This window comes from Uloborus diversus, chromosome 5 (assembly GCF_026930045.1).
Source record: "Uloborus diversus isolate 005 chromosome 5, Udiv.v.3.1, whole genome shotgun sequence".
Lineage (NCBI taxonomy): Eukaryota > Metazoa > Arthropoda > Arachnida > Araneae > Uloboridae > Uloborus > Uloborus diversus.
This window is the reverse complement of record NC_072735.1, coordinates 129,295,211-129,367,299: the sequence shown is the minus strand read 5'-3', so window position 1 is coordinate 129,367,299 and position 72,089 is coordinate 129,295,211. Positions and strand designations below refer to the sequence as shown.

The window sequence follows — 72,089 nt, the reverse complement described above, 5'->3', positions numbered from 1 at the left end:
TAAAAAATGCATTAAATCAGGACTGTCCATCCCATAAGAACAGTAACTCACCTCCCAAAACGAAATTATATACTAAAATATTATCCTTCCCATCCGCCCTCTAATGCTGCACATTTGATTAAATGGCCAGAAAAATTACGCTGAACTGTTTTATTGCGTTCAAATGATTTCTCCTAATTTTCTAACAAAAAGGTTTCGTTATCAAGATGTTTTTTGGAATCTAGATCCTCAGCAAACTCGTTATTGTTGCAGCTATGTCTAACACAGTTTGTGCATATAATTGAGCACTTCAGTCCACTTTCAGACTTCTCAAACATTCACTATATCCAATGAACTCCTCAGAGCAAGCACAAGATTTGAGACGCAGAAAGTCTTCTAGAGCAAAAGGCTTGACAGTTGTAATAGGACGCAGATTATATTTCTGTGGTGCTTTCTTTGCACCCATCAAAAATGACACTAGCTTTCCCATACTTACAAATTACCTATACACTGCATTGCTGCCATATTTCCTTGAAGTTTACAGATTATTACCAAAAATATGATTAAGCAGGTATCTTCCATCTATTACATATGAGGCAGTGAGAAGCAAAGGGATGCAAGTGGAAAAATTAAAAATTTGGAGATAACAGTACAAATGGTTGGTGAACCTCTCCTCTATCTTGAGGCAAGAGATGGTACTAGTAGACCTGGTAGTTGCTTCTATACAGAATAATTTAGAAAAGAAAATCAATGAAAGCCTACCTAGGATCTTTATCTTTAAACGCGTTTTATTCAAAACTTGAAAGTGTCCACTTACATCCCTTTGCTTCTCACTGCCTCATATATGACACCAGCTGTTCGTTCTCTGATGGTGGATGAACCTTTTGCTTCAGATAATAGCACTTTAATTTTACAAGATTTATTTCCTTCTGAAACCAGATTCATCGAATACTGATGGAGGATCAGCGCATAACTCGTACCAGAAGTTTTTAACAATTTGTTATTCCATCTTTACTGTTCATACCATTTGGTGTAAAAGATGGTTTGGGCTTACACATCTTTACCAATAGTAACTACTCTCCTAACAGAAGCTAAGACATAACTGTTTACCTCCTTTACAAAGAAATGCCACAAAATTGTTTGCCTTTCAACAGGGGCGGCATTTCAGCATTTCGTTTGGGGGGTCGAGTTTCTTGAACATATTTAAACTTCATGAAGAGATTACTTCTTTAGTAGATGCAAACGATTATTCTCCATCAGTTTGTTCTGTTATGAAAATGCAGGCAAATGATTTCTAAGTTATCTAAATTGAATTTACCCATTTTTTTATTATTCTTAATAAAAAATTTGGGGGTGCAACCGCCCCCTCTCGCCCTCCCTATTTGCCGCCCCTGCCTTTCAATATTCTTTGATGTTACTACCTGAACGTTAAAGGTCTCATCGCAACTCACCTTATCATCAGCGAGCAATACCACTACCAACTTAAGAGGGAAGAAACTTCTGGGGGCTTTAGAAACGGATTGTGATTTCCAAACTGGGAGACAAAAAGGTGTAAATATTTAGCATTCTATTGTTGTATTGCTCATTGCTCTCATCAAGACTTATTCTATCGTTGAATCACTACAGGTTCTAGACCACCTGAATTTGTCACTGAGTTAGATCGTTGTATAGCTGATGTTTGATGTGATCAATTTTTTTTTTATCGCATAATGTACTCAAAAGCTTGAGTACATTATGCGATAACCAAGATACTTGAGATAGTGTTGAAAGTATATGTCTGCATATTTAGCATAATTCACATAACCAGCTGCGTAAAAGAGAGGTAGCTCGGCGTCTGCAAATGAGAACCCCCACCGACTTAGAGGGTGCAGAATTGCAGCATTGCCCATCTCAGTATTGGCAATTTCGGTTTGTCCCCCCTTACGGTGATGGCAAAAGATTGTAGAATAGTTGAAGTTTGTTAATCAAGAAGAAGTAGGGAAACTTTGGTTAATTTGGACTTTTTTATGCAGCACAGGAATTTTGTTTTCCAGTGCTCTAAACAGTTTAATAACTCCAGTCACAAATAATTTGGTTACTGAGCTCGCTTAGATCTTTTAGAATTATCATTCTGACATTACTATATCATTGTGTGGCATTTTGTACTTCGGAAAAGTTTATATCAGGGAAATTTTTTCATGAACTTCACTGCAATAGTTTATTTTAGAATGTAAATTCAGGGTCCCCCCCCCCCCAAAAAAAAAGCGATGGTGCACCCCTTAAGGGTGACGGAGTATCCATGCAGAATAAAAGCCCTCAAAAAAGAAAGAAATACCCCTTGAAAAAACTGCCTTAAAAATTCCAATGACGCAAAGCTGCTCCATGAAAACCCCCCATTCCCCCTGTTAATTAGAATTTTTTTCTGTGAGAGTTTATTATTTTACTATTATAGAGTGGTTTCTGCGAGGTTTGAGAATTTTTTTTAAGTAATAGAAATTATTTTTATTTAAATAGAGGATTATTTTGTCCCCCCCCCTTCCCCCCAAAACCCGACGCGCAAAGTGCTGGGACTTTTTACCCCTTCTTGCTGGAAGGGTAAAAAGTAATTTGCAACAGGTTTCACTTTTTTTTTTTTTGGATGTTTGGGTTTGGCCATTTTTTGGTCTAATTTTACTGTACTATGTTCAATTTTGCCGTTCTTAAAGTATATCACAAAGGGATGTATGGTGACCTGCTGACTAGTCCAGTGGTAGCTCAGGGCTTCATCCTGTAAAACTATGCTGTAATTTTCAGAGAAATCACATGTAATTACAAATTCTGACTCTCTGATGTTTTCTTTAATATTGTTGAGGAATGATGCTTGTTGCTTTGCAATAAAATCATGTCGGACTAAAGAAGGCATGTTGCTGCAAAATAAATCTATAAATTCGTCTGAGGTTTTCTCAAACATCTCTAGGTTGCAGCGATCGACTGACACCCATTGGCGAAACTGAACTTTTTCAATTAAGTTTTTTTCAAAAGAAGTTTCTAAAATTTTCCGTAAAGCAGTTTCTCCAGGGCAATACTCACAGTTCCCCATGTTGCAAGCTATTGTTGATGGGTTACAAAGCATCTTTGCAATACAATCCTTGTAGGTTTTCAAGTTACCATCTGTAAGTGAATTTAGCTTAGCATTTTCCATCATCAACTTTATATTTTGATGAGTTGTGCACACACATACAGAGTGTGTGCCGCTCTGCCCAGCTAATATACAGTGTTTTGGTTTTAATTCCGCGAATTTAGAAAAACCAATTTTTATATTTGGGTGCTTATCTTTGAAATGATTATAAGCTTCTTTTAGATTACACAAAATAAGTCTTTTTGACATTTTTTTCTTGCCTCCATCTGGCAGAGTAACTGTTACACAATCTTTCATTCCTGGCATCGCCCGGCTAATTTCATCGTTTTCGTAAAAATAATGCATAGTTTCGACTGTTTCTGTTGATAAACACTTCCCTGGCTTTGGATTAGGACCTTCCATAAACCCTTTTTCTTTCAAAATTTGTTTTGACTGTCGAACTAAGTAGTTTGGAGCATTAAACTCACGCATTATCTTCCTAACACTCCATTTCTCGAGTAAACATGTGAGAATCATAATTTTTTTTGATCTATTTGTACAATTCAAAAAGTTGGTTTTCAGATTTTGAAGAACCGATTGGTCAATTTCAGTATCATTATCTGATGAAGAATTTTCAGCAGCAACAAAGAGTTTACGTTTCATAGATGAGGAGATTTTTTTTTACTTTAGTCGAAGCATACTGCTTGGAAGTTATTTTCTTCTTATCAATCGGGGACACACTTAATTCTTGAAGTGAAGTATTTGGTGTCTAAACAATCACTGAACTTGTTGCAAAGTCTGCATCTTCGTCTGCAACATTCACCTCCAACTCAGGGGAATCTTCATTTTCAGAATTTTTTTCACTAATGGGCACTGTATTTTTTAACTTAGTTAGGTCTTTTCTACACTGATCACAAATCATGGAGCCATCAAGTATTTGTGGAAATGAACCTGTCATCCAAGATGTGACATTTCTCAGTTTTTTTCTATCTCGAACACGATGATTTGTTTTCTTCAATGGATTACAACACTGAACTCTTACCACAGTACTGCATTTTTCACTAGTTTCCATATTTTCTAAAAAATTCTTAAAACTTGCCTTTTAACTACAAGTTTTAATCATAGATTAAATTCGCTAACACATGAGAAATACTGAAGTTCAAAGTAATAATTCTTTTATGTGAGGTATCACAACTATTTTTCATTATGGAATGGATAACTTAAGACCAGTGGTTGGAAAAACTACTTTCTTTTTGTAGCGAACTACAACTACAACTACTTTATTACAAATGTAGTTAACTACAACTACTTTTTTCAAAATGTAGCAACTGCAAACTACTTTTGAAAAGTAGTCGCTACTTCGCTACTTTAAAAAAAATAAATTTAAAAAAGCATACACATACACACCGTTAGAAGATTGAACGAAAAAATTAGAAAACTGGTTTAGATTAATAAATTTGCTCACTTGAACATGGACTAAGAATTATCTATTGTTTCATTCCTTTACTGAGCCATTCCAAACATTTTTTACGATTTTTACGAATATCCGCTGCAAGAAAGGATTTAAAAAGTTGAAGGAATTCAACCTTCAAGTTTTTAATCTTTTCCTGACAGTGAATATTTCATTCAAGAAGTGCAACTTGGCTACTTGAAAATGTAAATAGATGCAGTCATAATCTAGCCAAGAAATATTAAAATTCGGCACATTTGATCGCTGATAACTTTTTACATTTTAAAGATATCATGGTAGGATTTTTTTATGAGTTGTAGAATGTGCCTGGGCTTCCGATTATGAAAGTTATAAATTGCTATCTTTCGTGCATGCGAAGTAAAAAATTAATTGGTTTAACCTTTCATATTTCAGAAAATTTTCAATATTTAACTTCAAATTGTATTATTATTTTTCTCTAATATGCTGTCAAATATTCTGAAAGTTAAGTAGCGTTTAACAGAAAACTCTGCCTGATATGAGCCGAAAACTTCAAAAAAAAATTTGCATTTTTGAAAGAAATGCTTATATCTCTGTGGGTATAAGAGATAAATTCACGAAAATATAAAAATAAATTTTAGATGGATTTTTAATTTATTTCTGAAATTTACAGCTTATTACCAGCTATTTACAATGAAAAATGATCAAAAACTTTTTTTGTTTCCTCAATTTGTTGCTCGTCTCCTAAATGAATAGTAGACTTAATTTTTGTTGGAAAATAGCAGCTGGAGTACACCTTTAATGTCAAAAAATTACAGAGCAATTGTTCTTTTATTTCTCGAGAAATCCGTAAAAATGTAAATTTTTGAAAATGTCCCATTCTTTTGGTCATATAGTGTATATGTACTTAAGATTTAGATGGTGAGAAACACCTTTTAAATAAAAGAGAAAAACTTAATTTTCATTATTGGAGTTAATTTTATAGGGACTTATATTTTGTAGAAACTAGTAAATTGATTTTGAGTTTCAAGCTAGAGGGCCGGACCTGGACACAATCTTCTTTCTTATACGCAACTGATGAAAAGAACTAAGAGCATTTTTCAATTTTAGCGAATGACCTCGAAAACTAAAAATATTTAACAACTGACTTTTGTTTTGTTGATATATGAACCCTCAATCAGTAAAAAAGAAAAAATAAAGAAACTTTTTAAATATACCAAGCGGTACGAGTATTTGTAGTAGAATATTAATAAATATCCGAAATATGAAAAATAACTAAGAATGCTCACTTTACTTCAATGTGCAAGTGTCGACACGCGCAATGACTAAATAGTGAGCTTTTCTCGAGTAACGAATTTTGGAGTTAACGCGAATTCCTCACCCCGTAACGCGAAAATTTTGGGAAAGGAATCGCAAGGCTTAAGTATCACGCGCTTTATTGGATACTAAATATTAGTTTCGTGAATGAACTTTCCTTTCAGCATCACTGAAAGAAAAAGTACCCCACACTGTACTAGTCGAAACATTGCTTTGTTAATTTACAAATCGCCACTCCGCATATTTTTCATTTTAAATATGAAGTTGATGAAACATTATTTCACATAAGCCGGCATTAATCTAAAGTTTTAAAAGGAATAATAAAAAGTTCCAGACAACTAAAAAAATTATAAGATTTTCGATATTCTTGAACAAGTAAAAAGTGCGTCGAATATAATTACTGTATCTACTGTACAGTACTACTGTAGTGCTGCATTATATTATTACTACATACTATACGTACCGTACTGTTTCATTTTATGCCATTCTCTCCCATTGATTTTGTGCACCCTAACCGTATTTTTATCCAATAATAGTTTCTTTTTAAATACAGTAAAATGTCAGTTCTCTACGTTTAAACTCTTAAAAATGAACTTAAGCAAAGGGCAAAAATAGTTTAGGGGTGTTTACAAATGTCTAAAATAATTGGTACGCTCATAAAAATAAATCGTATACATACTCTTTTCCTCAACGCAAAATGTCAACTTACGTCTTGGAACTCATCACTCACGTAAGTAGAGATTCGATAGTAAATGCGGATGACATTCATACCTTTTTGCTTAACGGGCAAATTTTGCATGAAACGGAAACATTTCCGTTATCATACATTCCTATAACACTGTAATATTTGTTGTTAGCCGGCCAAAAAGGCAGTTCAATGTCATCTCCTCTTCTGTAACATTTACAGTAGCTTCCATATTAAGCGGATATTGACACAACAATCTCATTGACATCTAAAATGATGTTCATCCACGGGACTTTCTCTGCTGACCGAAAACACAAACCTGATACTATTTGGCAGTTATTATTCTTTTCCTTCTAAACCATGCTCTACTCAAGGCAAATATTAGGGAAATGTAAACATATCGATGCCAAACAAACTAATGGCGTCTAACAGATAGAACGTATGGCGTCAAAATATGTCTGATGACAGCTCGTATTTTTCAGAGTCTTACGAATCCAACTGATGCAAGTTTTACTCGCGTAAGACTTGAAGCTGTCAGATTGTTTGAAACATCGTTTTTTTTTTTTTTTTTTTTTTTTTTGAAACTTTATTCAAAAGTAGTTTTCAGAAATCGCTACAAACTACTTTTTTTTTTTTTTTTGTAGCGAACTACTCGCTAATCTACTTTTTTTCAAAAGTAGTGCGCTACACTACAAACTACTAAAAAATGTAGCTACTACAGTAGCGTCGCTACTTGTAGCGCGCTACTTCCAACCGCTGCTTAAGACAGTAATAAAATTTAAAACACTACTTGTTAGCAAGGTCTCTAGTCACTGAATGAATGCTTGTGGAGAGTCTGGCTTGAGCAAGTTAGAAGAAATATCAGACTGCCACATGGGGGGCCATGTGGCAGACTGGTGTTTGTTTTAACTTGCACAGAAAGGTACCAACTTGCTAGATCTGCAGATACTGGATCAAGTGAATGGAAGGGAAAAGTATTTTTTAAATAATACTTGCTTATCAAACTATTTAGCCACAACAATACTTATTGTAAATTTATCAACTTTTCATACAGCATAAATTGATATAATTTTATTTAAATTTTGGTGTTTTATTTGCCTTAATTTTTACAAATATTTTTATAAGAAGAATTTAAAGTACAATGCATTCATATTTGTCATGAAAGCATTTACTACAAAATATTTTGTTACAATAAAATAATTATTATGTCAAAATCTGATATTTATGAAAAATAGGAGTCAGTAGTAATTTTTTTTGACATAGTTCCCATTACCATCCCATCATAAAACTTTGCATGGCAGTTTATGAAAGTACTGTCTGTTTATAGAATTTTTTTGAAAATTTTAAAAGTGGTACTTTTTGAAAAAAATCAAAATCAAAAATTTGATTTGCACCAAAAAAAACTTTTTTTACTACTTCATAGGACATGTTGCATATCTCTTAAAAGAGCATTAAAAAAGCTACAAAATAACATTGGTCCCACCTCTCTAACTCAATTTTGACAGCTTTTAGAGCAATTTGAAAATTGCTTGTTTGTAGTTTTTTTCACGATTTTTTGAAAACTTTACAAGGCCGTACACAAAAAACTATTCAAGATAAAAATTTGAAATTTTGTATTTTTGTTATTCCTAGTGCCCACTATATGTGTGCCAAATTTTATCAAAATCTGAGGGGGTGAGGTAAAATTTTAATTAAAAGTGTGTTGATTTGACACGGAATGACCCCACGCTCTTTCACAAATACCTTGATAGGTAGCAAAAAATTGCATTTTAAGTCTTTTATTTGGAAAAAATGTCAACGGAAACTAGTTTATCTAACCCTTATCACTTAACTTGCTTAAAAGCAACTTAAATTAAATTTTTTGGAACTTCAATTACAAACTATTTTCGATAGGACCCCCTCCCTCCTTAGTTTGTATCGGATGAGAGCTTTAAAAGGAAATTTTTGGAGGAGCTCACGAATCTTCCATCCTTTTCTAAAATATGCTTAAATCTAGTTAAAAATCGAATTTTTGGAGCCTCAAGGGAAAATATTTCCAGTAAGGAAGGATTCTAAGCACCTTCACATCACACGTCCTTTAATGTAAGCAAACAGTACTTAATGGTGCATTTTTAGGCTGGACAGCTGAAGAGCTAGAAGAGCACCCTTCTTCTTCTAACTTCTCAATGTATAATGACAGAATAATTTGGTTTTTAAGCTTTATTTTCAAAACGTATTTTAGGGCCAGCTCCCAAAACATGACCTTCCTCCGTACATCATCAAAAATAGGCAAAATGCGTTTTTAGTTTCCTAATTTTCAAAAATTACTTGTAAATTTAAATTTTGAAACATTTTCGAGGGAGATTCCTAAATCCACCCCTCACCTAATGTCTCGATACCCCGAAAATTGAGTTTTTAATACTTCATTTTAATAAAATTTCTGAGGAGTTATAAGGGCCCAATTTCCCAAAAGGAAGAGTAGGCAGCTGCCTAGGGTGGCAAACTTTTCAGAGGCGGCAAATTTGCTATTATAAAACACATTTTTTTGAATTGACTTATTACTTTCTTCTATATCTAATATATAGAAGAAAGTATTGGATTCGTGCAAATTTTCGAATTTCGAATTTTGACGTCTAGTTGTGCACCTCCCCTTTTGCTTGAATTCGAAGTCCCAAAAGAGGTCTTTTACACCTTTTTGGGGAAAATCAGCGTAAATTTCAATGAAAACTCAAGTGTTGTTATAATTTGGCGATATATCGCCTAGGCTTTAGGTTGCCAAGTTTTGTTGCCATCTTGGAGCCAACTTGCAGATAAATTTGGCGTTACTGACGATATTTAGTGAATTATCCATTGTTGAAATTGTCGATATAGGGAAAATAAATCTCTTTAAAACACTTTTTTACTTTCTTCTATATCTAATATATAGAAGAAAGTATTGGATTCGTGCAAATTTTCGAATTTCGAAGGATTCGAACGTTTTGAGGTGTGCTGAGTCCATTTCGACTATTTTTGGAAAATGTCTGTCTGTCTGTGTGTGTGTGTGTGTGTGTATGTGTGTGTGTCACGTCTGTGTGTGACCAGTTTTTTGTGGCCACTCTACAGCAAAAACTACCGCATGAAATCGAACGAAACTTGGTACACATATGTGCCCCTATGTGAACTTGTGCCCATTGGTTTTTGGCGCGAATTCCTCCAAGGGGGGTGGAGCAATGGGACGTTTTTTGAGTTACGCGTGCTTGCTATTCCTCAGGAAGTAACTGGCGGAATCAAACAAAATTTGGTCCATATGTTGCCATTAACAGGAGCAGGTGCTGATTCAATTTTGGTGTCAATAACTCAAAGGGGGGGTTGAACTATAGAACGTTTTTTGTCGTCAATTGTGACTGCTGTATCTTAAGAAATAACGAACGGAATCAAACAAAAATTTTTTGACAAGTAGCCCTTAGTGCGTATAAGAGCTGATTTTATTTTGGTGTCAACAGCTAAAAAGGGGGTAGCGCAATCGCCCGTTCTTTTTTTCCATTGTGAGTGCCCTATCTCAAGAAGTAATTCTACGTTCTGGTTGAAATTTGGAATATATGTGAATCCATATGTAAACAGACTTTGGTTCAATTTTGACGCCAATCGCTCCAAGAGGTGTCGATTTTTTTTTTTTTTTTTTGCGAATAAAAATAGCTTTATTAATGCAACAATAAGAAAGATAAATCGCAATAGATTGTCGTCTGCGTATTTCTCGTGATTTTAATTGTATGGAAATGATCGGAAATATTATCTCAATGATTTAAAGTTTTTAATTGTTGCCATCTTATGTTTGTTAACAAATAAAATATTTGTAATTAATTCAAGCAAGGCTTTTAAAATAACTTTCAATTTTCGCTCTTTGCTTTGCTTTTGTAATAATTCAGACATTGGGATGGTCGTCAAGTTTTTGCATGTGTAATTTTGTTTTTGTTGGGAATATTGCTTCCTCGTTAAGCATGGGGAGGGATCAGAATTATAAGAAAGATATAGAAGAAAGTTTCGTGATGGCCACAACATACTAGTTTTTCTTGAAAGTAAAATAGTAGCATTCTTTCATTTTCCACAGAGACAATTTTTTCTTGTAATTTAATAATGATTACTTTCACACATCTTATGAGAGTTAAATGTTTTTCAGTCATGGTATTTGACGAATCTTCAGCAAAATTTACCGAATAAAAATTTTTTTGGGAGATCACTGTGATCATTTCATCGGGGCGCCTCAGAATGTGAAACACCATCATTTCTTCATAAGTTTGACAGTTTGAATCTGGGGAACACTTTACGTTTTTTTGAGTCAAGGAAATTTTGCATCTTTTCTTTTGGGGGGGGGGGGAGGGGGGTGGCAGATTTCAAATTTGCCTAGGGGCGGCATGGCGCTAAATTCGGTCCTGGGGAGTTTGTTCAAAAATTACGGATGGCCCCTCCCAAAACAATCGGCTGGATCCGCCACTGTGTGTACTCACAGTTTATATCAGATATTTTTGATGTTACGCTGTTGCGGATGACGATTCCAAATGATGAATTACGCAAATAAAAAAAATACACATAACAAACTATTTGTTTTGCCCAAAATGAGCACATGGAACGCAATGTTTTAGTTTTGTCGGCAGTTTTGGAAATCTCCGCAAGGTAGCGTATTCGAGAGCTGGAGTTGCGAAAACTACAATTCAGTTGAAAAGTTTTTAGCACATTTGCGTCCAAGGCAATTCACAGCTCCAGCGCTCGAATACGCTACCTTGCGGTGATTTATAAAATAAAAAAAAGGTAAAACATTGCGTTCCACGTGTGTCTGTTGGTAAACATAGTCAATTTGTTACAAGTGTTAATTAACGCATTCGATGTGTCTTAGATTGCTTTCAGCAACAGAAATTGTTCCGTAGCATTTAGTTGGAATGAACAGTATGCAAAATATTTTCTTCGATATATTAAAATGATAGAAATATTACAGAATTCGTAAGTTTAAAGAAACAATAGAAGATCAATTAAAAAGAAAACTACCATCATGTATCCGTGAGAATTTTATTGATGGTGCATGACAGAATTAGATCACAATTCAGAAATTACAAACATACTAAATAGAGACGTACCGAGTACTCGGCCTTTTACTACTCAGCCGAGTACCGAGTTACCGAGTACTCGGCCTTTCACAACTCGGCCAAGTTACCAAGTACCAATTATGTTTTATGAAGAACCACCGACACACATGTGATGAATTTTGAACTTATTGGAATAGTAGTATAGACCTCCTTGTCCATATAATAGTTTTTAACACTAAATTCCTGTTGAAATTCAATTTACGCATTATATAAACAATTTTGTTTGTGTCAAAAATTTTACAAAAAATTATTTTTAAAATTAAAAATAAATAAATAAAAGGTATGATTAATCAAGTTGGAATTAAAACAAATTTATACCAATTAATTATAGTTTTAGTTAGAGACGTACCGAGTACTCGGTAACTACTCGGTACTCGGACTACTCGGCCAATTTGCCGAGTATTCGGTACTCGGCCAAATTCTGATCAGATACTCGGCCAATACCGAGTAGTTGCAAAAAATTGAATATTGTCCAAGACAGATACTAAAATTTATAAAAAAAGAGCAAGCATTATATTCTGCAATCATTTACAATTAAAATTTATAAGTCAAATTTAAATTTTGAGAATAATGAAGTTTGTAATGCTTCAATGGAATAAATCTTTACTTTAATGTCCCCAAAGTTAATAAAACTTATTTATTAAAAATTACGCAAAAAATGTAAGTATAGAAAATATGGAATTTTTATATTAAAAATGGATTTTTGCTACAAACAAAAATTAGTTATAAAAAATGTAAAAATACTTTTGCTTAAAAAATAAAACAACCTTAAAAGCACAGTGCAGGAACTCTGCAGACACGTGTTTTGGCATTACAAGGAATTTCTTTTTCAATACACAAAATAGGAGCTCGTAGATTTAAAGGCATCCGACAAAAGTCGTATTTTTTTGTTGAATGTCTTTACATTCTTTAGCTCACATGTTATGCACTGAAAAAGACGTTCCTTGTAACAGGGGGGAGGGGGGCAGAAACACGTGTCTGGAGTGTTCCTGCACATTTGTTTTATCTGCTTTTAAAAATTATTTATGTTAGGCAGATTAGAACTGTAATTGATTGGTATACAGTGAAACCCCTCCTAACACACACCCCTCAAAGGCGGACACCCCTCTTATGCGGACAATTTTGAATTCCCCAGTTCCAATGCAAATAACATTATTAAACCCCTGTCCTGCGGAAACCTCTATATTGCAGAAAAAAAATTTGTCCTGTTAGTGTCCGCATTAGTGGGATTTTACTGTAATTCGTTTTAATTCCAACTTGATTAATCATACCTCTTATTTATTTATTTTTAATTTAAGAAATTATTTTTTTTGTAAAAGTTTTGACACAAACAAAATTGTATATATATAATGCGTAATTAAATTTCAGCAGGAATTTAGTTTTAAAAACTATTATATGGACAAGGAGGTTTATACTACTATTCCAATAAGATCAAAATTCATCACATGTGTGTCGGTGGTTCTTCTTAAAACATAATTGGTGTTTGGAACTCGGCCGAGTAGTGAAAGGTCGAGTACTCGGTAACTCGGTACTCGGCCGAGTAATAAAAGGCCGAGTACTCGGCCAAAGTGCTACTCGGTACGTCTCTAGTTTTAGTCCACAAAACATAAATAATTTTAATACAACAAATGTGCAGGAACATTGCAGACACGTGTTTCTGCCCCCCCCCCCCCCCGTTACAAGGAACGTCTTTTTCAGTGCATAACATGTGAGCTAAAGAATGTTAAGACATTCGACAAAAAAATCTGACTTTTGTCGGATGCCTTTAAATCCACGAGCTCCCATATTGTGCATTGAAAAAGGAATTCCTTGCAATGCCAAAACACATGTCTGCAGTGTTCCTGCACTGTGCTTTTAACATTGTTTTATTTCCTTTTATTTTTTAAGCAAAGGTATTTTCATAATTTTTTATAATTAATTTTTGTTTGTAACAAAAATCCACTTTCAACATAAAAATTCCATATTTTCTATACTTTTTTTTTGCATAATTTAACATAAATAATTTTTATCAACTTTGGGGACATTAAAATAAAGATTTATTCCATTGAAGCATTACAAACTTCATTATTCTCAAAATTTAAAATTTGACTTATATAAATTTTAATTGTAAATGTTTGCAGAATATAATGCTTGCTCTTTTCTCTATAAATTTTAGTATCTGCCTTGGACAATATTCAATTTTTTGCAACTACTCGGTATTGGCCGAGTATCTGATCAGAATTTGGCCGAGTACCGAGTACTCGGCAAATTGGCCGAGTAGGCCGACTACCGAGTAGTTATCGAGTACTCGGTACGTCTCTAATACTAAACATAAAAATTAAAATTAACCGATTCAGCAATTTGAGAAATAACTCAACTACAAATGTAAAACAATTAGCGCTAGCCAAACAAAACAAAGAAGTATCATCTTCCTCTTTTGATAATACTGGTAAACAAAGGTTTTGTTACATGAAATATTTTTAGTGTTCTTATGGCCACAATGAAAACGTAAATCCATCAAGAATTGATGAATATCGAATTCAACATCGGGGAAATGGCTGCTTACAACTACGAACTACGAAACTTGCATTAATTTTTATCGTTTAGTAATGTTTCTTGAATTCTCATTTCTTTCTACGTGGGCCAGAATGTCCACAAGACTTTAAAATCTAATTTTAAAGTCAACCAAGTCCGAAGCTGGATTTAGTACATCTGATTCGTGGTTCAAGTGGAATGAAATACCTCCAAATTATTCATAATGGACAACTCAAATTCATTACTTTCGTTTTCAGTTTACATTCTCTTTTCATCACCACCAAAAGTATTTTAATAAACAGGGGTGACTCCTCGCTAAATATCCCAAGGTCCCCCCCCCCCCCGCAAAAAAAGAGAAAATTTATCCTCAAAACACGTGGGCACCCCTGTAATAAAACGGTGCTAACGAAAGTTTCATTTTATAAGAGATAATCAACTTAGTCTATTAATTACTAACATAGATTAGCTGTATAATTGTTAACAAAACAGAACAACTGAACGGGTTATTATTAACAGGGGCATTAAAATTTATAAACACGTCTCAGTTTTGTGACTAAAAACTAAAAATTAATCACTGAATGATAATACACACAGGAGTGACTAAAAAAAGCCTAGTCATTTCCCATACTAATTAATTATTTACGAACATTTTTCAAAGTATTAAAGAACAATTTTTTAAATCTCATAAATTCCATGTCATTTTGTAAGAAATTTTAGAAAATCAACAGCTTTGAACTTACTTGTAACTTTCAGTCATTTAAAACAGGAGAGTTGTGTATGTCCGATGAAAAACTTGATACTTCACATCTGTTCTGAGGTTCGGAATCGAAACACAATCTTTTGAAATAAATGCAATGTTATAGTTATGAAATTTAAAACCTGTTGGTGTTGCAAGCTGCTTGTAGTATTAATGAAGATTTCAATCGAAATATCTTTATGTTTCGGAATGAAAATATTCAGACGAAAATAATTTATTACTGTTACGACAGCACGCGTATCCGTATCGTATCAACTAAATGACTGCAACTGTTACTACCTTTAGAGTGGGAGGGAGAGGGGGGAAGCAGTTGGGTGATTGCCAAATTCACAGTTAGTCACAGAATCAATGGCGAATAAAATATAATAATAAATAACGATTGGGAAAGAATTTCAAGGAAAAAAAAATATTTAAACCGGATAAAACCTTCCGATTGCGCAACGAGCTCTTATTTAAAATAAAGGCAAAAAATGGGGATTTTTTAGAAAATGCTTCAAAAAATTTTGTTATGGCGGAAAAAATCCGATTGGTTACAAAATAGAAAGAGAAAGAAAAAAGATTTATGAAATCGGGTAATATCTTCCGATCGCGCAACAAGCTAGAAATATTTTTTAAATACAGAATTTCATCGTTCTTTAATGCTTCTTCTTTTTCTTTTTTCGACTTTTTCTTCGAAAATATTTTGCAGCTGTGAGACATGAAAGTAACATTTTGTGAAGACTTAAAAAAAAAAAATAGAAATAAATAAATAAATATTTAAATCGGATGTGTTTGTGTATGCGGCATCGTAGCTCTTAAACTGGTGATCTGATTTTGTTAATTATTTTTTTGTTCAAAAGGTGACGTTATCGTGGGTGCTCTGTAAGAAATTATATGCTCCACGCGGTTACAATGCGTAACACTTGACAGGGATCCCAAGATTTATAATTTGGAATCTCCATAATTGCGTAATGGGGCTTTCCGCGATTGCCTACTGCGCAGCTGCATGAGAGCGCCTGGGTTATATGGCTATAGACAGTCATGAAGGCATGACTGCAAAAAAAAAAAAACTCCTGACCGAATAGCGGGATAACTTTATGGCATATCTTTTGACCGCTATTCGGGAAAAAGGGCAACTTTGCTGCCCATCATGTATATTGTGAGTAGAAAAATAAATTAGTTTGTGTGTGTTGTGAACATGGTCTCTTCAATTCTCTCCCTCTCCAAAAGTTGACACATGGAAAACGTGAAAAAGAAGGGGCAAAAATCCTCCTCCATATTTTTTTTTTTTTTTTTTTTTTTTGGCTCTTATTAGCTAGGTTTCGTTTTTTAGGATCAGATGATATGAATTAACTTTGAATTAGCAGTCATTTGCGTTTTTAGTAGTGAAAACTTACTCACACATGAAAAATATTAGTATCAATCGAAAGAATGAATTTTTCTGCTTATTATAGAATTTGTTTGAAACTTCCGAGTTATATCAAACTAAAATTGTAACTTTTTGAAGTAAATTTTAAATATGTACTATTCTAAGTTTTCACGAGATTAGTAAGGATTTTACTGCTGGCAGTAAAGAAATTCGCAACTCCAGAGCTCGAATACGCTACCTTGCGGTGATTAATAATACTAAAGAAAAATGTAAAACATTCCATTCCACGTGTTTTCTTTGGGGTAAATTACAGGCTTCAGACAGTTTATGGCGTAATGTTATTTCAGAAGAATAGAAAAGAAAACTTCCCACAAACACGATGAAAAATTACTGTCATTCACTAAGCGTCAAAGCAAGTTATAAGTTACGGCATGCGTTGGTTTTACCTTTTTCATCCGCCATTAGACAGTTGCTGCAGCGCCCCCCTAAAGGCTACTGGAGTTGCGAATTAACGTAAAGATGACACCTTATACTAAGAAATTGAAGCTGGAAGTTGAACCTATGTATCCCAAGATCATCCGCTTCGCATTAAGGATCTTGATATACACAGATTCAAAACATTGCTTTAATTGAGTCTCAATTGGTAATTAATTTAAGCTTGGGTTTTGTTGAAAGTTTATGAAAGTCGTTTATAAAACTACATAAAAACTTGAATTAAAATGAAATCCAATCTGGCCTCGCAAAGTCTCACGAACAGGGCTCTGTTATCACAACTCCGCTCATTTTCTTACCAATATATCTTGAACACTTTGGAATACTAAATGCCTATCGCATTTGCCTTAAAAAGTGAAACATCCATATGATTATGGAAATAATTCAGAGAGCAGGCTACCCAGCGGCTATCGACGAAGGCGTTGCTATGGCGATGGATCGAGATAATCCAAACTAGATTGTTAAATGGCTAATTTCTAAATTTAAAATTAGAAATTAACTAATTGATAATTTCTTCGTTATTAATTTTTAACATCACAGTAATCATTAATTCTTAATTTTCATCTCCTTTTTACCATAGACGTGTCATCTCTTTTAAATTAAATTCAGAGGAACGTAAGTCACATTATGAAGTCACCATTTCAAACTTTTCCAGGGAAGGAGGGCAAAGGGTGTTAACCCAGTGCAAATTTTATCAAAGAACAATAAAAAATACGCCAACGTTTGTATAGACATTCATTTTTTAAAGCCAGGGGGAAGGCAATCGACGCCCCTAAATGACGGACCTGATTTTTTGACGAGTTATCAGCTTGGTAAGGTAAATAATGTTTTCCCGGATAATGAAATTTTCCGTTTTAATTAATATCATAGGTCAGAACTGACGTTTTTCGTTTGAGGACGGGCAAAAATAATCAACAATAAGATAAGAAAAGATTTATGATCTACAAAAATAAATGGATTACCCCCAGTTTTGCAGACAATATCAAAATGAAAGATTGAAACTGTAAAACAGGAGGGGGGGGGAGGACATTTCGTGTCGGCAAATCTAGAGGGACACCAAATAAATCTAATAAATACAAAAATTTCCTGTCACGGTGTTAGTGTTTGAACTCTTCCGAAACTGCTCCACCGACTTTTATGAAATTTTTTATGCGTATTTGGTAGCAGGGCCGTCCCAAAGGGGGGGGGGGGGCAAGCGGGGCAATCGCCCCGGACGCCACGAAATGAGGCTGCGCCGCAATGCGCCCCTCGTTTCGACGGAACAGACGACATTCACACGAAATGAGGGGCGTTTTGCGGAGTCGCTCTTCGATTGTATAAAATTAGGAGCCCGATTGTATAAAATTAGGGGCGCCTTACGGTGCCCCCTCATTTCGTGTATCAGAGATACATATTCATAGACACACAAAATAGAGGATCATTGCAATGATTCTCTATTTTTTCCTAGGGCACGAAAATATTCCTCTCTCTAAATCTCCGAAACATTAGTTTTCTTTGCATCATTGAAGCAGATACAATTTCTGAGAACATAACTGTTTAGAAAAAAAACAAAGGGCACTTCTCATTTGTCTAGTTATCACCAAAATTGCTCGAATTCTGCCCCTGCATGCAGTGACGTAACCAGAAAAAAGTTTTAGGGGGTACATTGCAAAACAAAAACATTTTTTTTTTTTTTTTGAGCAATTACATTGTTTGTTGTTCTCATTTTCTCATTTGACTGTTTTGAATTCCTATTTTCCCTCCGCCCCCATCTGCAGTACCACCATCGACCGGCGCCTCCCGATGCTGCTCCTCTAGCGAAATCCATCTCCAGGTTGTGTCTATATCCTACACACACACGCATACACACACACACACACACACACACACACACACACACACACACACACACACACACACACACACACACACACACTCATGCCTGCACACAGACATAAACACACACATGATTGCGAAAAAACATATTTTGAATTCCAGGTGTCAAAATTCGAATTGTTTATTTTATTTTATTTTATTTATTTATTTATTTTGTTGATCGGATTGAAGCTGTTCGGTCAAATTTTGAAACTTTTAGTTTCAAAAACGCAATTTTAGCCTTAAAATGCGATTATAGGTCATGTTTATTGACGTTAGGGTAAGGGACTTTTTTCAAGTAGGGTAACTTCTTTCTTGTAGGGTAAGGTTTAGAGACTGTTTCCGATTGATTTTTTTTTTAAATAGATTGCAATCAATTGCTTCTCCCCCTGCAAGTTTTCAAAATTGAAGTTTCAAAAACGCACCCTTAGACAAACTTTGAAGATTTTATGGATAGGAGGATCTGGATCATTTCCCAATAAAATTGTTAAAAATTATGGTTCAAAAAATTTAAGCAATATTTTACTTTAAGGGTGTAACCCAATTAAATTTTTTGTAAGTGTTGTTTGAAAAACTCATTGCTTGTTATATTAAAGAAAGGCGGCAAGGGGATCCTTGCACGAATCTTAAAAGCAATTTGTAAGGCCATATTTTGTAATATTAGGGCCAGTGATTTTTCGAAATTAAAGCTCCAAAACTTAATTCTGAGCGATTTTCGATGTTGTTGAGTACTTGTGGGCTTCTCCCTAAAACTTACAAATATTTGATGCAAAACAATAACATCTTTGTTTATAACATATTAGAAAGCTGGTATTAAATTGAAGTAAAACCAAAAAACTCTTGAAAAGAATCATTGTATGAGTCCAGATCGAAATTTAATTTTGATGTAATTTACTTCGATAAATACATTTTTTGTTTATAAAGCAGATTATTTATTCGAATTCTTAGTTTGATCAATATGAATAACAAATTCAATTTTAATTGTTTGTTTTTTATCTAGTGGAATAACATTTTATTAGATAAATATTTAGATTTTTAACATTTCCATTTTTCGAAAAGTTTTTGCTGCATTAAGGTTTTACAAATATTAGAAACAAATTTATTACTTGTGATTTAATTTGTGTTATGCATAGCCCTTTGGTTGTTCTGTTTATTAATATGTGAAAAATTCAAGTCTGTATTATGCACTGATGTTATAACTAACTTGATTTTTCTGTGTGCATAGGGCGCCAGGAAACTTTTGCCCCGGGCGCCGTCAGCTCTTCGGACGGCCCTGGGTATGAGAATAGTTCGTAAAGCAGCGTTTCTTAATTTCTTTGATTAGTGGAATCCTTTTTAATGCTCACTTTTGTTGTGAAACCCCTGGTGTTTCAATAGTTTGCAGTGGCGTAGCCAGTATTCTGTTTCGGAGAATGCCCACGTTCTTGCCTCAAAGAGACTATCACATTAACTATTTGTCATTAAATCGCTAATGAAATGCACATAATTATAGAACATTTTAATTTTTGATGATTGCTAATTATTATTTCTTATTGTAAAATACCACACTCTTATATGTGATTCTGAGAAATACTCAGAATTTTTAAAAGGGATAAATAACCTCAGAATTTATGCATGAGTTATATGGTTAAAATATCTTCTTAATTAGGAAAATAAATACTGATGTGCTTTATCTACAAAAGTGTTAATAATTCACTTAAATTTACGTAGAAAAAGTTTTTAAAACTTAAAATTTAAAATATCTCTTATTTTTAACATTTTTTTTATTTATTTACAAATCAGAGTTTTTGATGTCACTTGTGCTCCCTCAGACAGAACTAGAGTCACTGTATATATAGGAGCCTTAGACAGAACTAAACTATTTTATACCATCATGACCAGTACTCCTCCTTAAATTGGTCATCACTCGTTAAGTGCTTAAATTTTCCTTTCAACTGCTGTCATAGATACTTTTCTCTTTTCACTCCAGAGTCCCCCGTACCTGCCTTGTGGCTTAACCAGCTGGATGGAGCCCTGAAGAAAGCTTTGATTTTTTGAACCAAACTAGTAACCGAGCAATCCCTGGTCCAGCACCCCCTAGAAGTATTGTTTCATTTGGAGGATTTTTTGACCACGAGCATATTCAACGTCCCCCAGTTACCATTAATGAGGACGGTGGATGCTATTTTTGATGGTCAAAAAATTTGCATTATTTTAGGCGAAAAATAAAATTGTTTTATATAGTGACTATCCCAGATGGGTAATATTACTTAGATTTGATGCGAAAGTGACAGAGGGAAATGTTTTTTTGGAAAGGCGTTATTTCTGTCAATTTTTTAAGTGACCAATTTGAAAGGTGTGAAAGGAAAACATACAAATCTCATGGAACCCCTGTGAGAGCTCCGTGGAAACCTGGGATTCCGTGGAACACAATTTAAGAAACGCTATCGTAAAGTATATTTCATAACTAGACGTTAAATATCACAAATTTGCCATTTCAACTGCGCTTGCGCGCGGACTTGGCTTTTTGGGCTTTCTGCTTTAAGATTTCGTATTGCTTGTTTATATTTAGGCTGAGCTGCAGTACCAACAAATTAATGAATGCGATTAGAATATTTTCACAGCGATTTCGTGATATACTATGTGAAACCACGGACATGAATAACTGATAATCTTCATAATGTAAAGAGAAAAATGAAACTTCAATATTTATTGGTTTGGAAATATTTGTTCAACATAAACGTAAAACAGGTTGTGTACTTCAAAAATGATTGGAATATGAGTACAGATACCCGTCTTTTGCGGATATTTTACGTTAGGCGTAAACAGCTTAGTATTATACATTTTTATATGGGTTGAAGGTTCGGCTTTGTATTAGAAGTGATGCTGCAATTCTAGTACGCTCTCCTGATGTTAAAACTTTGGCCCTGAAAAGGGCCTTTGTTTGATAGAAAAATCAGACTCCGAATCCATTAATAATTAAGACGCAAAACTCAATCTTAACTGAGGCCTAAAAATATAATCAGGAAAAGATTTGTGATTTCTAATTTTTATCAGTTGCTATCTCAAATTTATTAACAAATTTAAAATGTTTGTAATTAATTTTAGCAAGATTTTTGAAATCAGCTAAGTCCGCGCGCAAGCGCAGTTGAAATGGCAAATTTGTGATAACCGGGATTTAACGTCGAGTTATTTCATACCGCTAGGTTATCAGGGTATCCCTATCCGGAACATTATTGTAAAAAACTATTGTTGAAATTCGTCGTAAAAACCATTGCTGAAAATCATAGTAGAAACCATTGTTGAAAATCATTGTAAAAGCTATTGTTGAAAATCATTGTAAAAGCCTTGCTTCTTTCTATTTATTACAAATATATATATATATATATATATATATATATATATATATATATATATATATATATATATATATATATATATATATATATATATATTTATAGACAAACAGAAAATGACAACAATTTTTTTTAAAATCATTGAAAGTTTTCCGACATTTTGCCGGATTCTCGCACCTTGACATTTTATTCTGCATTTGCTCTGTAGCACAAAGCAGTGCGTGCCAAACTTTGAACGATACAAACATTTTGTCTATTTGTGTGTGTCTATTACTGTATTGAGAAAATTAGTTGGGGCTTTTTTTTTTGTATTTTATTATTATTTTTTTTTTTTTTTTAAATCGGTGATTACCGTCTAGAGCACTTCATTCCTCTTTCTGTCAAAGATTTCATCCTCACAAACGGACAATGCATTCGCTATTTTTTAATTAACTACCAAGATATTTATATGGCAGAACAACGTTTGCTGGGTTAGCTAGTAAGTAAATAAATAAATAAAGCAATAGAATAAACTAGTTTAATTTTCCAGAAATAAAATTATTTTTAACTATTTAACTCTGCAATGATATTTTTAGTGCATTATTAAGCTACTATCACACCGTTTATTATACATATCTGCTTTTAAAAAAATAAAAGTTTTTTTCGTCTCTCTTCAATGCTAAACAAATAAATAAGTAAAATGAATCAATTAGAAAAATCTAACATCTTTTCAGTGTAATATAAAGTTTTGAAAAAGTCATAGGTGGTTTCAGTATCGGCATGAATCAGTTGGGGGAAAAAGAGAACAAGGGAATTGTGCTCTAATAAAAAGAAATGCATACGTGCATATTTCTAACATAGAAACACGTCCAATGCTTGTATATGGATTCGCTTTTCTGGTTTCAACGCTCTTTTAGGAACCTTTTTCAGTTGTTCCCTAGATTATTCAACAATTGTGAACTCTGTACAGTTTTTCTAAAGTTCCGAAAGCATGTTACTTCCCCTTTCAGCATTTTTAGATCTTGTTAAGATATTCTTTAAGACATTCGTTACACACCACAACTTTTCTCTTTCCTTTCAAATCTTTGCTATCATAATCCGCTAAAGATCTTAAATGAATACAAAGAATTTTTTATTCTTAATTGCATCAGAACATGACTGAGGTTTGATAATACCGTAAGTTGGTGATTACTTTTTTGCTTCCGAAACGAAAATCGTTGCCCTCAGGGGTGTGTTAGCTTCGAAATCAATAAAAGCAGATTAAGGTGTGGGATTTTTCGAAAAGAATCACTTTTCATATAGTTTCAAATCGCTTCATTATTCCTTTATGTGAATGAGAGAGATTAAACCAACCTTGAAGTAATCTGTAAATAATCTAAATTCATCAAATAGTGGGGATTTATTGAGATTTCAGATCAGTTGATGAGCCGAACTACTGTGTTTCCCCGAAAATGTAACCTAATAAAAAAATAAGCAGTAGCTTAATTTTTCTGGGTACTCCTAATATTAACCCTATACCTCTTAAACAAGCCTGAGGATTTCATTCATAAGAACACTATATGACACTATAACCAGCATTAAAGGAAAATAACAAACCTTTTGTGGCGAAAAATTACAGATTAATGCAAACACGTGTTTTGGGATTTCAAGGAACCCATTTTCCAATGCATAACAGTGACATAAAGACATCCGGTGAAAGCTATAACCGAATGTATAATTAGCTTTTACCGCATGTCAATACATCCAAAAGCTCACTATTTTGCATTGAAAAAGGGGTTCCTTGAAACCACGAAATACGTGTCTGCAGTAATCTGTAATATTGCACCACGAAGCACTGACTGTTCAACTTTTACTTCTCTGTACAAAGGTATTTATTTATTTCAGAAGGTTCGACAACAACATCGGGTGCTTTATTCCTATACGACTATCAGAACGTAAATTTTGGGAGGGTGGAAATTGTCAATTCGCCGAATGAACCTCCAAATGTTGCTGAATAACAAATTACGGATATACATGCATAAGTACGTCTAATGGAAAGGGACATTTGAGCATTTAAATAATGCAAAATTACAAAAATGGTTCCAAATTTGTCGAACCGTTGGACAAAATTTACCGAATAAGGACTTTTTTTCTGTGGGGGGAAGGTCACGGTGACCTCCCGTGACCTGTTATCGGGCGTCCCTGATGACCGTGTGCAAGGGCAGACCCAACAAATATGCATATTTGAAAGGAAAGAAACGAATGTGCTTGTAACTAGTTAGAACATTCAGTTGGGTCAGGTGGGGTGCAATGGGTATGTGAGGTGGAATGGGTAGTTTATTAATCTTTCGAGTTACAAAAAAAAAAAAATTTTTTAAGTAAAAACTCAGGTTATTTACAATAGTTTGACTTTATTTTGGTTCAAGAAAAAACTGAATGGAAACTGTCAGTTTAGTGGCAGCCTTTTTATAAGTTATACTCTAAAAATCAAAAAGTAACTGATATCGTTGAAACTTTGTTTTCAGGATTTTGTCTGAATTTAGATAGCATTCTGTTGATATTATTTTCATTAAAGGAAGTCTCCTTTGTCAACTAAAAAAAAAATTCAGAAAAGAAAAATTCTATAGATTTTAAGAAATATGTTAAATTTTTTTAAGTGAGGTGGAATGGGTATAATATTAGGCTTAATGACATAGACTGTGGAATTAATATTTTTTCTCATTAAAAGTTTTTCTCGGCAGAAAGTTGCTCATTTTATCAAAAGTTTTAAATTCTGAAATCCTTATGTTATGGAGTTGCTTGTGGTTGCACTAAATCTGTTTGGATGGAAGATCTTCAAAGAATGGCTCAAACTTTTCGCAAGGCATCTGAAAAAACATGCAAGCCAGCTGACCTATGAAACTGTAAAGCATGCTATCGATAGTGAAATTATCATTTGCCTACCTCCTAATATGCGTCAAACCATGCAACCGCTAGACAACGACAGAGCTGACTAAATAAATTGAAAAAAAGGCTGATCAAACTCCCATTCCACTAAGTTTATATTCAAGTACAATATCTACAGGAGATTGGGTGCTAATTGAATAGTGTTAAGAAATTTCAAAAGTATTTTATTGCTCCAAGTTCTAGAATCTTTATATAGTTGTGTTTATGTTGTAAAAATTCTTAATAAGTTTTTGACGGGAAATTTTTTCACCTTCTCCAATAATGCGAAAATGGAGATTGACGGAGAATAGATCATCAAAACCTAAATCAGCCAATCATCAATAATTGTGGACATTATACTTTTAATTGCAGGGTCATTCCATGTGAAATGAGCAAAATTCGCAAAAAAGTGGTGGCCGCATGGTAACAGATTTTTATGAAATTTGGTATACAGGTTCCTTTTATGCCTACATAAAAATATCTAAAATGTTTTTGCTTAATATTTTTTATTTGAATAGTTACATGCGATTGAAAAGTGGTCAAATTGAACAGCATTCTCATAAATGCTAAATATTGCACTTTTGAAGGCTTGTATCTTATTAACTATTTAATGAAAACATAAAAGTTATATGTTGTTGCAATCTATGGAGTAGGGCAATTAATCTGATATCAGTAAAATTTTCAAAGTTATTATAGTTAACTTTTAACCGAGTTTCAAAAACTGAAAATATTTCAATTTTCTCATAATTAAGCATTTTATTTTTTAATCTCAATCTTTAAGGAATGCATTAGCTTTGATGAAATTAATACTCAATAATGTGCTAAGTATCATAAAAGAAATACCATACTTTTGAAGTTGTATTTTAACTCCTTTGTCTTCAAAATCAGTTTTAAACTTAGTGACATTTTGCAAAATGATGATTTTCCCCTTCACATACCCACAAAAATTCAAAATGAGGGAAAATTCAGACAACTTTCAAATTTTACAAGAATATAGAGCTGTGTTTCTACTATTTGCTTGAAGAAACTCGAAATTGGTTTTTGATTTCCAAACGTAAAATAAAATTCAGAAAAATAGCCTTTTTTTTGTTTTATGGGTCAATTCATACAGGTTCGACGGATGGGTGCGCTCGACCATTTTTAATTTTTTTTTTTTTTTTTTTTGAAATTCATATTCCTAAAAGCTGCATATGAAAGATGTTTAAAACCACTTTTATTTTTTCTCTCAACTAGACCTTTGATTTTTTGAGGTCATCAAAAGTGATTTTCGTAGTCAAAAATGGGACTTTTAGACCTTTGCATTTTGGCCGAAATCTATTTGAATTAAATTTATGACAGTTAATTTAACGCTTTGATGTTAAAGTGCATAAGTTGATAGTCTTACATGCTGAGTTACGTAGCTGTAAGTTAATAATTAAAATAATGGCAACAGGTTAAAGTTCAAGGCCAAATGAAAAATTTTACTCATTTCAAAGGGGGATAACTCACGTAGGGGACGGAAACACAAAATGAAATACGACAAAAACTAATCACTGGAACCATGCTAAAAAGAATATGTAACTGTCGCTGCGTGTTTGTGCACCCTTTATAGATTAAAGCCGCTCAAAAATCGGAAAAATGACGAAAATGACATTTTTGGACCCTTATAAACCAAAAGGGTATGGAATTAAAAATAAAATTTCCTGGCCAATTGAATATTCCGTTCAAGTACTATACATGTTATACATATTGTTTTTTCTATTTGGTTTGTAAAAAAGATACAGGTCTTTGAAATTAAGCAATTTTGCTAGTCAATTCACACACTAAAACAAATAAAAAGTGTGAAAACGTTATGGCACCTTCTTAAATTGCGTATATTGTACCCTATATAATACATTATACTGAGAAAACATATTGTAATTTTCAAAATAATTATTTTAATTTGATAACTTAGAAATATTTGAACATGAACGAGTGGAATTGACTGAGCTGGCGGTGTATTTCATGTATTTCTGCCTTAGCCCTGGCTATAGGGCGGTAACTTACTGAATGAACGAGTAGTTTATACTGTATGGAACCTGTATGGATCGACCCTTATGTGAAATTACGAGAATTCAAAGAATTAGATAAACGACTAAATGATGCAAAAGCAAGTAAAACTAACATTTATTTCAATTTAAAAAAATGTACATTTCAGACTGTACTTCATAAACATGCTTTTGAGAAAATGAAACACGAAAGAAATGGTTAGTTTTGCTAAACATACAAAATAAAAGGAAGTAACTAATGAAATTTTACCTTAGTTCAGGTTAATCTAGTAACAAAAATACGCTGATACCAATGATTAAAATTAAGTATCATCTAAAAGACACTTCAATATATTATGTAAAAAAAATTGAGTAAATTTAGAGCATTCCCTCATCTTCAAAAAAGCATCTGAAATAGAGGAAAAAATGAAATTTTTGGAAATTTTCTATTTTTTTAAGTACAATTTCGTCATCAAGAAATTCATAAACAGTTACTAAATTAGAGGAGATAGTTACTTATAGATAGTTTTTCAATCTGAATCATTTTTACTGTTATATTTCCATTAAAAGAGCTAGAAGAGTGATTTAAAATCTGAAGTAAATTGGCAAAATTTCAATCTTTGTTAACATCTCCGATTCAAAACTAGTATGTTGTGGCTATCACGAAACTTTCTTCTATATCTTTCTTTTTTTTTTTTCTGATCCCTCCCCATGCTTGACGAGGAAGCAATATTCCCAACAAAAACAAAATTACACATGCAAAAACTTGACGACTATCCCAATGTCTGAATTATTGCAAAAGCAAAGCAAAGAGCGAAAATTGAAAGTTATTTTAAAAGCCTTGCTTGAATTAATTACAAATATTTTATTTGTTAACAAACATAAGATGGCAACAGTTAAAAATTTTAAATCATTGAGATAATATTTCCTATCATTTCCATACAATTAAAATCACGAGAAATACGCAGACGACAATCTATTACGATTTATCTTTCTTATTGTTGCATTAATAAAAATATTTTTATTCGCAAAAAAAAAAAAAAAAAATCAACACCTCTTGGAGCGATCGGCGTCAAAATTGAACCAAAGCCTGTTTACATATGGATTCACATATATTCCAAATTTCAACCAGAACGTAGCATTACTTCTTGAGATAGGGCACTCAAAATGGAAAAAAAGAACGGGTGATTGCGCTACCCCCCTTTTCAGCTGTTGACACAAAAAAAAAAATCAGTTCTTATACCCACTAAGGGCTACTTGCCGATAAATTTTTCCTTCATTCCGTTCATTATTTCTTGAGATACAGCAGTCACAATTGACGACAAAAAACGTTCTATAGCTCAACCTCCGTTTGAGTTATTGACACCAAAATTGAATCAGCACCTGTTCCTGTTAATACCAACATATGGACCAAATTTTGTTTGATTCCGCCAGTTACTTCTTGAGGAATAGCAAGCACGTTTAACTCGAAAAACGTCCCATTGTTCCACCCCCCTTGGAGGAATTCGCGCCAAAAACTAATGGGCACAAGTTCACATAGGGGCACATATGTGTACTAAATTTCGTTCGATTTCATGCGGTAGTTTTTGTTGTAGAGCGGCCACAAAAAACTGGTCACACACAGACGTGACACACATACACACACACACACACATACACACACACACACACACAGACAGACATTTTCCAAAAATGGTCGAAATGGACTCAGCACACCTCAAAACGTTCGAATCCGTCAAAATTCGAAATTCGAAAATTTGCACGAATCCAATACTTTCTTCTATATATTAGATATAGAAGAAAGTAAAAAGATCCGAGTAAATTTTACTTTGCTCTTTCTCAATAGAGATTTGTTTATAGAATGCGGAAATATTTATCTTTTAAGTGTACGTTTATAACTTATGGAGTTATTAAGTCACAAACTGGCAGCAATGAACTCTGAAAATTTAGGCTTAGCGTAAGCATCAACTTCTAACTTTAATAACAAAGCAACAAACAGTTTTCAAACTTTCATACTTTGCATTTCCTCATAGATATGCATGATTTACCTAAATAAAAATTATCAATGAAATCTGTGACATGTCAGCCACAGCTGATTTGCTCATTTCGCATGGAATGACCCCTGCAGTGAATTTACAGACTACATTGTTCAATAGATTTTTACCCTTATATTAATATACTTTTGTGAAAAAATAATAAATTCATGCTTTTACTCTAAAATTTAATTTTAAACAATGCTACTCATTTCATCCCAACCCATGGGGTGAAATGAGTACAAAAAGACTTTGAAATAATAGCTTTTACACTAAATAATAAAATTATTTCAGTAATAATAACTGGATATGTGAAGTGTATTGTTGAAATGTAAAAACTCAGTTAAGTTTCTTTAATTGTTGGATATCGAATTTGAATAGTTTGATAATCATTTCAAAAATACCTGTTTTTATACCCATTCCACCCCACCTGACCCTAATTTTTAAAATACTAATATCGCAATACAAACAACCACAGAAATCGGAAGGGGGATAGTAAATGAAATAGTATTCGGGCACAAATAGAGGTTCTGGGGTTCTCCACTGGTAATTTCTAAATATGAACTCCCAAACTCAGAATTTGTTACTTTATGGGAGGTCTCTACTCTGGTCATATTAATGATTTGGTTGATTTTAAAATGTTTATTGAACGGGAATGAAGGCATTGAACTTGAATAAAATGTTTCTTATATTTGATTAAATGAACCAAATAAATGTGTGTTGGTTGACCGAAGAACAAATATCAATTAATGTACAAGAAAAAATAAGACACCCCCTAAAACTTAGCACTAGTGTATGTTTTGCCACAAAAACTAATGTAAGACCGAGTATTTTCAGGGAACAACAGTATGTTAGCAATTAGATTATTCTTGACTATTCTTTTCGAGTAACTTTTTTTAAGCACTGTCCTTTTTTTGGGAGAGGGGGGGGGGAGACTTTGCAGCACAACATTATTTTTACTCCTTCCGTCCCAAAGTTGTTGCTACATTCGAATACTTTTAAACTGATCATTGATACTGATTATTTTATTAATTTGTCAAAGCATTTTTCAGGGACCTCTTTGGATACTGTTGTATTGATGAGCTTATTACATATGTTTTCCTTTTCAAATCAATGTGTGGGGACCAGGGGTCCGATCTACAAATTCCTGCCCAGATCACTCATCGAGAAAGACAAAGTTTTTCCTTTACCATCAAATATCGTTGGTTGGTTCGGTGAGCCCCATAAATACATACCCATTGCCTCCCTTTCCTGGAAAAGCAGCCATGTAGTTTGCGTAAACTGTCTAAATCTATCGAGATTAGGACGTTTGTAGCGCCCATCAGAATTCTCCGTTTGGTGCTAGGTGATGTCTTCTAACGCTATTGGGAAAATATATTCAAGCCACTGTCATCACATTGGGGATCGTTTCGTGGGAGAGTTCCGCTTATGTTTACATGAAATCAGACATCGTTGAAAACCTTGCAAACTTAGGCTCACTCAGAGTTTGCAAGGTTTTCAACGATGTCTGATTTCATGTAAACATAAGCGGAACTCTCCCACGAAACGATTCCCTATAGAAGAGAAATTGAGTGATCAGGTGAGAGAACAGAGCGAAGTCATTAAAAGAGCCTGGGTGTCAAGTCCTTGGGAAGTTCTAAATATCTTTGTGTTCTAACGTTGTTAATAGAGCTGAAGATATGTTATGAATTAAACGTCTGAGGAGAGACTAAGCATTTTCTCATTTGTTTCCACGAGAAGTGAAAATGCTACACTATGCTGTCAATCAGCAACGTTTATTTACGAAGTGGTCCCCCTCCTTTCCCCCTTAAATCAGCTGCCAAGTAGTTCATACGTGAGAGCCACTCTTCAGTACTGAGAACGGAATGTCGTCTTTAAAATAAATCGGTTAGCGGATTTCTGTCCTTGTCCTTCAATTGAAAGCTAACTTCAAAAATTTTCAATTAAGGACAGAAATCCATCTGGCGATATTTTTAAAGACGGAATTCCGTCTTCAGTACTGAAAAGTGACACTTATTGGCTCTCTAATTAACTTACGATTACATTATCCAGAAGGTTATGCGATTACTGGTGGGAGACTCCTTATAAAATGGGGGTGTGGCTTAGGGTTGTGTGAATTCCGGTTTATTTAAACTAATTTGGTACTGCTTTAAGGAGGGAAGAAGGGAATGTTTGGTAAGCAGAGGCGGCGAGTCGGCTTATAAGTGAGGGGGGCAAAAAAAAATTTTTAGGAAGTTGAAGACTTGTTTCGGCTATCTTAAGCAGGATTCGTTGATTTAAATCAGGATGATTAAAATCACGATTTAAATCAAGTGATTTTTTTTTTAATATTGATTAAAATCAGTTGATTTTATTTTTAACAGTTAATTTTGCATTTTTAGAATGTATTGCTCTAATTTTAACTACACTTTAACACTAATAAATAAGTAATCATTTAAACAAATTCAAATTTTATACATCATCGCCTCAGAGCAACAGTAGGATATCTTAGTGTTATTCTTGGAATTAGATGTCTTAGTGTTGCTCTGAGGCGAAGATATGTTCTATCCATCAAGGTTCATCCTAATATGAGGGGTGGTCCTCGGGGTCGAGGTCGTTTTTTCCTTCTCATGTTGCATTAATATTTGCTTCATTTTATTCATATTTTAGCGTAAAGGCATTTTTGACCATATTCATCATATGATTTTTAGGAACAACTTGGAAAACGAACAAATGCTTCAATCTTAGGTTACCTTCGGGTCAAAAGATGCAACGTCGGATTTAAACTATTGAGTTACAAACTTCTTCCCATGCGAGAGGCACCCATTCGAAACTAATCATTTTTTGTCTGGTGACGTCACACCATCGGCAACAATGTATAGGGGAGGGAGGGAAAGATGATAGGAAACGGGGAAAAATACCACTCTGAGCTCTCTGCCAGATAATACAGGATGTTATTTAAGAATGGATTGAGTGCTCATAGAAGCGTTAACTGTCGTCTGCTCTTCCACAGCAGAGGTTGTGTTTCAGAACCGTTCTACCTTTCGGAAGTAACTGATCAATGTTCTCTCTCTGGAGTGACTGACAGATTGCTAACATGGGTTTAAGGAAGATGGTGAGTACGTTTATGTTGGATGTGATGTTTTGTGAAAAATGGTGGGTAAAGTTTGGTGATGAATAATAATGTGAAACATTAAGTTAAATAAACCCTCTAATCATTTTAGAACTAGAAATTCTCCCATCAAGGTATGACGGGTGAAAATTGCTTCTAATCTTCTACATTTTAACGAAGCAAGTGCCTGTTTGGTGATATTTTATAGTTTAAATTTTAACCCTAACTCCAGTAGATTAACCCTAAACTCCAGTAGATAGCGCTCATTGCCGATCATTTTTTTCGTTTCTTCACCCTCCTAAAATGACGGTTTTACCAGTAAAACGTGTTAAATGACCGGATCTAGTTCAGCCTTGTCACAATGAAGCCTTTCCCTGCATGTCAAACATTACCAAAAAATATTATCAAATTATCGTGCCGTGGCGCAAGTTTCATTGTTGAAACACGCGGGCTACTCGATCATCGACTATTATTTATGTGAGGATATGCGCCATTTTGTGAAATTAGGGCATTACTATTTACAGTCGTTAATATAGACCATTGGCCAATTAAAAATAATAGGCACTGTGAAAATCGAAATAGGGATTGTCATATTCTTCATAGTTTGGAAAAGGCGATGTAAAAGTCTTCCCGAAACACTTTCAGAAAGTAAGAAAGTAATCCCCAATATTGGACTTTCTGAAAAAAATAAAGGGAAAGAGTGCCAAAAACAAAGATTTTGTAATTGAAGTGCCAAGTTACTTCGATTTTGTAACAATTTCGTACGTATTTATAATATAAACTAGAAAGTCGCCGTCAAGGTATGACGGTTGAAAATTGCTTCTAATCTTCTACATTTTAAGGAAGCAATTGCCTGTTTGGTGATATTTTGATAGTTGAAATTTTAACCCTAACTCCGGTGGATTAACCCTAAACTCCAGTAGATAGCGTTAATTTTCAACCGCTTTTTCGTTTCTTCTGCCCCTGAAATGACACAGTCTTACCAGTAATACAGCTAAGTTACCGGATCGAGTTTAGCCTTGTCACAATAAAGCCTTATTCTGCATGTTAAACATTACCAAAACATACGTATTATCAAATTATTATGCCGTGGCGCGAGTTTCATTGTTGAAACATGCGGGTTACTCGATCATCGGCTATTATTTATGTGAGGATATGCGCCATTTTGTGAAATTAGGGCATTACAATTTACAGTCGAACTTTCATGTATCTAGCTTCCTCAATTCGAAATTCTCTATAGTTAATCTCTATGTTCATTGCATTTGAAAGCTGTTACTCTGTATCGAAAAAATCTCTTAATCGAAACATTTTTCAAGACATATTGAAAAACAAGGCAATAATTTTTAGTTTTAGATAGGCAGCTAGGCGGATTGCTTGTTTTAATGAGCAGTAAAATTTCACCACTATTGTTCAATTTTATTTTTTTGGTTGTAGATTTATCCCTCCATTTGGAGCATTTTTGATTGGTATAGCTCAGCGTCTTTTTGACTCTGGCGTCGCACGACCTTGCACATAGAGACGGCGCGGCCCTGGTCTCCATACAACCACTGAAACATAACAATTTATAATTACTATTGCAAATCACATTCTGTGAAGAATTAATTACTCCAAGTAAACGCTACTCTGTATAGATGGCGCAATCCGAATAAAGAACTGAAATTTTTGTAATTGACGTTTGGCAACATTCGAAACTGTAGAATAATTGAACTTTTGCCCTTAAACGATAACGAAGCCTTTTAAGTTTTTCTAATCCTTTAAATGAAACTGAATTATTTCCCCCTTAGTTTTGAATTAAACTGTTATTAAAAATAAACCATCCGAAGTCGCTATTTCCAGTAAATACATGCAACTATTAAGTTTCTGTTTTAAGACTGAAAACGCATCTATATTTTGCATGACTAAAAACAGACTTCAATTCTCAGAAAAAATCTCAAGCAATTGTTTTTCAACAAAATAACTGCAGTAATGTATGACATCCTTACGCGAAATAAATGTTTCATTTCAAGAGCATAAAGATCTTTGTTTTTTATATACAGAACCAACTTTACCTTAAGTGATTCGTGTGAATTCTAATTGTCAAATTTAAAGTTTTGTCCCAGTTAAATATGCATTTTAAACTTAAGTGCTTCGCTTCAATCAGAGAGCATTAGATAATTATTTTACACTAGTGAAAATACCCGGCGTTGCCTGGGTCAGTAATAATTAAGAGAAAAAATCGTTACTTGCTTTTGTTTTCTGTTTTAAGTGAAAGAATTTAAAACACATCTTTTTGACGTGATTAAAAATCGAGTTTCTTCCTTACCCATAAAACTAAAATAGCAATAAGTATAAAGAACAAAATAGTATTGATTTAGAAACGAAAGCACTATATTTAAGCATATACAAATTTCCAAAACATGAAATTAATCTTCTCATGTTTAAAAAGATTAATCTGTTGATACTTTTTTTTAACATGGAGTCTAAAACCTTCTCTGCATGGCTAATGAAGTACGAAGTGATTTAAAAAAAGTAGCTGCTCTCGTAATCCCCTTATACTTGCTTTAGCTATTTTGGGAAATTTCAATCATTGTGGGCTCTTGGTGCGATTTTACCGAATTTGCGAGAGTCGTTTTGGGGTACCTTCGATGATTCTCCCCCCCCCCCTTCTTTCCTTCCTTTGTAAAACGATATGATATTAATTTTCGTTACAGAGATATCGTCGCCAGATTCTGAGATACTTTTGGTCACCATAAAATGGCGCTAAACAGTTTCATCCGAAATGTTTTCAAAATAAGTTGTAAAATCTGGTGATTGTTTGAAATTGTGCAAAAAGGAAAATTAATGGAAGTTTTTGTGCTGTTTATGGATTTGCCTAATTTAGTTGCTGGATTATTTTACACAGTAAAAAAAGTCTTTTGAAAATTCTTTGATTGGCGATATTTTGTTCACATGGTGAAAGCTGAGAAACATTATGACGTAGTCTTCGGCTTCAAAAACAACGACGTTGAAAAAACTGCCAAATGCATCAGCTACGGAAATTTTTCTGCAAAAATTTTGGCGATCTGCTGGTTGATTGGATAATGAGTAAGCGTTCAATCAGCATAAATAATAATAAAAACCATTAATTACATTAAAGTTCCGTTTAAATGGAAAATGATCAGCTAAATCATGTATTATTTGCCAATCTTGTGCAAAAATCTTACTTCAAGATTTGACTCGAGAAAAGCCTTGAACAGTCACGAAAAGCAAAGATAGTCAACAATACAACAATTGCCGCTATCGACAGGGAGTTGAGATGATACACTAAATACTGTATTGAGTTGAGGAAAGCCTTCGAACATGGAACTAAAAAGCTCATAACTCGTTTTTTATTCTACTTAGAAATTTCGAACAGGTGCCATCTTCAGCAGAAATATCAGAGCTTTCGATGGACATATAATGTAAATATGTGCAAGTATTTTTTCATCCCAATATTAGAGAATTTATACAAAAATTGTGTTTTATTGCCCCCCTAAGGGGGGTTTTGCCCCCCATAACGCGACGAAAACTACCCTATGTGTTATTCTGATGCATAAGCTATATTATTGTAAAGTTTTATGAAAATCCGTTCAGTAGTTTTTGCGTGAAAGAGTAACAAACATCCATCCATACATCCATACATCCATACATCCATACAGACAAACTTTCGCATATATAATAGTAGTAAGATTGTATTCCACTTGAAACTGTTTGCCTCACAAAACTTAAGGTTTAGTGAAAAAAGACGTTCAGTTAGGGTAACTACGAATTCCACAAGTCAGCTGGGGTTGAGGGATGGACAAACAAGTGGTCACTTCGTACTGGAATTCAAGTCGTTTTCAAATTTCATTTGCGGCAAGTTCTCTTAAAACTTTATTAGCTATTCTTTTTGCCTGATGGTTATTCCTCACTTTAAATTTTCTTTATAGTTTCAGTCAAATTCTATAAACATTTCTTAGCCATCGAAAAACGAAATGCAAAAAGCGTTTGAAGTGATGTGTACTAGTCTTCAGTATTCAGTTCGCCGGAAATGTGTCTGAGTTTTTCGTATATTGAATGGATAGGAACATTTTTTTGTTGAACTTTTAGGAAAACTGGATGTTTAGCAAACCATTATTATTATTCTGTTGAAAATACAACCCTGATCAATACAACCATTGTTGGGATTGTTGTTTTTAAAAAAAGTTTCTAATACTCAATCAATGTTTCTTACCAATTCATATTTCAATTATTAACTTTCAAAAATGTGATTTACATCTAAATTGTAAATGCAGTTTTCTACAAGAAATATTGGCTTCAATTTTAATGTTCTAGGAAAAATTATGATCAAACTAAAACCGATTCTATGTACTGAAATTTCTTTAGGTCGATTTTTTCCCGGTAATTCTATATTTCAACATATGAAGGTTCGACTGTAATTTTATTTCATTTTCACCCTCTGTTTTATTAAAATTTGGATCAATTTCAAGATCTCCTCCGAGGAGATCGCAAGAAAAGGGGAAACCCCTTTTACACCCTAAGTTTTTCATTGGGCAATAATTTTCTATGAATAGAATTTCACCTATACGTCCGTTACTAACCCCAAACAATATATAAATATTATTTCTGGATTGTTTTCAAAAATTTATTCCATCATATAGAAATAGAGTGTCGCGATAAATCGAATGAAATACAGTCGACTCTCGATAGCTTGAAGCCTTATAACTCGAATATTCCATTATCTCGAAGTTTTCATTCGGTCCCAAAATAGTTTAGCGTTTTCAATACAGTGAAAACTGTGTATAACAATACTGTCTATAACAATAAACCTGTCCATAACAATATTTTCCTTGCCCCCAGCAAAATGTCAGCATAAATAATCAAACTGTTTAAAACAATAACCTGTCTGTAACAATATTTTTTAAGGTCCTAACAGTTTTGTGGTAGACAGGTTTTACTGTACAATGTTTTCTCTACATCTCGAATGAGATTCTTTTTAGTCGAAGTTTTTCGTTTCTATTTTATGCATAAAAATGCAGTCAAAATGTTTTCAATTTAGCAAATTGCTTTTCTTATCAGCTTGTGTGAGGGGGATAGTGCTTCTTTATCCACACAGTGTTGCAAGAATGAGCAGCAGCTGATTGGGCTACTTTTCGCCGAGGCTGACGATCTGAAATTTTATTGCTGGCTAATAAAAGTTTTGGATTAAATTGCTATTAATAATTAACAAATAAATTTTAATTAAAAGTGCTCCCAAATTAGCCTGCTGACGACAGGCTACCTCCTAAAATTTTTTAATGTTCAAGTCTAGTTAATTTAATGTAATTTTATTAGCAGTAATAGGAAAATTGGCTCAAAGAAATTGCAGGAAATTTTAAAATTCTTTTGGGAAAATTAGGAAAATTTAGAAAAATAAATCGTCTTTGAGAAATGAACTATTAATTTTTTCTATAGTCGATATTTTAAAGAAACATTATGATCATTAATCGGCCCTGCTCCGATTATCAACAGTCAATTAATCGGTAATCGGCAATGAGCCAATTTGCTTATCGGCAAATCCCTAGCTCAACTGTACTGAAGTGGAAGAAATCTTTTTCCTTGTTAGTAATAACAATTTTGTTGTGCATCGGTTATTTCTTGTCACCGGTATTGGTTTGTTCCCCTGCCTCGCTATTTAACTATATATAGGGGTTGCAGTACCGGACCAAAAATGCAATACAGGTATACAGTATTTTTTAAAACATGATACTGGAATACCGGTATTAATACCAGTATCTGAAATTTCTAAAAAACTGATCGAAAACATTATTTTGTTGTTATACTTCATAATTTTGTGCAAAAATTGCATTATTTATGAAAACGTATTTTGAACAAATATAAAATGAAGGAACAAATGTCATAATAAAAATATTATTAATAGTAAAAAACATAGTGCATCTATTAAATTGTCTCTAACCCTGGAACTTGTTCTTCTTGCGTGTTATTTTGGATAAATCCTTTTGCGTGTGTGTGTGTGTGTATTTCTTATGTATTATAAGAAGTATGTTTTTTTTTTTTTAATTAAAACCTAGTTTTCATTTTTCTCCGAGAGACGATATTTTTCCAATAATAACATCATCTTCAACTATTTGCTCTTGACGAGGAAAGGTTTGAGTTTGCTTTTTGTTAGCCCTTTGGTCAAAGCCAGATTAAGGCATGAGCACATGGGATACAGGGCCAGGGCAGCAAAATTTGGGGGGCACCAAATATTGCTTTTAATTTTAAAAAATGAAGTTACTTCATATTGCACAGTAGCAAGATGCAAATATTAAATCTCAAAAAAAAAAAAAAACTTTTACAAAAATATTTTAATCCCTCACTATATAGGACTAAAGTGGGGTCGGGAGGGGGGGGGGCGCACCAAATAAAGTGAATTTTCAGTGATCTCAAAAATCATACAGGGCTGGAAAGAAAAATTGCATCACCCTCGCATTTTCACAACAATGGGATTATGTGAGAAGTTTTGGTCAACCGATTAACGATGAATGTATGTGAAATTCTGCAAAACTTATGAAATAAGCATTTAACAGCAGGAATCTGATAATTAATTACGTAGATCGGGGTTGTTTCCGGGCCAAGGCAAACTGCTGACCTCATGCTCATTTTTCCATTTCTGAACCTGCGTGTGAGTTTGGAGAAAAAAAATTACTTAACTCTATGTCAATTCAAGTCTAATGGCATAATAATTTAATAATATGTTTTGGTAATGTTAAAAATGCAGGGAAAGGCTTAATTGTGACAAGGCAGAACTGAATTTGGTAAGTTAACAGTTTTACTGGTATAAGACTGTCATTTCAAGGGAATAAAGAAACAAAAAAAAGGGTCAACAATGAACGCTCTCTACTGGAGTTAAGGGTTCATCCCCTGGAGCTAGGGTAAAAATTTCAACTATCAAAATATCACCAAACAGGCAATGACTTCGTTCAAATGTTGAAGCAATTTTCATCCGTCATACCTTGCCGGGCGATTTTATAGTAAAATAATAACGTAAAATTAAATTAAATTAAATTTTTAAAGAGATAATACTTAGCAATTGTACAGTGCCTTGAAAATTTGCATAGAGGAAAGGCATAATCAGCTATAAAATGTTTTCAGACATTTACATAATTGTAATCTTTATACATAAAGGGCTAATCTCTGTCCGGATGTCCGGGGTAAACTTCAAAACTACTGGAGGGATTTTAACCATTTTTTCACCATAGATAGCTACATAATCGGGAAACAACTTAGGCTATAATTTATTGCTAGAAAACTTATTTTAAGAACGTCGTGATCGAAAACGGTAAATGTCATGTAATTTCCACATCAAATGATTAAAGATTAAACCCATTGTTTCGAAAATTCGTTGCCTAACAGCAGCAATATTAAAAGTAATCATAATGTAAATTTTGAATCAAGGCTCTCTGGAGCAAGCATGACATTGCTTTCTTAGGAATTGCATCCTCATCTTTATACATAAAGGGCTACTTCTGTCCGGATGTCCGGGGTAAACTTCAAAACTACTGGAGGGATTTTAAATCATTTTTTCACCATAGATAGCTACATAATCGGGGAACAACTTAGGCTGTAATTTATTCCTTAAAAACTTAGTTGTAAAAAGTTATGGTGGAAAACAGTAAATTTCATATCATTTCCCCATTAAATAATTAAATTCGCAACTCCAATAAATTATAGGGGGCGCAGCAGCCACTATCTAATGGCGGATGAAAAAAGGTGAAACAAACAAATGCCATAACTTATACCTTGCTTTGACGTTTAGTGAATGACAGTACTTTTTCATCGTATTTGTGCGAAGCTTTCTTTTTTATTCTTCTGAAATTACATTACACCACAATCTGCTTGAAGCCGGAAATTTACCCCAAAGAAAACTCGTGGAATGGAATGTTTTACCTTTTTCTTTAGTATTGGTAATCACCGCAAGGTAGCGTATTCGAACTTTGAAGTTGCGAATATAAAACCCTTTGTTACAAAAATTCGTTGCCTAACAACAGCAATAATAAAAGTAATCATAATGAAATTTTTGAATGAAGGATTCTCCGGAGCAGACATGAGTTTAAAGTCGTTTAAACATTTGGAAACTCTACTTTTTGCATCCTTAAAGAAACATAGTAGAGAGTTTTTGTTTTGTTTTGAGTGTGTACCATTTAATTAAATAAAGCGTACGGTTTTTTTCAGTGATCTTTGTTTTTGTTAGTTTATATTTTGGAAATTCTTCAAATTTTTATATTCTTAAATTCGTGCTTTCGTTTCTAAATGAATATTCGTTCGTTCTTTATACTTATTGCTATTTTACTTTAATGGGTAAGGAAGAAGCTCGGATTTTTAATCACGTCAAAGTGATATGTTTTGAGTTCTTCCAGTTAAAACAGAAAACGAAAGGAAGAAGCGATTGTTTCTTACATTTATTTCTGACCCAGGCAACGCCGGGTATTTTTGCTAGTGAATTGATAAAAGAAAACGAAAACCAATAAAAGAAACTAGCCAAATATCAAATTTAGTTGACCTAATCGTAAATTTTAAACCAAAAAAGCAAACACAAACTTGTCCTGATCAAGAGGAAATAATTTGAGATTATGTTAATATTAGAAAAGAATTATCTCTCGAAGAGAAATTTCAACTAGTTGTAAATTTAAAAGTAAAAAAAATATTACACACAATACGAAAGAAACACACACACACACACACAAAATGATTTTTCCATAACTAACATGCAAAGAGACCGAATTATTTGAAGATGAGGGATTTCGAGGCAAAAAGGAGAGGTGTATTGCGCATTATTAACTGTATCACCGACTTGCATGAATTCAGAAAGAGTATATTCAACTGCAGGTAATTTATGCACGAAAATGAGTTCCAAGCTTAGAGACAATTCGAAAGATTCATTATGTTACTTACTATCGTTGATTTTTTATTATAACATTTATTCCTTACTTTACAACACGTCGTTATCGTTGATTTTTTATTATAACATTTATTACATACTTTACATTTGTTCACAAAAATTTTCATAAACAATGCACTCTTTGCACAAAATTATGAGATATGGCAGTGAAGCAATATGTTTTTGATTTTTTTTTTTTTTTTGAAAATTTTCGAATACTGTTATTAATACTTATATCGTGGAATCATGTTGTAAAAAATACTGTCTACCCTTACTGCCTTTTCGATCTGGTATTGCAATCACTAATTATAACCGAACTCTTCTGTTAAGATATATTTAACCTGTCTAAGCACGCTCTTTAAGTTTTTTAAGCGCATTTTTATACTGCTCCAGTCGTTTAACTTTATTTTTTTAAATTTTTAAAAAGTTCTTTCAAAGGTAAAACGCAGTTTATTATTATTTTCATACATTTGGATTTGATGTTTTCAGACAGCAAACGTACTTTTAAAATTTACTTTCTTTAAAAAAATAAACAAGTAAATAAAAAACTGAAGAGCGGCACTAGTATCTCTTTATAGTATTACAGTTAATAAAAGTAAGGTTTCTAAGAAATTCTGGAAGGAAGTCTGTGGTGGGCCTACGTCCAGGAGACCCCACAGCATCTACAGCCTTGATATTTTGTAGAAAATTACTTCGAGTCCCGGTGGTTTGCACTTTTTGTTTTTGTTTTTTAAAATTCAAATTATTTTTTTTGTAATTTATTTTTTAAGATCAAATTTCGCGTAAATTGCCTATTATTGTCTATTAAACGGGTGAAAATTACATGCATATATTAATATTATAAATCGTTGTAAAGGGTAGAATTTTCCCCGTTCTACGCAATTTTTGTTAATGCTCTAACTTAAATACGGCGGAAGTTATTTGCGTTTTTAGCTCGAACTTTTTTAGACTTAGCTAAAATTTAGGCACTACTTTCTTCATTAAATTTAACAGTAAAAATCGAAGGAATTGTCCCACAGTTTTTTTTTTTTTTTTTGACACCACTGGAAAGAGCAGCTTTTTTTACTCCAGATCTAACTCGACCTAGGGTAAAAAAACTAAGCTTCTATCTCCAAAGAAAAAAAGTTACAAGCCGTTAAAAATCAAGTTTGAATAATCTCATCTCCATTAAAATTATTGATATTTTATTTGGCGTTGCGTAGTTACGTCTTTTCGATTCGCTTGTTTCTTCTTTCTTGTTCACTAAAGGTTTCGATTTTAACGGAAATTCCTAGGCTCAACTCAATTCAAGCCCCGAGTTAAAGAGCAAAATATATTACTAGAGACCACGAATATGAAAGCGACTTTTCAAACGTACAAAACTGCAGTTTTGCAATGCTCAAGAGCCCATTTGCCCTTACGACTCTGCAAGTTGGTACAAATTATTTTGAAACCCGGGGAAAGGGTGCTTTTTATTCCAAATAGAGCTCATGAGTTTTTAATCGGTTTCTTTCAAATTGACGATTTAAATCTTTGCGAATCAAATAGGATTGCGAAGCAATCTTCGGGGGTTGGTGAGCGTTAGCGAGCAGGGGGCAGAGTCCCCTAGTTATGTTCCAAAAAGTAACTATCTACGCACGGCAAAAAATTTTCTCTTTGTCATAAAAATTGAAGTAAAAACAACACTTCGATACCACGAGAAACCAGCAAGAGCGGAAACCAGCGGAAGAACCAGCGGATCCGGAGAGTAACTGACCGATTCCAACTACATCTCTTGAAATTTTAAAGCTGCTCTTTTACTTTTGAATCAGTGGGATTTCGCGACTTTGACTGTGCAACTGGACTCTGGTGTACTCGGAAGAAAAACGATCGACTCTGTCTCTAACTCTTGGAGTTTAAAGCGTCCGAATTCCGAATCCTTTGCCCTAAACCAGTCTGGTCCCGACTCCGACGTAATGCGAGAAACGCTTTTATGTGATGTTTTAATTCATATGAACCATAGGAAGCGTTGCAGTCGCTGGTCAATCGCTGCTTAAAAGGGAAAACCAAAACCAGGGGGATGGTCACGCTAGGTCACTTTGACATTCCAAACACTAGAGTTCTACTCGGCAAAAATTGGAGTTTCATTCGGCAAATTGAGAGTTTTCACCTTCTCAAAACCTAACTCACCCACTTACATAGATATGCATGACTAATGAGACATCTGCCTTGTCCGCGCAAAATTGAAATGTTTTACCTTTTTGGCTAATTTTAAATCACCACAAAGTGTCGTAGTTAAACTCTAGAAACACAGGCTTTAAATATGCCCTAGAAAAATGAAGATATGCTCATTAGGTTGGTTCAAAATTACATGTAAAAAAAGTTTCTCTTAGATAACGGGACACCCATCAATATTTTTAGACTTGTGAATAGTAATATACTGGAAGAATTTTAGCTTCCTGTTTCAACTGAAAGAGTGTGCTCCACCTCCTCCCCCAAACTTCGTAAGTATGGGGAGGGGTTTTAAAAAAATGCATTGAACTGAAAAAACAATACTACATACTATAATATACACGAGTAATATGCACAATACATTGCAATAAAATAATTATTTACAAAAAACAGCTGGGGAAATTAAATGTTTCTATATTTGTTGCATTTTCTGTGCTACGGGTAACGTTAAATTAAGGGGCCATTGAGCACCCTCTTAAAATTTGAGTAAGAAGCTAAAACTTTTACAGCATAATACTTATTGGTAAGTCTAAAAAAAAAATAGGAGGTGCCTACCCTAGCTGAAAAGAAGTTTTTTGAACCATCCTGATGCTTATTTGAAGATATTATTAAAATCAAAAGCTTAGCGCAAATAATTTGTATGCAGTGTAACTCGAGGTCTGTGGTTTTGGCTTTATATGCAATTACGTTGTAAATTTTATCTCCTCCTTTGAATCACTCAAAAACCATTCAAGCATCAGAGAGGAAAAATAAAATCTTAAGTCGGCATCTCCATCATTCAGTGAAAGGAAATAAAAACATTTCCGCTAAATCGAATCTTATCTCGAAATATTTAAAGCCCGCATAAATTATTTCCAATCAAGTGCGGGCCAAGCCGAAGAAACTACTATTGACAAGTTATCTCTCAACCCTTCTGCGTGTTCGTTCCGGCGGGATGTCGTCTGGGCCAGACTTTTCCAACCGATCCATTATGTCATTCAACTCCCCGGCATCCGCTTTGACGGATTGCAGATGTGTGTGGCGGAGTCACGCGGAATTGTCATCCATCATTGGGGCCCTTCTAGATGAGGGCTCGGAATTAAATTTTGGCAGAATGGGTTGAGCAATTTGTTGTGTGTAAGAAAAAAGTTTAAAAATGGATAAAATTGGAAAAAAAAAAAAAAAAAAGAAAAGAAAAAAAAAACGAGCTGATGTGTGCATTACATGACTTCCTTTTACTCCAACTTAACGTTCCCATTTCCCCATTAGTGGCAATTTTAATGTGATTCAATAGTTTACTTTGTAAATATCACCAACAGTGGCCAATTTGAAACCAAAAAAAGAAAAATAATCGCCAAATTTGTCGCCAAGTTGGAGACAAAACTTGGTGACCAAAAGCTCGGCGATATATTGCCAAGTGCTTGCATAAATTATAACACCACTTGAGTTTGCATTGAAATTAACTATGATTTCCCCCAAAAAGGGGCAAAAACCCCTTTAGAAACACCCGAATGCAACCAAAAGAGGAGGTGCACAACTAGACCCCACTAGGAGTCTACGTACCAAATTTCAACTTTCTAGGACATACTGTTCTTGAGTTATGCGACATACATACGCACATACGGACGAACGCACATACATACATACATACAGAAGTCACGAGAAAACTCGTTGTAATTAACTCGGGAATTGTGAAAATGGATATTTCGCGTGTCTATACATTCTTAGGCACTTATCCACGTGTGGTAGAGTCGAAAAAAACACTCAACATTTATTCGGGGGTGAGCAAAATGGAAGTTAAGGCCGATTTTTGAGTGAAAATTTTTTCGCGAATACAATACTTCCTTTTTTGTAAAAGGAAGTAAAAATTCTCAAATACTGAACTAAACATTAGTGTCCAGTTCTTGATAAAAGTTGGTTACCCCCCGCCCTCTCCCAGACACGTGAAAACATGCTTATTTTCAACGTAGTTGTTGTGTATTACCAACCAATCAAACTTTCATATCAATATGTTGTGCATTAATCCTACTAAATTCGAACATAAAAATTGAAGAAAGAAAATAGACGAATCTTGCTTACGTCAACAAATAATTTATTTTACTTACATTTTATTAAATAATTACAAGTAATATAAATATGTACATAATACATACACTATATCACCAAAAGTATTGGGATAATTTCAAAAATACATTTTCTCGAGGAAAAAGAGACTAATTGCTTTGTAACTTTTGTCACATAGAAGGGATGATTAAGGTGACCATACGTTCCGTTTTGAACGGGACAGTCCCACTCTCTGGCAGTCTGTCCCGTTGTCCCCGTATATTGTGGTGAAACGCAGAATGTCCCGTTTTCTGAAAGTTAGCAACCTACTGAAAGAAATTGAGCAAAAAAGGAGCTAGAAACTTGAGCAGAGATGATAAAATATAGAGCGCGGTGATCAGGTTAGTCACATAAGTGAAAAAATAACAGTAACCAATTGAGCAAAGTAAGCATAACCACGCGATTAGTAGATTAGTGTGTTGTAAATGGTTACCATGTTTGGCAAAAATTAAGCAATTTGGGGTTTTTTTTTTTATAAGTCACGCTATAAAAAAAATAATTAAAAAAATATCAAAGTAGCAATTATTATATCACCTTAAAAATATAGTCGGTGAAAATACGGGGAATGTGTTAGAAGTATTCAAGAGTGGTTATACAATTGAAACTTTTGAACTTATCGAAAGGTGGTGCAGTTCTTATACACGTGTCAGCAATTTTTGACTAAATAAAAATATTGTTTTGGTTATTTTCAAAACTTTTTCATTTGAAAACTCTGATTTGAGGGACGGAAATAGAATATATCCCCCATGCATTAAGGGGATCCGCAACAAATTGAGGAAAACAAAAATTTTTTTGATCATCATTCATCGTAAATAGCTCCGAATAAGCTGTAAATTTCAGAAATTAGTTACCTTACTATGCACAATTATTTTACGTATTATCGAGAAAGTATTACTGGTATTCATGAAGATATAAGCATTTCTTTCAGAACTACGATTTTTTTTTTTTTTTTGGAAGGTTTTTGGCTCATAACACGCAGAGTTTTCCGTCAAGACTTACCAAACTTTCAGAAAACTTGACAGCATACAAGAGACGTATAACACTAAAGTTTGAAGATGAAATGTTGAAAATTTGATGAAATATGAACGTTTAGAGAAATTAATTTCTCTCTGTGTATGCGCATAAAATAGCAATTTATAACTTTCATGATTTAAAACCCACCTAGTGGCCTAACACGTAATAAAATACCAGTTCAATATCTGAAAAACTTCAAAAACTTATCAGCGATCTAATGAGTCGAAATCGAATAACTCTTGGAAAAATGACGAATCGTGAGGGATCGTTCGCAAAAAATCCATTTTTATCATCAATCGTCTTGAACGGTTACAAGCAAATGTTGCAAACTCGGGATCGACCCCTAACAATTCGTCGCCTATCAAAATTTTGCTCATTGGATCGCTGATAACTTTCTGAATTTTTAAGATATTGAACTGGAACTTTATTACAAGTTGGGGAATCTAGTTAGGTTTTATATTATGAAAGTTTGCTATCTTTCGCGTATGCGCAGAGAAAAATTAATTGCTTTAAACTTTTATATTTCATCAAATTTTCAACAATTTCATTTCAAATTTTTGTATTATACTTCTCTTGTATGCTGTCAATATTTCTGAAAGTTCGGTAAGTTTTGTTGGAAAACTTCGCGTGTTATGGGACAAAAACCTTCAAATAAAATTCGTAGTTTTGAAGCAATTGTTTATATCTTCATGAATATCAGCGATACTTTTTCAAAAGTATGTAAAATAATTGCACATAGTAGTATAACTAATTTCTGAAACTTGCAGTTTATTCCTAGCTATTTATGAAGAGGATTGATCAAAAGTCTTTTTTATTTTCTTCAATTTGTTGCTGATCCCCTAAGTGCATAGGCGAATTATTTTTTATTGAAAAATGACAGCGGGAGTATACTTTTTATGTGAGACAAACTGCAGAACAATTGATCTCTTATTTCTCGAGAAATCCATAAAAATTTGATTTTTTGAAAGTGTCCGAATATTCAAATTGCGAAAGATAATTTAAATTTAATTAATGAATTAATATTTGAAAAAATTGTATTAACATCATGTCTCATCCACTACATATTAAAAAAAATGTATTTGAACTTGAGAGGATGAATAAAAATTACTTTATAAACGATTGGAAATTTCAACGAGGTATAAAAACGGGTGAGTGAACTAAAAATGGAATTTAAAAGGAAGAAAGAAATGTGCGCAATATTTGTTTCTCCTATAATGGGGTTGTTTCCTGCAGTCAAAAGTAGTACTTCTAGTCACTGAAATTGATAGAATAAGCAAAAAAAAAACATGGACCCAGAAAATTCTTTCATTTTCCCAAGAGTTATTTTTTAATTATTTTTTTAAAACGTCCGATTTTGCAAACAAGGCGTGATCTTGATGAGGTCACAAATGATGCTCTTTGGCGCATCTTTGTACTGCGTTTCTACGTTATGATAATCAAGAAGCGAATTAAAATTGCGCTCTACGCTTAATATCAACCATATCGTTGCCAATACACGTGAGTAAAGATGCGAATTAAATATTTTGCTCTGTGAATGGCAACATAGAATGGTATTTCATCATTTGAGATGTCATCGGCAAGAAATGTAAACAATGAAAGCGCACCGATATTTCATGATACCCGATAAAAACTTATTATTGAACAATCATCAATATAAATCCAGTTTTAGCAATTAAATTTTGGCATCCCTTCATCTTTCTACTAGGAACTTCAAAATGGAGAGCATGCAATTTTCGAGCCATTTTCTGATAGCTCTTCCCCAAACTTTTTACGAGGATTAATTCTCATTGTCATGGACTTGTAATCTCGCAACTGCGCTTTTCTCATCAATATCTAATTTAAGAGCAAAGGTGTGGGAAACAACAAATGGCTTACCTCCGTGACGCATTACCCGGGAAATCATATTTGGCATTTGATTGGCGACTTGAGACTGATTAATTCTCGGTTGGCTCAAAACATAGAAGACTTTCCGTGACCACGCTGCCCTCGTCTTGTCTGTAAAATGCCAAGCAGACTTGTCTGACAAAAAGATAGCTAATTTATAGACTGTCAAAGATTTCATGTGAAAGGGGAAAAAATACTGTTTTGAAGCAATGTGCACTAAAGACATGATCATATTTTTTGACACTTAATATTTTTTAAATACAGGGCGATTGTAATTAAAGGTTTGGATTTAGTTAGAGCTCATTCAGCTCAATTTAATGTCATTAAAACTTGGAGTACACTCAAGGGCGGATGCAGAAATTATTAAAATAGGGAGCGGTTGACTTTTCACCTTATCTCTACTACGTATCTAGTTTACACATGCTTGGGGGGGGGGGGGCTTTCACAATTTTATTCCTAACACAAATAAAATATAGAGATCTATCCAAGGAGGTCTCCGATTCTATTCCTTTCATTTTCCGTTGAAAGAGGTATTCTGAACTTGCTTTGGAACTTCAGTTTTGAAAAATTATTGAAGGTGAATCACTAAACCGATTTCTTTCCTTATTACTACCAGAGATGCCTAATGTCGGGTCAGCTTAAATTTTTCAAAATACCCAGGAGATGGCTCCAAACTTTTCCTCCATACCTCGTCTGAAATTGCCTTTTTGAAACTTCCATTCCGAAAAGTTTCTGGCAGGGAGATTCGAACCTTATTATTTTCCTTAGTATCGTCAAAGATAGTCTGCACTTGCGTTTTAGAACTTCAATTTAGAAAAAATGCCGATGCAGGTCCCTCAACGAAGGGGTGAGCGCCCCTTCATTGTATCCATCCTTGTGTGCACTAGGATGCCTCGTTTTGCACGTTTTTTTTTCCGGAGCGAAATACAATACCTGCCAAAAGTGTACAATTCCTATAGACATTACAGACATGATTTTTTTTAAAAATCAAATAATATCTTTTGTGAGAAGTGTGGCGACAAATTTCCAAAGTTTTGAGAAAAAAACAAATTATAATGGTTTTTTTTTTTTTTTTTTTTTTTTTTTGGCGTTCGAGTTATCAACTGTGATGAAATTTGTTATTCAAACCTCAAAAGGTCACTTAAATCTTCTTGGAGAGAGCAAAAATGCCTACCCTGGTGCTTGAAATGGGTCGTAAGTTCAGTACAATAAACAGATTTTTTTAGGTTATCGATATAACGTTTTTTAATCGTTTCATGTTTGGATTTTAGCGTAATCAGTATTGTGAGTCCATACTTCTCAAAGAAGATCTTCTTTGATTTGAAAAAGAATTTATATCTGTAATGTCCATGAGTATTGGTCACTTTCGTCAGGTAATACATTTCGCTCCGGAGAAAAGTATTGTAAAACGAAGCACACAAGCATGCCTCGTTTTGCGCTTCTTTGGCGAATCGAAGCGTAATTAACGTCAGAAAGTGAACAATCCCTATGTACATTACCTATGCGATCTCTCTTTTTTACTTCCTTTTACAAAAAAAGAAGTATTGTATTCGCGAAAAAATTTTCACTCAAAAATCGACCTTAATTTCCATTTTACTCACCCCCGAATGAATATTGAGTTTTTTTTGGACTCGACCACACGTGGATAAGTGCTTAAGAACGTATAGACACGCGAAACATCCATAATGACGATTCCCGAGTTAATTACAACGAATTTTCTCAAGACGTCTGTATGTACGTATGTGCGTATGTATGTCGCATAACTCAAGAACGGTAAGTCCTAGAAAGTTGAAATTCGGTACGTAGACTCCTAGTGGGATCTAGTTGTGCATGTCCCCTTTTGGTTGCATTCGGGTGTTTCTAAAGGGGTCTTTTGCCCCCTTTGAGGGAAATCATTGTTCATTTCGATGTCACTCAAGTGGTGTAATTATTTGGCGGGTACTTGGCGATAAATCGCCAGTCTTTTGGTCGCCAAGTTTTGTCGCAACCTTGGCGATAAATTTGGCAATTTTCTTTTTTTTTTTATCTGTTTCAATTTGTCCACTGTTGGTGATATTTAGAGAGTAAACTATTGAATCACATTAAAATTGCCTGTAATGGGGAAATGACATTAAATTGGAGTAAAGGGAAGTCAAGTGATGCACACATCAGCTCGTTTTGTTTTTCAAATCAAATAATATCTTCTGCGAAAAGTATGGCGACAAAATTTCAAAATTTTAACAGAAAGCAATCAAATGTTCTTTAATTTTGGTAATAGTAAAAAGGTAATATTTTTGCTTTGGAGGAGTCAATCGTGATGACACGTGATGTTCTAACCTCAAAAAAAAATCAGTTACGTATTCCTGGAGAGGGAAAAAAATGACTCCTTTTTGGTGCTTGAAATGGGGCGTAAATTCAGCACAGTAAGTAGATTTTTTAGATTTTCGATATAAGAATTTTCTTTCGTTTCATGTTTTGATTGTAAGTGTAATCAGGGTCAAAAAGGTCAGTTAAGCCATGCATCATTGACTAAACTGACCTTTGACCCTGATCATTCAAGTGAATATAATCACTGCTTCACTTGAAAATTAAATTCGTGCTCTACGACATTGTACAATAAGCAGTTATTCTTATTTTAAAACTAGTGGTACCCGCACGGCTTTGCCCGTAGTTGAAAATTAAAAGATAATTAGGTTCGTCTGTATATTTACAAAAAATGGATGACGAATTTCTCGCCAATTGGCTATGTTTATTCGCTCTTCCATTCCACGTCATAATAATTTCGTAATTTACTCGTCCATCTTATAATTTTGCTCCGGAAAATTTCTTAAAATTGAAATAGAAAAAGAACAAAATCGAATTTCCGAAAAATCGCTTCGAGGTGCACACCCCCACGCTACAAACTTACTTTGTGCTAAATTTCATGATAATCGGCTGAACGATCTAGGCGCTATGCGCGTCACAGAGATCCAGACATCCTACAGACATCCTCCAGACAGAGAGATTTTGAGCTTTATTAATAGGAAAGATGAATTAATAAAATTTTAATTATATTAAAAATTCAAGTAAATTGTTTATTGTTTGTTATACTATATTGGGTAAAACTGAACATCATTTTTAAATCTTGCTTTCAATCCCTATTTGTAATACAGTAGTACCTCATTTAAGGACTACCTCTAATTAAGGGACATTTTAAGGTCCCAGTCCCTTTGAATAGGGAACTCCATAATATAAATATATGGAGTTCCCTATTAATATATATATATATATATATATATATATATATATATATATATATATATATATATATATATATATATTATTTATATCTCATTAAGGGACACTCTAAGGGACAGTTACAGAGAAAAATGCCAAAAATTGATGCATAAATGCATTAGAAATAATGAATTTATTGGAATTCAATTGTTCACTTTTTGGTCCAACAGTTAACTGGTAAAGGTTTGTCTTGACATTAACATGCAAAAAAAAAAAAAAAAAATGTGTTCTCAAATTCTTGCTGAGACCTACATTCATGCCTTTCCCTCTTATTAATTTCTTCATAACTGCTCAGCCCCAACTTATAGTGAGCTGCTCGTGACACGCGTTGCATTACATTGTACATTACATGAACCAAACAAATTCATGTAACTCTTTAATTCAAAATTGTAATTAATGTAAATCAGTGACCAGAGTTTAATACTACAAAAGTTTTAATAAAATTTTACATTACATTCACAATTTCTCTTTTATCAATTTCATCATGCTCAGCCTTGACAGGAAGTGTGCCGCCCATGACAAGTTTTGTACAGAAAAATTGAAATGCAATCACACTGTTTTTTGCATTGTAAATTATACGACCTCAAACAAATCTACGTAACATTAATTCAAAACTAGTCGATGAAAATCAGTTACAAAGTTTTTGATAAAATTTTAATATTCAACATTTTTCCTCCAGTTTGAATAATTCTGAATTTTATTCAGTATATATGGAACATTTTCAATTCTTACCCTTAATGTTAATAGTTAACGTATACAGTCGACTCCCGCTACAGCGCGATCCGACTTACGCGAAATGGATATAACGCGATTTTTTCACCAGTAAAGAATTTTAGACCTAACGCGAATTCCTGGCGTAACACGAAAATTTTTGGAAAGGAATCGTGGTGTGTAAGTATCGGCTTTGTTATTGGCTACTAAATTTTTCTTTTCGTGAATGGACCTTCATCCCCTTAGCATCACTGAGAGCGGAATTTCCCACACCGTTGCTTATGCAAATAACTACTCCTAATTTTCCATTTATTTTTTTCATTCTAAATGTGAAAGTTTATAAAATATAATGACATCTAAGAGAGCTGTTTCATCTAAAGTTTGTGAAGATAAAAAGAAAAAGAGAAATTTTCTGACAATTGAAAAAAAGCTAAGGATTATATGCTTGATTATGCTATAAAATGCGTCGAAGACAGCATGACAATTAAGTATGAGTGAATCTTCCATTTGTACAATTAAAAGTCAAAAACAGGAAATCCGTAAAAGTTTACCGAGTAGTATCTAAGCAAAATGCAAAAATTATGAAAATGGAAGCTGCTCTCGTATTGTGAATTTAAGAAATCATTAAGAAAGGTTTTGTCATAGATGGAAACGTTATAAAAGAACTAGTGAAGCAACTGTATTGTGTATTTAACAATATATAAGAATAACGGTTTGATCACACAGCATTCATCTTAATTTTCTTAAGTTACAATTATCATTACTGGATCTACTGTACATTACAACTATAGTGCATTTGTTTTTCTTACTGCATACTATACGTACCGTAGTGGCTTATTTTATGTCTTTCTTTCCCATTAATCATTGATTTTGTGCATCGAGGCAGTATTTTATGTGGAATAAAACGTTATTTTTTTAAAAAAATACAAATAAAAACTCAGTTTTTAATGTAAGAAACAGTAATGTATAGTTAAGAAATGGTTTTTAACAGTTTGAGGTGGTGTTTACAAGTGTCTAAAATAATTGGATATGTTTATAAGTTTTTGCACATACCCTTTTAAACAACGCGAAATTTCGATTTACGCGAGTGGTCTTGGAGCGCATCCCTCGCACAAGTCGGGACTCGATTGTATTATGAAACTATACTGAGTTAAATACACAGCATGCTTCAACTCATCTACCTCCGAAGAAGGGACACCTCTATTTAAGGGACAAGATGTCCTGTCCCCTTAGTGTCCCTTATTGAGGGGTTCTATAATTGCTCTATAAGTTTCATAGGCCTGTTTTCGCATCATTTAAGTGAATTTGAAATATTTCTTCACGCTAAAACTAGATAATTGTTCAGTGACATTGAAACATGAATTCTATTGGTATAAGAAGGATTTATGATCAGGTAAATTTTTCACTCTCTCTTATGAAACAAATCTGAACGCTACATTCTTCGAATCAAGAGTGCCCATCCCCCTAAAAGCGACAGCACACCCCCTAAATACCAATAGACGCCCCCAAGAGCGAGATCCCCCCCCCCCCCAAAGACTAAAATACATTTCAAAACAATCCCCCTAAACATTTCAATGGCACAGTCTGCACCGTGAACCCCTCCGCCCTCCAGGTAAGTACCCCTGCTTTGAATTGTAGTTTCAATATTCATTCATATCTACTCAACAAAATATTCTAAAAACTACAGAAAACTAGCTTTTTTCATCATGAAAGTGAATTTTCAATATTGCTTCGCATGACAATGAAATAAGGTGCAGCGATAATTGATAATTTATGCAACTAAAGCGAGAAAACTTAGAAATTCTTGACTGCACGTCAGGTGAAAATGCCCGTTACGTGATCCACTTTGTTCTAATATAACTCTTCTATAATAACTCTTTGAAGCCTGTTTTTGCATCTTTCAAGAGAGTTTAAGCAACGCCCCCTTAATACTAAATGCCTATCGCATTTGTCCCAAAAAGTGTTGACTTCCTGTAGAGCGGGCAACGTTACCTGGCGGCAATATAAGGATGGGGGAAAATTCAAATCAAACTGTTAATTGGTGAGTTTCGAAATTTAAATTTTGAAATTAACCAATGGTAAAGTAAAACAAAACAACGTTAGAAGAAGCACAAATTTGTAAATTACAGCAGACACGTGTTTCGGCGTTACAGGGAACGCCTTTTTCAATGCAAAAAATAATGAGCTTGTCTTTTCATCCATAAGCTCATTATTTTTTGCATTGAAAAAGGCGTTCCCTGTAACGCCGAAACACGTGTCTGCTGTAATTTACAAATTTGTGCTTCTTCTAACGCTGTTTTGTCTTACTTTACTGTTCAGCACAAAGGTTTTTCTTTATCTTAACCAATGGTGTTCTTCACTATTAATTTCCAATACCTTCCGAAAGGTGGCAGTGGCAGGTGTACTAAAATTTACTTATCCTCGTTTCCTCGATTTGGGATCACTTTTGCTCTACGTTAAAAGCGAGAATGCGACAGGCATTTAGTATTAAAGGGGCGTTGGTTTAATTATGATTAGTTGTGGTGAAAAGCAATAGAAATTTAATGTTTTTGACTTTAAATCCTGCTCTTCCTTTTGGATGAATTGAGACACAAAATTTTGTGTATTGTGTCTAAGACTACACTCTCTGAGAATGACTGGGTATGAAAACTTTGAGTTAATGCCTGTTTTAGCTAATGAGATCATATATTCCTTTACCCCAGAGATTAGAGGGTACATTGAAACACCCCATTCCCCCCCCCCCTCCCCCGTGAGTTTGATTTAGATAGTAACAGTCTGCCCACGGATGATATTGAATTTGCAGACGTCCAGTTCAGACGAATCTACACGAATTAGGGGGGAGGGGGTGGAATAAGAATTTGATGCACGTGTTCCCCTCATTTGAATATGACTCTGCTGAATTTAGAGGCTGACATACATCTGCAATTAAGCTGACATCCCTGAAAACTATAGATGCTTCCATTTCCGCCTGTAAACCGGATGTTTGCATTTCCATCTATTCGGTGGTCAGACTATATTCGCAATACACACAATCGTCACTAGAAAAGAGAATCATTAAGAGGAGTATCGTTACTAGAAAGGTTTATGGAATCCCAGTTTCGCAGAGATTTTTTCCTAAACGGGCAGTTTTTTATTGTTTTATTTTTTTCTTTTTAAACAGTGTGCTCAATCTAGATTATCGAGATTTAACTGAACTTGGAAATGAAATATTCATGCAACGATACTGATGATAATTATCCGTATCAACGTCAAGACAATCGGGTGAAATATTTTATCTTCAACTACCATATATTACTCAACTTCCGAGCTATTTTGACATGGGATTGACGTTTTCCTCGTCATGATACAATTTCTTTTTCATAACTTTTTCCGAAGCGTTTCCAAGCTGAAGAAAATGATGCGTTTTTAGAACTAATAACTAATTCCACTTAAACACGTCACGTTTTGCCGAATTTTTAAATGATTTTCATCTGCGACCACTACAATTATGTACTTACATCTCAAGCATGACCGCAACTCTTCCTCTCTGACAAATAATCGTAATTCATCTGATGACTAAACTGAATCTTTTACGCTTCCGTGCCTTTGAGCAGCCCTCCTTATTAAATTACGTTTAAGGATATGATTGGGATATTCATTTCCTAACTCAAACCTACACAGTAATGCTTTATTTATTTTTAATTGTTATTCATATTTTTGATATTTCAACGGCGACTTTGACGTTTAACTTTGGTTGTAGTGAACTTATTCATTAAAATTTTACGTTCAGTTTGTTTGAGTTTTAAAAGTTAGAGCCATAAATTAATCAAGGTAAGCTCATTGCGGGTAGCATATAAATAATCTTCACTTTGTTAGAGATCATGTAAAAAATTGAAGATTAAAAACGTCATCTATCTAATTCATAGCTTGTTTTGCATGCTCTTTTTACTGTTTCATTTCGAAAAAAGATTGTCGAATGATCCAGTTCAGCCTTGTCACAATAAAGCTTTTCCCTACATGCCAAACATGACCAAAAATTTTCATCAAATTATCATGCCGTGGTGCGAGTTTCAATGTTGATGACGTCGGGAGCGTTACTCGATTGTTGGATATTATATATATGAGGCTGAGGATTCTTTTTTATTTATTCTTGTCAGTCGTCAGACTCGAAATGCGGACATTGGGCGCCGCAGATTGGGCTCCGTCAATCGGGCGCCGGGAACATTGAGCGCCGGAACATTGAGCATCGGGAACATTGGGCGCCCAGGTTTTGGGCGCTGTTCAACATTTTCGGTGCCCAAAAATTGTGCGTCCAATCAACGGCGCTCAACTTTCCCAGCACCCAATGTTCTCGGCGCCCAAAATGTCCGGCGCCCAACGTTCTCGGTGCCTAATATTTCTGGCGCTCAATGTTCCCGGCGCCCAGTGTTCCCTACTCCCAATATGCTCTGCGCCCAGTGTTCCCGACGCCCAATCGACAGCGTCCAATCTTCCTAGACCGTCGTCAAGCAAATACGTTGTTATTATTATTATTTCCTTTTTTTTGCTCTTGTTAGATAGTTTGGATTGAAATCTAAGATATTTAAGTTTAAGCGTGATGAGATTTTAAAGAATTTTCATTCGTCGAGGAATACTACTTCGGTGACGGAAAAATAACAGATGCTTCCACATACCCATACTTTAATAAATCTTCCTTTAACTGTTTTAGTGTAGATTCATAATAACCAGTAAAAAGAAAGCTTCTAGACATAAATAATAAATAACAAGGCTGGGAAAAGGGAAAAGGAAAACCCTAACATGGCTGAAAAACAAGTTGCTGATTTGCAAGATAAAATCCATTAAATCTGTTATGCAGTTTCCAGTGTACACCAAATATTGTTTTTGTCCCCAGATTATCCCCATTTGAAGCCCACCCAGATAATACAATGGAAAAGCAGTAATTTCTTAAATTTCGAAGGATATGGTATGGCGCATTGTTAACATTGCTTGGGGAGTCAAAAATATCAGATTCATAGGATAAAGGGGGTGGAGAAAAAAACACGATAAGCAAACCAAGGTTTTCACGATATGCACCTTTTCATGGCGTTTAGCATCAGTTTTTAATTGAAATTTATTTTTCATTGTGTACAAACAATGGAGTTTCACGAAAAAAGCCTGTTTCATCTTGATTCTAGCAACCCATGCTTTCCTTGTTTTCTACTGGTTTTGAAGTGGACTCGTCTACGGACATGCGTCAACAATCCTGAGGTGCACTGTACATCGATTCCAGAAATAACATTAACTTGGTGCCGCATTTAATAGCATCCGCGATTACTTTATTACTAATTCATGTATGTTTTCCAATTTAGAGAAAGAAATAAGTCAAGATACCTAGTTTTCCGTATGAAATTTGATATTTCCCGTCAGGCCCGTTATTTTGGGGAAGGGGGGGGGGAGGTCAATTGCCCTACCGGTTATGAACAATGAATGTTTTTCCAAAAAGTGAGCTTGGCTTGCGAAGTTTTCAGATGAAATTTTTTCAGTGACCCCCCTTTGCGCCCCCCCCCCCCTTCACACACTGGAAAAATTCAAAATGACGGGGCTGTTTCCCCTTAGTCCCTATAAACTGAAAAGTTTTAGAACTTTCCTAAATTATCACGCGCAATCCACATTGGTTCGTATCGCATCTCTGCAAAAGGGAAAGGGGGGGGGGGAATGGTGTGAAACAATCTGACGGTGTAATTACTCCTCAAAACGAATCAATCTTTTTTCCAGTGAATATTCCGGTGTATTCGCCAAAAGAAGACATCTCAGCATTTAATTCACGTCCGATCAGAAATCGACATCAGTAAAAAGTGCGCATGCGCAGAATACAAACGCGGCATTTTCTAGCGGATGCGTTAGACCGTGAAAGAAGATTTGAGAACCCCGATGAATTCGCAAAGTAGCGTCTCCCACAGCTGTCATTATTACACAGAAGGAAATCTTTGCAGGGAAAAGGAACAACTGGTGCCTCTTGGGAACACATTATTCGCAGAGCTTGTTCTAATTCTGCACTTCGAAGAAGAAAAATAAAATTTCCTTGTTCGCGCAAATCGCTCAACGCTATGACTCCATAGAGAGCTCCCAAAAGATGATAATTACGAGACTGTAGCCCGAAGCACCGTGTGCTTGCAATTCCGCATACAAATTTAGAATAGTGCTTTAGGAATCGGTTTTCATGCTCCAGAAAATCATTTTTTAACGAAAGTAAGAACACAAGAAGAAAAAAAAATCTCAATTTGTTAAAATTATGCCTTTTTTTGTTTGTTTGTTTGATTAAAAAAAATGCATTTAGGCACGGGGTGTCTGTCTATGTAGACCAGCATTCGGCTACAGGTTGGCCCCGATGAAATTTTCCCCAGCAATATGTGAAAGTAGAACCTACAACGAAAATATATGTTCTGAATTTTTGAGACATTTCAAAGTTTCTACTTTTTGAACTTTGTACTTATGCAACTACTTAGTAATTATAAATGTACTTTTGCATAATATTGTTTGAAAAAAATAAATTCAGAATATAAGCGCAATTCAGAGTCGACAAATCCTGCATGTCAGGTCAGGTCGCCCGGGTGACTAAAAAATAACCTTGGCGACTAGTTCTCTCTTAACAAGAAACTTTAAGAAGCCATGTTAAACTGGATTTTAATGTAAACAGCGAGAAATAATCTGTTCGGCGCCTAAGATTTAACGGTTTTTTGTCGGTCACTGGTTTAATTTATTTTTGAAACCTCAGTGATACTTTTGATAGGTTACGCTGTTGAAAAATCGAGTTTTTCACCAATGTGCTTAATGTAGTTTCTCCTTAAACGAATTAATTGAGTGTAATGACTAGAACATCTATCTTTTTTGTATTTTGGAACATAATAACAATAGTTGCAGGGGGAACATGTAGGCTAACCTTATAGCAACAGCACGTAGTAGCTGGCTTATACCTGGTAGCATTAGCATTATTTTTTGAAAAAATATCAGTAAACCTTGTGAGTGAGTATTGTGAAATTATACTTTTAACTAGATGTTTGTAGAATTAGTCGTTTTACTCCAAAGCTCGTGTTGACAACAACTCGAAAAAGCAATCGCCAATACATGACTCCTTTCACTAAGCATTGTGATGAAGCTTAACATGGCAAACTATTATAAAATCGATCAAAGCTTTTAATGCAAACAACTATATTCAGTTAGTGTTTAGGAGTTACCTCGGGCATGGGTAATTCTTTGATGCCTCTGGGGGTAATTCTTGGACTCTTTTTGATAACACTTGGACACTCATATATCTGATACAAGTAAGTAAATGCAGGGTGCCCCGATGGGAGGTTCCCCCCCCCCCCAAAAAAAAATCTTTATTTGGTAAATTTTGTATGACGATATCATTCGATAACATTAGTTCCTTCCTCCCTTCCAAAAATGTTAGCTCGGGACGCCTCTGGGTAAATGTTTTTGCGTAATGTTAATGTAATGTTAGTGGCTTATAGAAAAACTTCTGAAACCAATGTTAGATGAAATTATCGAAAAAAAAATCGATTTCAACAAAAAAAGAAATCATTAAAAAATATTTGAAAGCCCTAGTTAATAGCACCATGTTCGTAAACATGGATCATAAAATCGAGGCCAAGTAATCTGAAAAATATTTTTTCACTGAAATAAATTTAATTAAGTACTGAATTACAAAGAAAGTAGTTTAGACTATCTTTTAGATTATCTTAGAACTTTGAAAAGCTACTACCCAGGAATTATCCCAGACGACTACCGATTAATTTGTACAACTTCTTTTGCCCCATATTAACAATCATTGGTTGAATGATTATGTTGTCACAGTGCGAACAACCCTCGCGTGCCAATCAAACGTAAATATATTTTCGATCAGTTTCAATGATTTTTGGGAATGCACGAATTTCCACTGTATTGGCTTTGTGTCGATGAGTTAAGAGTATACTTTTAAATTGAAGGGTCTGTAAAATGGCATAAAATAAAATATGGGTTGGGACCCAAAACCTTTTTGGTGCGGAACTTCATAAAATGTAATGTTCCAATGTTAACCGATAAGTCACGCAATAGATAAATTAACGCATGAAATACTTTGTAGAGTGAAATTACATCGTTATAATTTCAAGCAGTTTCTGGACGATTATCAGTTTGGTGAAGTGAAGTAAAAACTTGATTTAGGACATTTAAATGTCTGGTTCACTTTTATTCTTCACTAGTGGTACCTGCACGGCTTTTCCCGCAGTAAAAAATTAAAAGGTCATTTGGTTCGCCCGTATATTTACAAATAATGGATGATGAATTTCTCGCTAATATGCTACGTTAGTTTGCTCGTCTATGTTATGGTAATTCGCTCGGTGCAGAGGAATTAAGTCCACCAAAAGGTGATAAAAATAAAATCATAGAAAAAGAACAAAATCGAATTTTCGAAAAATCGCTTTGAGGTGCACACTCCCATGCTACAAACTAATTTTGCGCTAAATTTCATGAAAATCGGCCGAACGGTCTAGGCTCTATGCGCGTCAGAGAGATCCGGACAGAGAGACTTTCAGCTTTATTATTAGTAAAGATTTGAGAAAAGAAAATAATTTTTAAACGTCAAACTATTTTTTTAAAACATGACGTTCAAACATTCAATGCAAAATTAAGAAGTTGAAAATTTAAAGAAAGTTTAATTTTTTTCCCCCAAAAAAAGTTTACGTAACAGCTTTAAAAACATATTCAACTCGATTGTATTCGGTTCGATGGAATTTTGTCGACCAGTAGCGAAGCGAGAAATTTCCTTCTGAGAGGGGCAAAGGAAATTTCTGGCAGCGCTATTTGTAGATAGAATTCGATCGAATCGAATATGATCAAATTGTTAGAGATGAATATAACCCTTATTTAGTTCATTAGAACTTATCAAAATGTAGATTCATGTTAAGAATCTGGATACTCGAAAATTTAAATTGATTTAAATTCCGATAGTGATATTTTTTAATCGGTATTGTTAATATATCTGGATACCGTATTTAGCTGAGCATGATTTATCCAAATCAGGAAAAAGTAGTCGGAGAAATGTTATTCAAATTATTTAAAAAAAAAAAAAAAAAAAAAAAATTTCCCCAAACTTTTACTTTAGCAAAATAGAGTGGTGCTTTCAGGGTCATGTAACCTTCTAAAAATTTCCTTTTTTTTTGTCGTGTCCATGGACAATTAAATGGCTCCGTGTGTCTTCAAGACTGCGTCCGCTAGCTGCAACGCATCTGTGCTGTAGAGAACCTCTCGAAGTTCTGAAGCCAGTGGCACCATACCCAGCTGCAGAACATGTGGGATACGGGCCGGGCACTCAAGAATGTGATCCGGAGTCAGTTGGGCATCGGTGCAGTTCTTGCAGGGAATATAAGTTCTCGTTTTGTCGGGAAGAATTTTCATCCCTTTATAGTGGTTTGTTCTTAATCTTGCAATTGTAGATGTTAGGATTCTGGGGTAATCAAAGTCGGTGATGAGGGGCTTCTTAAAGGTATGTGGCAGAAGTCTATGTTTTGCGACAGCATTTGAGTCTGCTAGCGTGATGGTGGTGCAAGGTTTGCCAATGTTTCTGCTTTCTTTTGCTAGGGAATCTGCACACTCATTCCCTTCAATATTCACGTGTGCCGGTATCCATTGCAGCATGCAGGATTTTCCATTGCCGTGCAAGTCTTCGAGTAGGGCATTTATGGCAGAGGTGATGTTGGTTGCTCCGTTTTTGATTGCTTCTAAGGTCGCTTTTGAGTCAGAGAAGATTGCCAATCCATCAGTTGGGACTGAGATCGCTTGATTGTTCATGTAAAAAGTGAGTGCCTCCTTAATCGCAAGAAGTTCGCTGGTGAAGTTAGAAGCAATTATGCCTGTGTTGATTTTATGTGTATATTTATCTCCATTTGGAAGGAGGAAGAGAATGCCAGCACCTCCTTTGTTGAGGGAAATGTCAGATGAGCCGTCCGTATAGACAGTCACAAAGTTACCCCGGGAGAACTTTTCAATCGTCTCAAGGCCTTTTTGTCTGAGTGTTTGTGGGTCTTCTTTTTTCGAGCATGGCTGTAGGAGGTTCAAATTAATCTTTGTTTCCTTTGGTGGCTTTCTGGGAAATAGAGGCTCTTGCAAAAAGTTCAAGGTGGAATGCTCTAACTTTATTTGGCCCCTGATGTCTCCATCAAGTTGGAGCGTTGATGATCTTTTAAGCCTTTTCCTGTCTTTCCATTCGTTGAACACTCTGGTGGAGATATGGTCTTTATTGTAGCAATGTAGTTTGTTGGTGAACTTAATGGTGGTAAGATTGCGCCTACACTCCAGAGGAGGCAGACCACATTCCTGTTCAGCTTTTTCGTTATTAGTGGAAGAGACTGCGCTAATAATAATTTTTGATGCTCGGTGTTGCATTGAATATAATTTAAGTTTGGAAGTGGCGGATGCCGGACACCAGTTTGGGGCAGCATATTCAAGTTCTGGTCTAATAATAGAGCAATAAACACTTTTTAGGGTTTTAGGTCTTGATCCCCATGTAGTTCCGCAGAGTTTTCGAAGTATGTTTAATTTTCCAAGCGCTTTGTAAAAAATTTCCTTAATTCGGCAAAATTATCATCTTTCGGTAAAATTTGGAGTTCCATTCGGCAAAATTATCAACATTTGATGAAATTTGGAGTTCCATTCTGCAAAATTATCAACATTTGGTGAAATTTGAAGTTCCATTCTGCAAAATTATCAACATTTGGTGAAATTTGGAGTTCCATTCGGCAAAATGTGGATTTCTGTTAGGAGATATTATCATTCGGCGAAATTTGGAGTTTCATTCAGCAAATTATCATCATTTCTGCGAAATTTCGAGTTCCATTCGGCAAATTGAGAACTTCCACTCTCCCAAAAATTTAAGTTGGAAGCGCCTCTGGGTAGATTATACATAAGTTAGCTGCTACTGAATTTATGCATCGAATAAATAAAACTTGTAATGGAGTTAGACGATTGAATTTAAGTTCTGAATAGAAATAAAAATATTGGCTGCTCGTCTACCGAATGAAGCCATATTTGAATCATTTGTTCGTTAATTCATGAAAAGTATATTATCGAATTAATTTAACTTTTTAACTAGTCATAAGTCATTACATTTTTGACTCTCGTTACTTTGTACGACCGTCACAGGGCTTTTCAAAAATGTTAATTTTGTGAATTAAAGTAACGTTTAAATCGTCGACGTCTAGCAAAATTCCCTAAAAACTCCTACGCCAGTTTTGAAACATTGCCAAATTAAACGTTAGAATCTTTATGAAAAATAGTAAAACTTCTTTTACAGACCAAACACCCATAGCACTTCTATTGATGCAACTTTTCAATTGAACAATATTGATCCATAGTATAAAAATTACTAGTTAGAAATTATATAGCCCGTTAAATTTATTTTGTAAGCACAGTTTGCAGTTTTTTCGCCGACGAAATTATACAACGTTAATTATGTGCTTTTAGTCACCAATTTTAACTTTGTTCGTTACATGTATTGAGGTACACAAGATACACATTTTTCGTTAATTTCATGAAAATGTTTTCAAATTATTATTATAATAATCAAAATACATTCTCCTTTTCAGTATCGATTTCTTCATTATTCTATCACAATGAACTATTATTAATGCATTTCTTTCTTGTTTTGCTCAAGTCATAATTATTATTACCTAAATATTAACTGATTTCGTTTCGTTAAATTGCCCAGATAGTAAGTACACTTCGTTTCATGAACGTCGCAAAACGGTTGTTAACGTTGTGACAACCATTTTAAAACGTCTATGAAACGGTTTAAAATTACTTGCATTAGCTAGATATTATTACCGAAACGTCGCTTTCTTATTCTTTTACAGTTTAGTTAATTTAAAAATTAATTAAAGTATTTCTTCTAATTTTTCAACAGTTAGTGTTTAAAATCTAAGTGTTTTGTTCTTTCCAGAATCGATTGCTTCTTATTTTGTTACTGGCCGATTTGACTCTTGCATGGTCGAAAAGGCATCCAAAGCCCACATCGGAAGATCACGCAAAGGCTCTGGTTGAACCTGAATCCTCCTCAGAAGAAGTTGATTCATCGGAGGAGGCCATCGAATCCAAGCTTACTGCACACTATACACCCCAGCCAAAAGCCCGACAATATATCCTAGAAGAAGATGATCACCACTATCAACCACATGATTCTGCCAACGGAGGAGGGGAATACATCGACAGCGAAGATCTTAAGTCTCACATAGAGAGCGACGAATCAGAAGGCCACCATGATTCAGATAGCACAAAAAAGGACGATGAATATAAAGAATTTTCAGAGAAGGGAGCACACCAAGAGTTCGAACAAGGTAAGCTGTCACACATGCACATATCGATGTTCAAAATGTATCCGCAGTATATCATACACTAATATTATCAACAACTTCACCCTGCTCGACAACCCCCGGAATTTTCTTTGAATCGTTTTACTTGTCTATCGCTAAAACATTTCAGACTGAACTTAATGAGTACTCAACCGAAAAAATTCGATTATTTGTCTTTCTCAAAAAAAAAAAAAAAGTATTTATAATTTCGATTCTGACTTTTGGAATTCAAATTATATTTTTCGCAATCACGAGCTGCTACAGGACCCTTCTCATTACGGGCTATTGTTTCTAGAAACGACTCCTGTCCCCCCAAGCCAGCCCCTCCTCCTGGGTCTGGGTAGTTACGTGTGTGCATGTGTGTACGGACGTGTGGGTGTTGACGTGTGTGTGTAGGACATGGACGGCACCTCCCAGGAGGAGGGGATAGCGGTGGACAGTGCTGCTAGTGGAGGCTCAGGACCAGAGGAGCAGCTCCTGCATGGGCTGGTGGGCGGCGGTGCTGCAGAGGCTCCTGATCCATTCTGAAAAGGGACCGGACATCAAGGACGATCAAATAAAAGCAATAAGCAATAGTTATTGCTCAAAAAAAAAAAAAAAAAAAAAAAGGCACCAGAAACATTCTGGAAAGTTTTACCTAACGCATATTTTTTTACGAAAATTTATTTTGGATTTAACTCATGGATTATACAATTTTATGCTGAATAAGTATTCAGTTCTACTATTTTCAAAAATCAGTATGCAAGCCAACCCATATTGCAGTAAATTTATTACTGTGGTCCATATCAAGTTCTAATATTTTCACATTGCAAAAAGTATACAAAATGCTCATTCAACATCAACATAATTTAGCGATATTTTCCCATTGAAAAAATGATACAAAATAGCCATTGATCATCAGCATCATTTAGTCATATTTTAACATTGCAAAAATTATGCAAAATGGTCACTCATCACCAGCACCATTAAGCGATATTTCACATTGCAAAAAATATACAAAATGGCAATTCACCACCACTAGCATCGTTAAGCGATATTTCTACATTGCAAAAAAGTATACAAAAATGGCCATTCATCAATAGCATCATTAAGCGAATTAACTCTCAGCAATGAGTTTTTTTTTCTCCAGCAAGATTTTTGGCGAAAAATTGCACATTTCTATCATTGTTCCGCAATCGTTCGTTTCGACTTCGAAATTTGCTTTATCGGTCATTCTTTTCTCGCCAAGTGCTCAGTCTGGATTGCCAAAACTAGGGGTTTGCAAACTTTTACCCCCGATTTGCGGCACCCTTTGAAAATTTATAATTTTCTCACGGTTTAAATCTATCTTTATTATTTGAATACCATTGAAACTTCGCGGCACTCCAGGGTGCCGCTGTATCCACTTTGGGAAACCCTGTCCTAATTAAAGGGCTCCTAAAGTGGATGCCACAGGGAGAGGCGGAGGATTCCGTGAATGTCCATACTATCAATATTACATATATAATAGAGATAGGCTAGGAGTGCCGTGAGAAAATTCTAATCCTTCAAAGAGTGCCATGAATCAAAAAAGTTTGGAAACCCCCCTGGCCTAAGCCTTTCAGCAGTATTTCTGCCAGAATTGTATGTAATAATATATTATATAACACTTACACTAATAAAATAGTGAAAGATTAAGAAAATAAGTGAATTTGCCCCAAGTGTACTTGACAAATTGTATTAAATATTTCAAATCAAAACGTAACTAATATTACTCGTAATTGAACAAGTAATGCACTGGACATCAGTAGATGTCATTTAATTTCTCAAATTTATAATTTTTCAAACATTTATCATCCCAAAAAAAGTATATAAAGTTTGAAAAGCAGAACGCGATGTAGAATCGGTATAAAGTTCTCGTAAATCATGTGGCTAGTATGTCTTTTGCCACTTCTTAAACTTGAAGTTATAATAGAAGAAAAATCTTTCGCTTTAAATTTTTTTTTGCTGTAATCTTGGATTAACAAACAAATTACGAAAACTTACTGATTAAGTTGTGAAAACTAAGAGCTATCTATTAAATAAATGTTAAAGTTATTATTGCCGAGATCTAGTATGTAGATATAGTCTGTAGAGATATTTATTAGTACATTACTTAATTTCAGTCTAATTATTAACTTAAAATTTTTTTAATCATTTGCTATTTATAATGATGCTTTTGCAACTGATTTAAAAGAAGTGTTCCAATTATTTGATTTTATGTAGCTTTAGTAACTGAATTTAAAATTGAGGTAATCTATCAAAAGGGAACAAATCCACAGTTTAGAAGGACTCGTTTTTTGGCATTTTTTATGTCTTTAAGGTGGTCTTAGTCGAACCCTCTAGTATATAGAAGTCCTAACAGTACAAATCCATAGTTTATTAAAGAGTAAAGTTTGACTTTTCTGTCGATAGTAAGAAATCTCCCCCCCCCCCCCAGAACTTTTCCAGGTCATTTTTAACAAAAAGGGGACCATATCCTGATTGAATCTGTTGAACGAAACTTTATTTATTTATTTTTTTAAAGAGCATATAGTACCGAAAATCTCCGAATCGCCAACTGGTATTTCAGTTCTGAATTCGGGAAATGACAAAACATTCGCTATGTACCGAGTGATCTTTTGTACGATTCATGGAACTATGAGAACGATGATATCGATGAAAAATGACTTTCTGGAGGAACACATGGACATGTATCTATAGTTCCACATATAATGTGGATTATGTGTGTATGTTATGTTATCTATGTGTGTATATTATACCATAACTGATTTTTAACAATTCGAGCTCTTATTTTTCTTCTCAACAAAGCAGTCCATTTTTACTCCTTCATAGTGTTTTCAAAAATAACATTTTGCTCAGCGTTTCGCCATTTAAAAAAGTTTTTTTCACATTTTTTGTGTGAATGTTCTAGATGAAATATTTTAATCTGTGTTTCAGAGATAATCTTCTTGCTATTATTACCTTTTAGTTTCGTTCTACTCCACTACGTCCCACATTTTATGAAATAGTTCAATCATAAACACCTGCAAAGTACAAGGCTAGGAAAAATTCTGACTTTCTGATTCGGTTAATCTTATGGACACCTGATCCACCAATTTTAAGTTTAAGTACTTTGATATGATTTGGTGATGTATTTGGACTCGATCAACATTCAGATTTTCATTCATCTCGTTTTCCGAACAAATTGTCACATATCCAAAACTAAAATGAGTGTGATGCCCTTTGCGATCAATTACGTACCCAGAAAATATGATAAAACAATTTTGCTATTAGCCTAATTTGTTTTTTTCATCTCCTGAACATTTTTAGAAAGTGAATATGTTCCCTTCTGATAAATTAGTCTTCGATTGTAAACAATATTTTATTTTTGTCTGAAAAAGTTGCTGCATATTCTGTCTTTTATTTAAAAATATTCCCATTAAAATTTTAAATAAATGAAATAAGGTGCATGTTAAAATGTGTGAAGGCTGTTTTGAGCTTAGAAAATAAAAGCTTCGGGATTTGATGTTCCTTTGGAATCAGGAGCTTTGTTCATAAAAATAAAAAAGTTATATAGTAAGGTGAAAAAAAAAGTAGGTATTTTTATGTTCACTTTTTCCGGTAAAGCAGTTCATGAAAATCAATCAAACAGAAAATGCGGGCAATAATGAGACTGTTGAATCAAGTTGTTAGCAAATGGGATGTGTACAAATTTATTCCAAACGTAGAACAGCGGGTAAGTTTACTGATACTTATTTGAAAAATGAATCATTTCGCTTATGAAAGAATACAAATTTTCAGTAAGTCTTGTAACGCACATAACTACAGAGAAAAGTCGTTTAGTGTATTTTAATTAATTATATGCTTGTAACCAAACACTGAAATTTTTCATCAGTACAGTTTTAAAGTGTTTCTCTATTTTGACTACAGGCGGAGCTTCTTTCGACAAGCATGCCAAGGATCATAAGATTGATAACAAAGAAGTGGAAAACATAAAACAACATGATGTTGGTGCCAATTATGGAGGGGAAGCTGTCAAGGAGCACAAACTCGGGAAACATCGGGACAAGAGCATAGGCCACAAAACTCACGGTTTCAAGAATGTTTATCATAAAGAAGAATACGGTGATCATAAAACATTCCATGATGAATTCCTAGACAAAGATTCTCTACACGATTATGATGATCATCATGAACATAAAGAGATGAAAGGAGGTAAATTTTCTAAAGGTTTGAAGCATGAAGGGAAGAACAAAAAGTTCGACAAAGGAGACGAAAAGCATCAATGGGGGAAAAGTGGCTATGACGGTTCTCACGAAGGAAAATATGATAAAGGTAGACATTCTACAAAACATCATCAAGGAACTAAAAAGCGCAAAGGACATCACCAAGCGGATTTGCATAACAAAAAATATTCCGTGCACAAAATCAAGAAAGGAAATCCTCCAGCATACAGCCCTCAAGTTGGTCATCATGGTCCTCATCAGGCTCAGATACAACCTTACGTGCCCCATCATCATTCGCACAATGTTTACAAAGAGCACGTGCCTATCGTCCACAAGGAATCGTACCACGACCACCCAGAAGATCATATAAAAGATGATTATCCTCATGACCACGACGATTATCGAAATTCACATGAAGTAAATTACGATTCAAAAGAACATCATAATGATGATCATTCCACTTATGGCTCTGAATATCGCAGTCACCATGGCGGACAGCACCATCCAGATCATCATCACAGCGGCCATCATAATCAACATCACCGGAATCATCACCATCATCATCACAGCAGCCACCATCCAAATCAACAGCAGGAAGAACATGATTTCCCACAGCAACATGAAATCGAAGCCGAGGAAAGAATTGCAAAGAAACATCACAGTAAAAACACCTTCGGGAAACAAGTAGAAGGCATGTACAATGATGGAATTGCTCAAAACCAAGAACAATTTAACCAACCTCAAACTCGTAACTTCCAGCCATCTTATCATAGCGGGTTTCTGCCCTATATGCAGCATCCCAGACGACCGTCCTTCGAAAGCAGGAACCGCAAACAATTTCACGATGACGAGTATCAGAAGCGGTACCATAGAATACTTTTTGGCGAAGATAAGCCTCGAAATTATCATCATCATTCTAACCATCCTCGTCATCATTCGCAAAGTCCTACGCAATTGCACGGACATCATCATGGACATCACAAACATGACGCTTACAAACCTCACCCTACGCATTCCAAAAATTATGATCAATCATTAGACGCACGAGCACATAGTCAGGAACACTTAACTCTACCGGAAGAACAAAATGACAGAAGACAAGAAAAAGCGGGATTGCGGCGTAACTGAGTATCAGGAACTGAATGCTTAAACCTGAACATCTATTTTTAAACTGCAGTGAAATCCCGAACAACGAGTTAATCCGTTACAACGAACTTGAAGGAACTGCAATTTTTTCCCCTGTTCTCAAGCAACGTAATGGAAATTAAATCGGGACTAGAAATTAAATTCGTTGAAACGGATGTTTCGTTGTAACGGGATTTCATTATACAGTGAAAAATCCCTTTACAACGAACTTGAAAGGAGAGCACTTTTTTTCTTATTGTAACTGAATTCAAGCAACGTGGTGGAAATTAATTCGGGACTAAAAATTAACTTTGTTGAAACGAATATTTCGTTGTAACGGTTTTACTGTACAGTGAAAAATCCCGTTACAACGAACTTGAAAGGACCGTAATTCTTTTCCGTTGTGACGAAATTCAAGCAATGTGATGGAAAATAAATCGGGACTAAAAACTAATTTCGTTGAAACGAATACTTCTTTGTAATGGGATTTCATCGCATAGTGAAAAATTCCGTTACAACGAACTTGAAAGGACAGCACTTTTTTTCCTGTTGTAACGGAATTCAAACAACGTAATGGAAATTAAATCAGTGACTGAAAACTAATTTCGTTGTATTGGTACTCGTTGTAACGGGATTCCACTGAATAAACTGTAAGTACCTTCACTGGAAAAGCTAAAACATGGACACAAGAATCTGTTATCAAATTAGCAACATTGTGCTGCAACTCAGAACATTAAGAATGTAAGGTAACACAACGATCAATGTAAATATGAATACAAAACCAAAACGATAAATATTAATGTGACTTGTGTAAAATTAAATTATGCATAAGGCTTAGATTAGGATACGAACAAAAAGAAAGTCAATAAATATTATCAACATCACAAAGAAGAAATATGTTGTTGAAGCGGAAGTTAATGCGAAACACAAATGTTTTACCGATCCTTTAGTCTTTGCTTTAAAAACTTAATTCTTACGAATATCACAGAAGATAAAGTTGCTAAAATTGTATTTCATTTATTTTAGTAGATAAATATACGTGCAAAAGTTGGCAAGTTTGTCCTTTGAGTCAATAACGTGCATTTAAAACAAGGATTAAAGTAGAGATCTCAGAGGGCTCAGTTAGGAAAAAAAGAGAAAAATAATTCAACAGCTTTTCAAATTTTTTTGCAATAAGAATAACGCTCAAAATATTTGATTTGGAAATAATTAGGTTTGCTTTAGAAAACTATGCATGGTGCGAATTTAAAAACTTTACATATTGTTGTCTCATTGATTTTTTCAGTTGAAAAATTCCTGAAAGCAAAATCTAGTAGACTTGATGAAATACCTTTCTTTTTCTTATAATTTAAATTCTTTTTTTTTTTTTTGGCGACGTAGTGTTTTGCAATCCAGTAATTTTGAGTTGAGCATTTATTTTGTAATATAATTGTTTACACGAGATGACTTTGTAAGAAAATGTTTCATTATGCATTTACTCTTAATTAACCGTTTGCTCGATGCTGTAAAAGAAGCTGTGAAATTTTGTGTATTGAATGGATTCCTTGTAAATAATTAAATAACAAATAAAAACTTTTTTATGTATACGAAGTATCAAAACAATATGAATAACTTCAAATTATTTAATGCACACTGTACAAATTTACAAATAAGAAACAGCTTGCTTTTTTCATTTGTGAACTAGGATATGTGTTTGGTTTTTATTCCAAAGAGAAATTCAAATATTAACGTCTGAAAAAGTAAAGTTGACCTTAAATTGAACAAATTAAAAAAAAAAAACAATGAATAGAATAAATGCAGCAAAAAAGTGGGCATTCACTTGGATACACTAGGGTGGGTCGAAATTTTGTGTTCCAAAATCGCTTTGCGTTCAAAACGAATGGGAACCCAGAATTCACCCCTATAAATCACTGATAGACCTTTTTAAATAAGAACCAAGTTACTATTTCTTAACTTAGCAGTCGGATGAAACGGCACTCCCATAAGAACCAGGGAGGCGGAGGGGACTTCTGGAAGTACATTTCGTCATACTTCAAGAAACTTCATCTTTAAACATACAATGGCGCAACAAAATACATTTTCCCCTGTTTTTCCGCATAATTCGTTGGTTTATACTATGGAATCAATTTTAGTGAGCTATACTGGTAAAACTCGAAGCCCACAGTGAAAAACCTTTATTGTTTTTCCTGGGGCACCGATTTTTGTCAGAATGGTTCTTAAAACTGATTTCATTTACGTTAAATCTACCAGTCTGTGAGAGTTATAAAGGGGGAAAAGCTCAACGTTTGTTTTTTCTCATGCTATTATAAATTTATGTGAATATTTAAGTTTTCCTGAGAAAGCACACGAATTTACGGAACGTCCCTAGCAGACCAATTTCATATGCCAGAGTGAGAGTATGAAATGCTGCAAACTGTCAAGTATCGATTTTTGTCAGAATGGTTCTTAAAACTGATTTCATTTACGTTAAATCTACCAGTTGTGACAGTTA

General features: G+C 34.3%; 1 protein-coding gene across 1 annotated transcript; it reads left to right on the top strand.

The window, feature by feature from the left end:
• The first annotated feature begins 31,762 nt into the window (after nucleotides 1-31,762).
• Nucleotides 31,763-71,164, top strand: LOC129222215 (histidine-rich glycoprotein-like). Its single transcript, XM_054856693.1, has 3 exons — nucleotides 31,763-31,898; nucleotides 63,860-64,253; nucleotides 68,178-71,164. The coding sequence occupies exons 1-3, from the start codon at nucleotides 31,881-31,883 to the stop codon at nucleotides 69,599-69,601; spliced, it is 1,836 nt and encodes a 611-aa protein (XP_054712668.1). The 5' UTR covers nucleotides 31,763-31,880; the 3' UTR covers nucleotides 69,602-71,164.
• The last annotated feature ends 925 nt before the right edge of the window (nucleotides 71,165-72,089 follow it).

Bases quoted from the DNA above. Each gene is read 5' to 3' on its own strand.
- LOC129222215 (XM_054856693.1), top strand. The intron at 64,254-68,177 runs GTAAGCTGTCAC...TTTTGACTACAG, and splicing joins ACACCAAGAGTTCGAACAAG to GCGGAGCTTCTTTCGACAAG.